The following is a 72,089-nucleotide window of genomic DNA, read 5'->3' as shown; positions in this document are numbered from 1 at the left end:
CTTAGCCATTCAGCCATTTCTTTAGCCTCTGAGTACTATTTGAATTCTCCTGATATTTGCCACCAATTGGGAGAATCAAAACACAGGCCAATGCTGTTCTTCTGAAGCTGATCTGGCATCATTACATGGATGATTTTATGTTTATGGGTTTCAATAAAATGTCTTGGGAAGCTCGTTAGCTCTGATAAGACACAATGTCCAACCATTCATGTCAAAACCATTTGAAACAAAGGTATGGCCCAACCCTAGAGAAAACAATGACGACATTGTCTACTCTTGGCTTGCACTATCAGAAAAGAGGAAACCTGACTTTTAGAGGCAGTATTCAGGTGTTATCTTTGCATTCAGTCTGTTGACTTAAATGGGAGTTTCATCAAAGTTGGCTAGAAAAAAAAGGATCAGGTAGCATTGGAGGCTATCCCAATAAATCAGCCAGAAGCCTCCTTTGAATTACACAGGTCTCTGGGAAGGAGTCAGCCTCAGACCAGAAATACCCCTTGGGATTCTAAGCCCATATGCTCTGTCCCCTGACACTAACCACTTCATTCGTGGAAGGAACTGTTTGGACCCTGGAGGTATAGGGAAGAAATAATAACAGCCCTGTTAGCTTACAGCTTCTGTCTGGCTGAACAAACTCATGACTCACCAGAAATAAGTGGCAGCCTGTTAATGGTGCTGTTTCTGCATTTACCACCTCTATCCACCTGCTGTGTGAACAGAAGAAGCCTGCTGTTGGCAGGCTTGGCCCCACATTTTCCCGCTGTATCTGATGTTATGAGAGGCATCTCTAGACAATGAATCCCTGTGCACGTGAACTCACAGAGAGGCATCCTTGTTACTTAAGCTCATGACTACTCTTAGGCTTCCCCTGACACCTAAGTGCCCTGGGGTTGTGTAATGTCTAGTGTCTAGACAATAGCCACTGGGTGACTGTGGCCATCTGGCTTAGCCAAACCAATGCAATAGCAATATAAATCAAGTTTATCAGTGAATCCCAACAAGGGTGATATGCCCATTTTGTTGTATATTTATATAAAAGACAAAAATGCCCATATGGTTTATGTCCAAGGGTAGGATTGCTGTTCTTGGGCTTATTAATTTTTATGTGTATGCGCATGCATGTAGAGATCAGATCAACATGTTAATTTCTTCTATGGCTTGCCGCCCTATTTTTGAGACATGATCTCTTATTGAGTCCTAAGTTCACTGGCTTGGTTAAGCTTGGTGGCAGTGAACTTGAGAAGTCTTCCTGTGTCTGTTCCTCACCTCTAGTGATAGGATTTCAAATGTACCCTATCGGGCCTAGTTTTAACATGGGTACTCAGGTACTCATGCCTGTCTAGCAAGCACTTTATGCATTGAATCATCTCCCCATACCTAAGTTCATTTTAAATTACCCACCATCAGTGGCAATGGCACACTTTATAGATGTTTTCTTTATTGAGACCCCAGGGATACTGAGGATATCAGTGTTTATATGGTTTCCTACTTCTATATAGTACTGAGTGTGAAGACTGTCCCTACCATCAGAGTTCAAACCTAGAGAAAGCTCAGAAAGCTATCTCTCACTCTATGAGCTATAGCCAATGCGATGGAAAGAGCCACAGAAATAGGCAGGTAAGTCTGTACTCTCTGATGATAGATGAATCTCTGATTGGTCTTAATCCATAGTCTGGATGAACATGGTGGAAGGCAGATATGGCTTCCAAATGCTTCCGTTTTTGGATTAGTACCCACAGCATGCTGGCTAAATTTATGCAAATGATGAGCAAAGAGTCCAGGTGGTTTTCTGTAGTTAGACTTTTGGTCTTCTCTGGGACTTAGTTGCATTCGTCTCATGTGATGTAGTGCACAGTCAAGCTTGGTACTGTACATCAATCTCATCTTGTCAATGGCCTTCTGTTGACAGTAATTCTAATCAATCATTGATTGAAAAAAAGTGGGGGCAGATCTGGTCTGAGCATTTACAGACACCTAATCTCAGTTGTTGATGGGATGGCACAACCATGTAAACATGCCTGGCTAAGAAGGCAGATTGACAGGTGAAGTTGGGGGAGAGATACGGTGAGCATCTCTGCCTATCTTTGCTTACTGAGTGAGGTTGCAGATCCTATTGATTCTGAATAGTTTCTACTGCTAGTCAGTTTCGAACTGTCATTGTCCCGTCACAGGAGGACTACAAGGGGACTACTTTGGGGTGCTTGTTCTTAGGGAAGAAAGATCAAGCTATTTATTGTTTGCTATAAAATATATGGGGCCTGTTGCTCTGGGTTCTCAGGCAGTGGTGCAGCTCACCATGTTTGCCTGTGGTCTGGCCTCCCTGTGTTGTGATGTGAGACACAGACTAAGGGAATTTCACAACTGTGTTGGTGGTTCTGCTGGTTTCTTGACTTCTTGTCCTCCTCAGATCTGTGATGAGCTCTTGATGAGACATCACCAGCAGAACTATATACCCAAGCTTCTTTCTGAGCAGAAGGACACTGCAGTCACACATGCCCATGGAGTTGGTGGTTGACAATAGATTCTGTACATATATACATAATATGTGCATAGATATAATTCTCTAATGTTAATTTTTTCATTTTATACGAACCATCTTCTGAACTGTGTAACGTTTCCAGGAAGTCAACTAGCAAATACCCTCTAGGCTATGTTTTTCTCTGTTAAAAAATGTTTCAAAAGCTTTTAAGCTCCAAGGTGAAGTTTATTTAAGGAATTTTAGTTATTTTTCATAGAAAGATTGTTGTGTTAGAGCTGGAGAAAATTTAAGAGATTATGTTTTTTAACTTTGACACCTTTGAGAAGTGATGTACTCATTTGTACTGGATGAAAATGCTAATTTAATATTATACTTCTTAAAGCCCCCTCTGCCCTTCCACTTTTCCTTCCATCTAAAGTTGCAACTGAAGGCAGTAACTGATTCAGGTACTTTGGAAACTGATCAGTCCTTGCTTGTAATAGACTTTAAAACCCCATTCATTAGAAAATTCATCAAAACAGTCACACAAAAACTATTTGGAGCCGATGACTCAGAGGCAAAGATCTCAGTGTTCCTAAGTAACTGGAACTCATCCTTTCTTCCAAGCCTCACTGCCTGGATCAAACGTGGTGGGATTTCTCGTTATTCCCGATCTTACAGTATAGCCTAGATATGATATGGGAATAAGGAGCTGCACGTAGTATTTCTAAAGCACAGTGATCAGACAGATTATGTGAAGAACGTTCTATTCCATGAGAGGAGTTTATGTGCAATGCAATTTTCATCTGAAGTCACGAGATGCCCTTTGATGTGCACTCACTCAGTCCCCTTTGTGTTTAATGCAGCCCTGGCAAGAAACATGTTTAAGCATGTTTATCTGTCTGTCTGTCCACCCCTCTGTGTGTGTGTGTGTGTGTGTATGTTTGTGTGTGTATGTATGTATGTATGTATGTATAAGAACATGTACACATGCATGTAGAACTCAGAGGACAACCTTAGGTGTCACTCCTTGGGTGCTGTCTACTGCTTTTTGAGGCAGTCTTTCAGTGAAACTCAAGTCAACCAATTAGGTCAGAATGGCTGGCTGGCAATTTCCAGAGACACATGCACTTCCACCTTTCCAGAGTGGGCATCTCCATTTCCAGCCTTTTTGCATGATGGATGCTTACAAGGTAAGCACATTATCAACTAAGCAGTTTTCCCAGCCCTTATTATAAACATGTAGTAACATCTTTCTATTTTTTTTTCTAAATTTGGTCAAGAAGGAGTGGAGGAAAACCTAATACTTCAAAGGATCCACACATGATATACCAGAACTCACTCTGTAGACCAGACTGGCCTCGAACTCAGAAATCCGCCAGTCTCTGTCTCTCGAGTGCTGGGATTAAAGGCGTGAGCCACCACGTCCGGCTACTCCTGCTTTTAATGTCAGGTGATTTTCTGCCATGGAAGAAAGCTTAAGTGATTATGTTTTTTTGTTCATTGAGAGACTCTTGCTCCAGAGACTGAATGATGCAGTCAACCAAGTTCTAATTCTAGGGCAAACTTGTAGGTCAATGATCTTCTGGTCATGAAGAGATGCCATTCAACAACCATTGGCATGGAATGTTCTCCCACAAGTGGTTGTCACTGGGGTTGGCACCAGCATCCAGGTACTCTGGTCTCTATGCTTATATTTGCCATATGGTAACAAAATATCTTTGGTGTGCTTCTCCAAGTTCTGTGTATATGCCTTTTCAAAATAAATCTATTTTCTGCAAAGATATTGTATTCAAAACAAAAGAACGTGTCATTTACAAGCCTAACTCTTAGCAACATGCAATTTAATTAGATAAAAACATATCCTAAGGCTGCACAGACTGTCTTCCTCATAATTATAGCCAGAAAGTGGTAGGCTTCAAAACAAAGCAAAACAAACAAACAAACAAAAAAGGAAAACCCAAACAAAACACCAGCTCTGCTTTCAGAGAGACATAGTTTTAGCATTCTGTGTGTCTGTGCATGTATTCAGGACACATTTGAGTGCATGGGAGTGAGAGATTAACAATCAGCTTTACAATTCTGAGTGTCTTGAATTCTGAGACATTGCTACTTATTTTCATAAAGGTTTAAACCGCAGATCAATTCACAGCTTTGGGCCTGATGGCCTGCAGGGGACTTGTCAAGCCTGATAGTACGAGGTGCTCTTCCAACTATGGAGTGAGGACAGTGTCTTCTACATCTAAAATATGTCACACCCCCTGACATTGTCTATTGAGCATTGCTAACCATAATAGTGTTCTACAAGAACCTGATGGAACCAGAAAAAAACAAAAACAAAAACAAAAACAAAAACAGCATCTTGATTTGACACTTGTCCCCTTTGATGCCCTAATTATCAAGGCTTAACATGATAGCTAAGTGTCTCTTGAATGTAGGCATAGCTCTCGACATTAGAAGCTTCTAGGAACAAGAGGATAACAGAGTCTCAAAGCTTACAAAAAATGTTTTTTTCCCCAAACACAAATTGAACCTATGAATTAGTTGCAACTTTTTGTCTGTTCATAACAATGCAGTAATTTTTTTTAAATTCTTTTTTGATTGTATTGAAATATCTTCCCCTGCAACTTTCCTCCTGGCTTTACAGTGGGGTGATGCTGGAGGGGGCTAGTTTACTGCCTACTTTCCTCTAAGTATTTGCTAACTATCAGGACTTTTGAAGTCACATCTCTTCCAGGTAACTACCTGAAAAAAATTTTCCCATTAATTAATTTATTTATTCACATTACATCCTGATCACTGTATCCTCCTCACACAGACCCTCCCCTCTGCCCTCCTCCTCTGAAAGGGTGGGGCCCCCGTGGGTATCAAGTCACTTCAGGGTTAAGCGAATCACATCTTCTCCCACTGAAGCCAGACAGGGAACAGCTTTAGAGACAGCCGCTACTTTACTTGTTGGGGGACCCACATGAAGACGGAGATGCACATCTGCTACACATATAAAAGAGGCCTAGGTCTAGCTCATGAATGCTCTTTGGTTGGTTGTTCAGGCTCTGAGAGCTACCAAGAGTCCAGGTTAGTCGACTATGTTGGTCTTCTTGCGGAGTTCCACAGGAAGACATGAAAATATTTTGACTCCTCCCACCATCTTGCTCACCGATTTAATCTGCTCATTCCATTACTGAAGTGTGAGGCTTGTCTGTGGGAGACGAACATTTCTCTAGTCTCAGTCACTAGAATTGTCTTTGTAATCTAATCACCATGGTTTAGGTGCCTTGGGTCATGTTGTTAGTCATGAAATAAAACCTCTCTGAGGCCTTACCATATCTAACACTCATTTGTTTCTATAATTGAATTTTCGGGCTACGAATTTTCTCTAGTAACCTCTCTATTTGTTTTGTATTTCAGTGTTCAGGAAACCTTGTCTAATCAGTCGGCTCATTCACATCATGTCTCTGCTGACTGAGGCTCCTAAGAATACAATGAGATAAAATTTTATAAAGCTAAGTCATAGCATCATTAAATTTAGATCAGAACTAAACACAGTGTATGGTTACAGAGATTGATAGAGGTTTTCAAATCTACATAAACCACTGGCTCTCGAGTTCACACAATTGTGCCATCTAGTAGCTAGTTTCTTTCTTTGCAATTTTGCCAGAAGCTGTCTTGCTTCTCAGAGCCACCTGCTCCTCTCACTGTGACCCAGGTTCTGGGACAAGTTTACACAGCTTGATAGTTTGTGGTTGTTCGTTTGCTAGAATCTTTCCCACTAATCTTGGGGCTCTATCTTACCCAATATGTCAGAGACTCCTCTTACTCCTTGTGATTTACGTCCAGGGCTTTATAATTTATATTTTACGAATTGTATTTCATCCCGAAGATCTCTTGAGGCGTTGTTATTGTTAGGAAAGTAGGCCTTGTTCAGACCTTTCCAGTGTTAACAACACTTCACCTTGATTGGCCCTTTTTCTTTGTGAATAATGATTCGGGCTGCATGTCATTTTCCCTGAAAGAGCAACTCAAACTAATATTAAGTCTACAGGATGTGAATGAGACTGGATTTGGCAATATTTAGGGGCCTTTGAATAACTGACATTTTAGCAGAAATCAAAGTGAAGAAAGCACAGAAAGAAAGAGAAGAAAGTCGTACTTATCTGTACATTGTAATAGGGGCTAAGCAGCAGATTTATCATCAATGCACAGAAGTTTTATCCCAGTCTACTTTTATTAATTCTGTAAGTTATCAATTAGGTTTTGTTGTCAAAATACTTAACACTATTTTCCTTGATTGATATGTTTTTCTTTCTTAATATCATCTTCCATAAACTCTGCTTGCCTGTCCCCCATCTTGAGGGTACCCATTTCAGCACTATGAGAAGTTATCTGTTTCCTTTGAAGAAACTTTAATATCCTAATGTCCCCCACACCCAGAGATATTTAAGTTTCATTAAATCAAAAGAAGCAGATGGTTTTTCCTTTAGTTATGAAACATTTTTTGATCATTATGTAGAATTGCTGATGTTGTAAATGTAGGCATATAACCAAGATGGTAAGGGATAGATATCTGCATTTCAAGCATTCTTGAGAGTTTTGGTGTGCCTGAAAGACATACAAGAAGAAGTAGTGGATTTGGAACATAAATGTGCTATCTAGATTAGCCTTCTTCCTACCTTAATTGTCTACCTCTTCTCAGTCCTCTCTGTCCCCACCTTATCCCCTTCCTTCCTATAGACAAATGACCCAACTTATTTTTTCCATACTTTCATTCTAGGATCAAAGAGCTATTATTTCAAACTGTGATGTCACTTTTATCTTGTGTTCCAAGGAGAACTAACAAGTACATAAAATCAATTTATAAGCTATCCATGTTGCGGGGGGGGGTGGGGTGGGGGGTGGCGAGGTGGGGGGTGGGGGCTGCTCGCTACTTCAGTTCTAGAAGGTCTGATACCATCTTCTGGTCCCTATGGACATAGCACTCATACACACACACACACACACACACACACACACACAATTAAAAATAAAAATACCATCTTCAAAATAGTAAATTTCAGCAAATGGGAATATTTTCACCAAAGATGTTCACAAAATAAGAATTTAACACTTCAGTTTAGCTGAGTAAGATAACATCTAATTTGTAATAGTTGCTATATTTTAAGAATTATATATGTACAGCAATAGGAAAGTGAGCATAAGGAAATTAGATATTAGCAATATTGTTTTACCTAATCTTTAAAACTCTCCCTGCCAAAAGAAAAATACACATCAAAATCACCATAAAACTAAAATGAGAGAACCAAAAAGTAAGTCACATGCATCGACAGCCTGGATCATAAAAATTAAAAGTAATTTGAGTTAATTCTCAGTCGCTGCATTTGAACCATAACACTGAATAAAATCTTCCATAAAAATTGTTTCCTACATTTTATAGATTATTACTCATACGGCATATGATTAAATAATATATGCTTCTCTACTTACAAATAGATCAATACATGTTATTGAAGCCAAGTGTATAAATAACATTTCTAATTAAACATTTATTTTACTCTTATTCTAGTTAATAGATGGAACATACTAGCTACTGCTGTTATTTGTGGTATATCATTCAAGTAAACCTACATAACTTTAATTTCAGACATACATAAAGATGCCCATTTATAACACACACACACACACACACACACACACACACACACACACGCGTGCCTGCACACAATGATTGAACCATTTCTCTTTTGAACCAAATAGCTGAAAGAAAAGCCATTTTGGCTTCATTCACCAAGAATGCATTAATGTCGTCCAGTACTGTAATTTTGGGAGCTATTCTAATCTGGAGCTTTTGTTATGGAATTGATATCATTTCTTCCCCAAATTAGCTCTCCACAGATGTCTTACAAAGACCCCATGGATCTGGTTTTTGAGAGCGATGTAGCTGATTTTAAAGATGAGCCGTTTGCTTTTCCTTCTCTGGAGAGGCTGTAGTTTTCTAGCTTATTCAGATACAACTATCTCCTGATTTCTTTTCCTGTTCTTGGATTTAGATGCTAAAAAGGTGCTTTCAGGATGGTAATCAGAGGATTTGGGAATGGCTTTACCATACTAATGAGAAAAATTAATATGATGTTAGCTTTACTGTGATTACATGACTTAACCCTGTAAGGCTCATTGATACAAGCGAAGGCTCGTTTTAAAACACAACTGTATTATTTATAAATCTTGTGATTTCCATTGGTGAGCAAAACATAACAATTGCTTATCAGATATGGTATTAACTGAAGGAAAAAATACAATTTATTTATTGTATGTGTGTTCTATGAATGGATGTGCATGTATGTGCTTGGGTGTATGTATGTGTGTATGTGTTTGTGTGTGTGTGTGTGTATGTGTGTGTGTTTGTGTGTGTAGGCTAGTGGTTAAAGTCAGGTGTCTTCCTCTATTTCTCCCTAACTTATCTTTTGGGACATGAACTCTCACTGAACTGGAAGCTTGCTGTTTCAGCTCCTCTGGCAAGCTCCAGGGATGTCTGTCTTTCTATCCTCCAGTGCTGAGGTTACAGATGTGTGCCAATATCCTGGATTTTTATGTGGGTGTCTAGAGTATGCCTGTTACTGATTATTGGATATTGTATAAACATTTAACCTCCACAAACACTTTTCCTCTCATGATTATTCCATTAGAGATGTTATAGAATAGAGATGTGCTGGACCACACAAAACCATCCTTTAGTTTGTATGCTGGTTTGGGAAAGTAACATAGCATTCTATTATGGTTATGGTTGGAGTATTTAAATAATAACCAAGCTGACCTAAGAGAGTCACCCCAATTATATATATATATATATATATATATATAATGCCTTCATGAGATCCAGCTGTAAGGCATTTTCTCAATTCAAGGGGGGAGGTCCCCTTGTGGGTGGTGCCATCACTGGGCTGGTAGTCTTGGTTCTATAAGAGAGCAGACTGAGCAAGCCAGGGGAAGCAAGCCAGTAAAGAAGATCTCTCCATGGCCTCTGCATCAGCTCCTGCTTCCTGCCCTGCCAGAGTTCCAGTCCCGATTTCCTTTGGTGATGAACGGCAGTGTGGAATTGTAAGCTGAATAAACCCTTTCCTCCCCAACTGCTTCTTGGTCAGGATGTTTGTGCAAAAATAGAAACCCTGACTAAGACAAATTGGTACCAGCATAGTGGGGTATTTCTGTGATAACCTGACCATGTTTTGGGGAGGACTGTGGAAGGACTTTGGAACTTTGGGTTAGAAGATCCATTCAGTGTTAAGAACTCTGTGGGATGTTGTATAGGAGCTTGGAAGATAATGTTGAGAACAGTGCAGAAAATGGAGGCCTGGCTTGTGAAATTTCAGAGGGAAAATTAAAGATTCTTTTTTTTTTTTTTTGGAATCCCTCTTTCTTCTTTTATTATTAGGTATTTTCTTCATTTACATTTCAAATGCTATCCCAAAAGTCCCCCCATGCCCTCCCCCCTTCTCCCCTACCCACCCACTCCCACTTCTTGGCCCTGGCGTTCCCCTGTACTAGGGCATATAAAGTTTGCAAGACCAAGGGGCCTCTCTTCCCAATGATGGCCGACTAGGCCATCTTCTGCTACATATGCAGTTAGAGACACGAGCTCTGGGGGTACTGGTTAGTTCATATTGTTGTTCCACCTATAGGGTTGCAGAGGCCATTAGCTCCTAGGGTACTTTTTCTAGCTCCTCTATTGGGGGCCCTGTCTTCCATCCAATAGCTGACTGTGAGCATCCACTTCTGTGTTTGCCAGGCATAGCCTCACAAGAGACAGCAATATCAGGGTCCTTTCGGCAAAATCTTGCTGGCATATGCAATAGTGTCTGCATTTGGTGGCTGATTATGGGGTTGATCCCGGCGTGGGGCAGTCTCTGAATGGTCCATCCTTTCGTCTCAGCTCCAAACTTTGTCTGTGTAACTCCTTCCCTGGGTGTTTTGTTCACAATTCTATTGTGAAGATTCTGTGGTTCTGTTTAGCTGGGGCTGAAGAATCAGCTATGATTAACAAGATACCAGAACCGCTAAAGTGAAACCTTTGCATTACTGGGACTATTGATGCTGGTTAGCTGGAGCTAAGAAATTAGCTGTGATTAAGAAGAGACCAGCATCATTGAGATGACATCTTCTGGGAAGTGTTTTCTGAGAGCACAGAGGGTGTGTTTCAGACATAGCCAAGGCTGTACCTTGTGTTGTGGCTGGACTTGGTAATGTGTAAGAGTTACCCAGGTTGTACTGGTTTTGAAGGCATGAAGGGGTCATGCAGAGCAGCTGAGGCTCAGCACTTTGAGAGGCCATGGAAGGCCATTGGTGAAGGTGCAGCCTTCAGTTGCAATTGATGGCCCAGGACTGAAGGGGTCAGGCAGTGTTTTGGAGATGCCAGTATCATGAGATGACCACCAAGAACAGCAGCAGCAGTGGAGTACAGGCATCTGGAACCTAGAGGACGAGGTGTGTGCTACAAAGGGCAGAGCTGGAGAAGTGACCAAAGCCTTTGGAGGAATCCAGAAGATCATGAGTGGATCCCAGACATTGGACAGTTGGAGTTTGATTTTGCTTTTTATGGTGATTGTGCCCTGATGTTTTTCCCTCTTGAAGAAAGTTTTTTAGTGAAGCCCACAGTTAAGAGACTTTAAATTTTAAAATATTTTTAATTTTAAGATACTGGATATTTTAAAAGGATTGAACTTTTAATATGTAAAGACTGTGGGATTTTTAAAGTTGTTTAGATCTTGGGGATGAATAGGAAACTAAAGGTTGAGGCTTACTAGTGTTGTGTTTGCCTGTCAAGTTGACAAGGCGTCAATTGTACTGGCTAATTTTGTGTCAACTTGACATAGGCTGGAGTTATCACAGAGAAAGGAGCTTCAGTTGGGGAAATGCCTCCCTGAGATCCAGCTGTAAGGCATTTTCTCAATTAGTGATCAAGTGGGGAGGTTCCCTTGTGGGTGGTTCCATCACTGGGCTGGTAGTCTTGATTCTATAAGAGAGCACAGACTGAGCAAGCCAGTAAAGAACATCTCTCCATGGCCTCTTCATCAACTCCTACTTCCTGCCCTGCTTGAGTTCCAGTCCTGATTTCCTTTGGTGATGAACAGCAGTATGGAAGTGTAAGCTGAATAAACCCTTTTCTCCCCAACTGCTTCTTGGTCATGATGTTTGTGCAGGAATAGAAACCCTGACTAGGATATATATATCCTACACACACACACACACACACACACACACACACACACACACACACACACACATATACATATTTAGTTAAAATTTTTCAAAATCACCCAGCTATCAAGTAGAATGTGCCTTATATGGTAAGATCGGGGTAGAAAGCAAGCAGGAAAGACACTGAGCGTGGGCAGTGACATTTCAGGTCTGAAGGAGACTGATGTCACCCAGAGTCATAGTGGGCAGTGTTCTGAAGCAGAGTGCAGTTCAACAGGATGGCAGGATGGTACGGGGGTGGGGAAATTCAACTGTAACATGATCAGACAGAACATAAATGCTTTCGCTGGGATCCACCTAATCAAGATAAAAAATTGGTAAAGACAACAAACTGGACATAAAGTGACCCTGGGAGCCTCAGAGAGACCAGGAAACTGAGCTTGGGATGAGGAAAGTCCAGAGGAGAATATTTCCCTCACCTGTTCTCAGTGAAGACAAGACTTCTCCAGGACAGGTCTTGGTCTTTTAAAGCATCTCGTTAAAAATCAAATTAGAAGACAAGGACATCTGAGAACACATTTTTGCAAACTCTAACTTGGGATTAGAATACCAATGGCTGTGGAGGAGAAAGCCTACTGTTCATTATTTCTGAAGGATGGGCCAAAAATGTCAGTGTTATGGTGTCATTGAGTTGTTATACAAGAAAGAGTTCTTCCATATGCACTCATAGCTACAGTGCCACCAGCCCCTCCCCTTATTCAGCTATTCTGGAGTTATCTGTGGAGTGCTTTCTAACATCTAATGGACAGGGAGAGGTGGATATCAGAGGCATCAGAAAAAGCAAGATGGATGTGTTCCTACCATTAGGAAACAATGGGATAGCTGTCGACTACAGCATGAACAACTTTGACCTCAGTTATCTTTCCTCTCCCCTCTCTCCATCTCTTGACAATGTGCTCGTAGTTCCTGTCATCAAGAGCTAGAGTCTTTCCCCCATTCAGATCTAGATGGATGGGTTATTTGATCGATAGTGGACATGGATGTAACTTGATGTCATTTCCTTAAAAGGTCATGTGTCTCTGTGTGTGAGTGAATGTGCAGGCAGTTGCCTGAGGTTGATTATGGGAGTCACCTTGATCAGTTTTCATCGTATTGAGGTAGGGTCTCTCCACTGAACCTAGAGCTCACTAATATACCTGGTTTCTCCAGGAATGGTTGGTCTCGTGTTTTCCGTGTTGCACCACAGGCAGGCTGTTGCCCCCAACCTCCCAGTATTCACTTGGGCTCTGGAGATCTGAACTCTGGTCCTCCTGCCTGTGCAGCATGCCACTGAGCCATCTCCCTAGGATACTTTGTGCTATTTCTGTAACCAGGCTTGAAGAAGTGAGCCTGGTTTCTCTTTTCTCTCCCTCAGAACCTGTGGCCAGGGTGAAGACAAGTGTGAGGTAACACTCTCTCTAAGGATGAGTGTCTGTGGACTTAGACATTCCTGCTGTGGCAATCTTAGAGCAGGTGACTGAAATCCCTGATGGTGGCTGGCTTGGGTGAAAATTGTTGAAACTCATCCAAAGCACAAGCAGGTAAACCTGGCCCAAATTTTACTGATATATCCTACAGCTGTAGCCTGCATAATGGTTGTTTCTACCCTCTAGGCTTGTAGGAAAAAACCTTAATGAGATGCTTTTACTGGACTATGGGACTCTTGATGCATTCTGGGCATAGAACTTTCTGATATGTATGGCTTATCTAATTACCTTGCCAACTGTCACATTGTCACTTCACTCTGTGTTGTGTGGATATGGCCTCAGTGTCCATCTGTCAGAATACAGACACCCTGGAGAGGTTGGACATTGCATCTCTGATCTGCAGGGTAGGAAGTTGACTAATGTGCTTGATGTGTGACATATGGAATATGACAAATGTATATATATGTGTGTGTGTGTGTGTGTAGGTGTAGATGTAGATGTAGATGTAGATATAGAATGAAAACACAAAGAGACAGAACATAAACATTGATAACTGGGACAAACTGCTAATACTTCTAACTAAAAACGTTCAATCACTCTAATCCAGTTAGTCTTTTTTCCTAAAAGGATGGCTCATATTCTAAACAAAGGTATGAATAAACATGAAACCTACAGTAACATACCACCTGCTAGTCAGATTCTCACTGAGGTAATCCCAATGATTCCCATTGGCAGATCCATGTAGCCCGACTCTTCCTTGAGATCTGATTAGAATAGATGCCAGGAATGATCACCTCAGGCTTTACTGTCACTCCAGCCATCCTCATCTGACCACCTTAACCCCAAAGGAAGACACATCAGTGGAGATGGGTGAATAGGATCTTTGATTTCTGTTCATTTTCAATTATGTCAGGGCAACTTTTCTGCTTCTTTCAGCTTCTCTTCTTGATCTAGCTCTCCCAGCTGGGCCTTTGGGAGGCCACCAGTTCCACACTAATGTGCTTCTCTGTTATCTGATGCTGACGCTGCTCCGCAGAGGCAGTGATAATGATAAGTGCTAATTGGATGTATTTTTAAAGCAAACCTTTTAGTTACTTAGGACAGAGCTTCTCCAATTATCTTCCCTTCTACTCTCTGGCTGTGCAAGATCCACCCTGACATGCACACACTGGGTATGGAAGGGAGTCGAAGGCAGCGTTAGAGAATCTGAGGGGCAGCTGTGTTTAAAACAGGGATGTGCTGGAATAGAGAGCTTGGGGCTCTGCTTCCATTAGAGGAAGGTCAGGTGGGTCAGGAAGGATAAGAAGGCCCCACAGTGTCTTAGAGGAAGCAACCAAGCAGCCAAGCCCCTATAAACCTGGGAGGGAAGATCCAGCATGACACTTAGGGAGGGGAGGAAGAACCCCAGCTTTCGGATTCCTTTTCTTTTCTCTAATGAAAGTAAAATATTTCAATCCCATAGATTTGAAGCTCAGTTTAAGGTAGATAGCTTCAAATTGCATTATCTAAGATGGGTTGGAGAAAAAAGGAAAAAAATCAGTTTAAATCCTTACCTTTTCAAAGTGATGGGCAAGAGTTTGAAGGCCCCTAAAAAAAGGAGAGCTGCCTAGAAAAAGGAAAGGCTTATGTGTCTTAATGTGGATAACAATGAGGGGGTCATGGGGAGAAAGCAGCAGAGAAACCCATTTTTGCCTGGCTTTGATTTCTGAGCTGCAAGCAGGGAGATAAATTTGTTAATAATTGCCTTTGAGTTGGGAATAAATCTGCCACCATTACCACCATGTTCTCTAAGGGTGCTAGTCACGTGTATTGTATTAGGCACACTTCCCATTTGGGTAGGAGCATTCATTTCTTCTGAGGCAGATTCATCTAGGTTGTATTACATAAATCTGAGGTCAGTTAGACAGATTGAATGTAGGCTATGCTGGGTAGCCACAGTTGAGGATAAACAGAACAGTGAGAGAGGGCTGTAGTGGAGAGACAGCAGGTGGGAGCAGCTACCACCATGGTGGCCAAGGCCTCCCTCTGGCTGCTCCTCTGCAGGACTTGGTAGTGAATCCTTTTCATGTGACTCCTTCTAGCCTTGCCCCTTGACAACACAGAATTTAGCCCAAGTATCATTTATTTACTCAAAGGAGGCTTGAGTTTTGACTCTGTGTTATTACAAAATTATATTCACAGTGATTTTTAGGTGTGGGAAGGATTTTGGAATATTTATTTAAAACAATATTAATAATTAAGTCATATATGCACTGAGATTTAGGATAGGTGTCGAATTATTGCAATGTGGCCAATTAGGCAGTTTTATGGGTAAGAGATCTCCCCCTCTTTGTTCATTTCTTGTGTGGTTACAAAACTGCGGTTGAATCTTGGATCTTCTTGGGACTCTCCTGGGCATAGAAATACATGTCTAAACTTCTAATCAGTCTAAATCATTTCCAAATAATATGGAGAGTGTTTAAAATTAATTTTAATATAGTAGTTAGGTAATATGCTGGCATTTGCTCTAGTGTTCAGACTCCAGAATCTACAAAACAAAGCCTTAATAAATATTAGAGATGGCCCATCAAATATATATATATATATGTATGTATATATATATATACACACACACACATATAAAACATATACAAGTACAACATATATGTATGTGTATATGTATGTGTATATATATATATATACACATACATACATGCATATATATGGTCACTCATAATAACATATACATAACACATATAAATATATAATAACATATATACATATACCCTTTTTTCTTTCTTGGGAATATCTTGTACCTATGACCACATTGGACAATGTTCTTTACAGAATTGGGGTGGGGTTTGCTTTTAAATAATAGGGATACTAGCAAGATATTTTGGATTATAGAAAGTCGCTGTGTGAATCAAGACTCCAAAGTGAGATTATTTCTAAAATGTACTGAAGCCATTTATTTTGCAAAGGAGACAAGGCTCTGAGGATAGTAACTTTCAGCAGCATAACAGATTGTTACTTACCAAACGTCTAAATGAACTTACACACATACATCAAGCATATTTCTATGGCACATCTTCCTAACACTATGATCAGAATTTGGTCCCCTCCTCCCACTCTATTTTTAGGCTTGGCCTGGATTCTCCAGTAACCGACCTCCTTAAGGATCTAAATCTTAGACTGGTATCAGGTGCTGTATTTTTATATGTTATACATAATTCTAGAAAGCACATACCTGGTGGTTAGTTCGATCCACTGTATTAGCCGTGGAGGGGTGTTCCCTAGTGTTTTGACGGATTCGAGCGGAGTTTTGCTGTTCGATCGTGGAGGAAGTTGGGATGCAGAACTCTCTAAAACATCGTTTGAAGTTTTCATCCAGGAACGCATAAAGAACTGGGTTCAGGCAGCTGTTTGTGTAACCCAAGGCAATGCAGAAGTGCCAGGAAACAGTCTGAAAAGTGGTTTCTGGAATCGTGATCAGTGCTTTGATGATGACGTAGATGTGGATGGGGGTCCAGCAGACAATAAATACAGCCACGACCACCAGCACCATCCGGGTGATCCTGCGCAGGTTCCTGTCCTTTTCTTTGGAGCCCGACAGCATGCGGACACTCTTGAGTCGTAAGATCATCAGTCCATAACACACAGTGATGATGAGGACCGGCATGATGAAGGCGAAGATGAAGACACAGATTTTGAGCAGGTTCTCCCAGTACCATGTGGGATGGGAGAACGTGAGGGTGCAGTCTATGGACCCTAGAAGGAAAGAATTTTCAAGAAAAATTAGCAGCGACATTTAGTTATATCATCAGGTTCTAAAATTGCACCTTTGGCTACTTTGCCTAGGTTGTTGCTTACAGACGGGTAAGAAAGGAATTAAAGAAATTAAGGGAGATTGATGTACAGGGAAGTTTCTTCTTTTCCTTCCCACATTTTCTATTTTTCTGCCCACTTGGATCACATTAACATCTTATGAAGTGAGAAGTTTGTACATTCCTTAATGAGTCAGACACTCTGTGGGATTTAAGCTGCTGTAAAAGATATAACCATTGTCCAAGGTTTCTAGGATTTTTCCTGTTAATGGATTCTTCCCCCCACCCCCACCACTTCTGGATGGCAGCTGTGTTAAAACAGGAGATGTGAATTTGTCAGGTAGGCAACTGCTTGGAAATTATGAGCAAATCTCACTAAAACATTTGCTGGGCTCAAACTTTAATTACTTTTTGCGAAAGCTATGTTCCCACTTATTCAACATTTTGATGAAGTAAGTACAGAGAAATCAGGAAAAAGTAGACTTTGTTCTTATTAAAATACCTAGAAGGCTTGTAATTATAGAGAAATATTTTCATTTCAAAATATTTAAAAGCATTTTCTTAATTCAAAGTACAGTTTGACAAAGATGCTGGACCATGAATTCTGCTTGGTTTAGACATCACCACCAGTTCAGACTGTAAGTACCCTCATCCCTTACTCAGGCCCATGTTAACCCTTACCCTGCCTGTATTTTGTGGTTGCCATGAACATTACGGGCAGACCAATGGCAGAAGAGAGGATCCAGTTGCAGACATTGACAATTTTGGCATTTCGGGGGGTACGGAAATCCAGGGCCTTGACCGGGTGGCAGACGGCAATGTAGCGGTCTACGCTCATGGTGCAGAGGGTGAAGATACTGGTGAACATGTTGTAGTAGTCTATTGAGATCACGATCTTGCAGAGGATGTTTCCAAAGGGCCACGTTCCCATCAGGTAGTTAACACTCTGAAAGGGCAGCGTACTAGTGGCTAAGGCATCTGCCAGAGCAAGGTTGAAAATGTAGATGTTGGTGGCAGTCTTCATTTTGGTATATCTAGGAAACCGAAGGACAGCAAGGAAATTACTTATTGGAGACACCACCTAGTATTCTCCTAGGAAAACTTCCGAGGTTAATGGAAGACCCTGAGAGTAAACCCAGGACTTTTCAGAGTGAGAGGTGATGTTTGTAATTGAGTGCCCAGGAGATAAACAGTAATTTCCCCATCACAAGTTTTCTTTTCTATTACATAGGTAGTACAATAGAAAACATGGCATTTGGGGTGTTGTTTATTTGTTTGAGACAGGATCTCATGTATCCCAAACTTGCCTTGAGCCTGCTATATACAGTAAAGCTGGTCTTGAACTCCTGATTCTCCTAACTCTAACCCCCAAGTTCTAGGAACATAAGTATGCACTGCCATGCTTAGTCTGTTTCCTTTTTTTAAATGTGCCAGCCATTGTGACTGGTGTAATTGGTGTGGGGAATTGCCAGATGGATAATGATTCTACACATATATAAGATTACAATTTAACATACTTTATATAATATATTATATAAATATATAACTTAGTAAAATAACGTAAAATATATCTATATATACCCACATATGTATATATGCATATGTACAAATATATTCCATATATGTATATATAATTATTAACCACAATTGTGTGCATAGCCCCGTGTTTCTCTACATGCACATAGATACACATCATAGGCACATCCATGTCCATGTGCTGGTCACTATGGACCATGGAAATGATCATTGACCAGAAGAGCTAAGGAACATGTAAGGTGAAAAGCATTTCAGAAGCCACATTTTGTCTTAAAGCTCAAGTAAGAAGATGGGATAGGAACAGGGAATATTTAGGAGGATAAGGACAAGAACTCCAGCCAAGGGGTTAAAGTTAAAGTGCTACAATGAATATATTTGTCAGGAAGAGTAAAATCCTACCAGGAAATTACAGTGAATATGAGGGAGAGGTAATATGGAGGCAGGGAGTAGATGCAACTGTGTGTTATGGTGAATAAGCCCTCACCCAGTGGATGGTGAAAACTTAAGCTTTTCTGCTTTATGTGTGAGGTCTTTATTGAGTTGTTATTGACATGAGAGAAATGATATATAGTGAGTACAATTTGCTAACTGTTGACATATGTATAGTAGTAAAATCAGTCATCAAAATCAGTGTCTGGTAAACCACTGTCATTAGAGCCAGCTTTCCACGCCTCTTTTATAAGTAGCTGTTAGAATACAGCTAGACTGTTTATCTGCATCACTGCGGGTCTACAGCTGCTTGATACTCCAGTGGCTGCCTTGAATCATTTGCCAAAGGGACCTGTAAGATATAGCATTTTCCTTTACAGAAAAAATGCCAAACCTTTCCTCACGTAACTCTGTTAGCTTAGTCCTTTCCTTCACAAACCCTACCCCAACATTTCCCAAGCACCCTCTGATCCTGGTATGTGTTCTGTCACTAAAGACTCATTGGCATTTCCTAGTGGTTTATGCAAATAAACATCCAATAATGTGTGCCTCTTTGTCTCATTGCCCTCTGTATAACTGTTTTCATGTCCCCTTGTGGTTGCATGCATCAAAACCCTTCCTTTTGTCTTGCTAAGTTTTTCCTTGTGTGACCATAGCCCGATTCTCTAACAATTTGTCAAAAGGAAGTGATTGGCACAGAGCTTTTGGCTGTTGTCTATTAATCTATTATGAACATCCAAGTAAAAGTAATCTGTGTTCTATTCTCCTAGCTGAACATCTAGGAGTGTTGTCTGTTGTGACAACACTCTGTAGAGAGCTGAATGGCAAGGTAGGATGATGCGCAGAACAATTTATAATAATAAGTGAGATTGACGAAGGAAGCAAAGTCTGCGCTTAGTTACCACCTGTGGGTTTTCACATTTCCTTTTTATGTACTCGAAATCTTTAATGGTACCCCAGCTTACTCTGGAAAATGACTCCTTGCCATCATCTATCTGTGAACTGTCCAGTAGGCTCTATTAATTATTAGTTCAGGGAACGAAGATGTTGAGAGGGGTCATAGGAAATAGCAGTGGCCTTGGGTTTCAGCAGAGTCACTAAGATTTAGATGTTTTGATTTTTTTTTTACATGGTTTGTATATTCACAGTTTGGCCTCCAGTATGATGGTGTTTAATCGCAAGGGGCCTTTAAGAGATATGAGTAGCAGAGAATCTTTAGGCCCCTTGTTGAGGTTTTTTGTCTTCAAAATGAATTGATCTGGTCATTCTAACCCTGGTTAGTACTAGAGTGAGGATTTCTATAAAAGGGCAAGCCTGACCCCTCCCCTGCATCTTCCTGGCCTTCCTCCAGCCATGTGGTACCTTCCTCAAGCATGAACAGCTGTTGTGATACAGCCATGATGTGGTTCAGAGAAGGGTTCTCATCAGAGCTGCAGCCATGCTGCTTGAAATTTTAGCTTCGAAGGTTGTGATCTGTATAAGCCTCTTTTCTTTGTATATATCCAAAGGTATGGAAAGGTATTTCTTTCCATAACCATGAGTAATGAGCTAATTAATACCCAGATGTTGTTTCAGGGAAGGAGAGAGAGAGGGAGAGAGAGAGAGAGAGAGAGAGAGAGAGAGAGAGAGAGAGAGAGAGAGAGAGAGAGAAGAGACAGAGACACAGAGAAAGACACAGTGAGCACACATGAGTTTCTTCAGAGGGCTCAAACATGAGAAGTTTTAGAGTCTATAGTTGTTATGAAAATTCATTTCAAAAAACCCCCTGCCTAAGGAGTTGAGAGAGCACAAGGAAATGTAATACTTGAAGTAATGTTTTCCTTGAACTTGTTATGTACAGAAGATAGCAAGCTCCTTTTAAATTTCAGTTTGTGCATAGAGTTTTTCAGCTACATGAGTCTAACAATCTAACTCAGCCCCTACCAGCTGATTTTTGTTGGGATATCGTATTATAGAGCCTCTGGTTTAGGGGCTTAAGTCAATGTTCCAAGACTGTTTTGGTCTCCATGAACAGCAGAAAGCTGAAACTTTAGACTGTTTCATGGATATCACCAGAACAAGCCAGCTGAGACTGCTTCCAGAATTCCACCTTTGACACCTGGTTCTTTCTCCAGAACTTGCAGAACAACTGGTAGATTCCAGATGCAAGGCTACTTTGCTTTATAACTGTTACTGCCATAAAGAATTTTAACACAAGAAGATAGAGACAGCTGGTTAACTTGAGGACATAAATCAGTGGTGATTCAGTAAAGACCATCTACCAAACAACCATAGGTAATTTCAATGGAAGCAAACAGACAAAAATAAAATTATAATAGCACTATTAAGCTTTTTAGAACCACTCACTTTGATGTTAAAGAAATTTAGACTTGGTTGTTCAAGAAATTTAAATACTTTTGGTGTTTTGATAAGTGGAAAGATTTTTCCATAAAGCAGAACACACACATACACAATACACACACACACACACACGTACGTTCTTTTCTTTCTTCTTATTCTCTTTTTAGATAAACTATCAATGATAGACCAGTGATTCAAAGGCATACCTTTTGACATTAGTCACACTCAAGAGAGGAACTTAACGCAATTTTCTGACTCATTACACTCTCAGTCTTTATCAGCTCACGGCCAGGGGCTTGGAATGCCTAGTTATTTCAGTTTTAAAAAGATCATTTCCTTCCTTGGAATGAGGTGTTTGTGAAATAAAATTTGATTAGTGTTTACTATGAAAGGAAAGTAATGGGAGGGAATATTAATATTTTCATTCTACAATGCATATGCATATCACAATATTATATGTGGTTGATACATAAACTATTACCTGTCAATTAAACAATACAAAGCAAATATCATAAAGAACTTTCTGTTGGCATTTTACAGGATCACTGTATTTAATTTTCTTATTATGCTTAGAGATCCTTCCTCTGAAGGGAACCAGAATTTTGTTCCCAGTAACTCATGCTTTGAGTCACATCAGGAGCTTTCTAAATATATGAAAATAAATTGTACAGACAGGAGTTTGGGTGTGACACCAGCATTTTCCCACAGTATTCTATCTGGAGAAATGGCTTACATCGGAAAGGGGTACTGCTACTCAGTGAATGAGCCTTTTATCATGTTCTGCTGTGATGTGGTGGTATGAATGTCGTCCTAGGACAGCTAAATGAATTATCAGAAACACACTGGGAGTTGTGAATTAGCAGAATTAGCAGGTAAGCAAGAAACACATTGAAGGAAGGATTGTCTTTGATGTTCTTTTGCTTGAATGGGTCTTGGCCAAACCTGTAGATTTTAAATACAATCCAGCCTTTATTATTTTTTCTTCATTCTGTGCAAACTGAATGGAAGTAAAATGAAGGAAATGAGCGAGGTTGCTTAAAATGAAGGAGTGGGGCATATGGCCTTGGGAGACTGTCTTCTGCATCCAGGGCTCTTCCTAGTATTGACTGCACCTTCTGTACTGAGCAGTGACCAAAATACTGTCTATTTATCTGATTAAAATTTTCATAATAAATACTTAAAACTATGTATTCTAGAGGGTTGGTTAACTGTATTTGTAAACTTACAGGCATTACTATGCAAACGTGCTTTAGATACTATGTTAGTCTTAGGGCCATCAATGTTTGACCTACTGTATGTACAACCCAGGTCCTGTGCTGGAAGGAGGCATAGCTCCTTTATTAGTATTCTTATATTCTCACATGTCACATATATATCTTTTGCTTATAAATGTCCACCATTTATATGTGGTTGTAAAACAACAACTGCCTGTTGCTACACACATTCCTCATACCATTTCCCCAATTATTGCTAATTTCTAAAACTTTATTGGTCTTGGTTCACTAAGGGTAAAAGAAGCTTCAGAGAATCAACTACCTGTGTGGTGGTCGACCAGTTGCCTTAGCCCATTTTCTATTTTGATTTTGAGTTGATTCTTTGAGTTGTCATGACATTTTGTTCAGGAAAAGAATGGACAGAGGGAGCCTGAAAGCATGAAGAATATATTTTCCAATCTGGTTAGCTGGCTTTATATCAAAACATGTCTTTCACATGGCTCAACCCTTTCCCCCATCATATTTAAGTATTCACAGTAAAGCTAATGAGATATGGAGAAGAAAAGTCTCCTAGCCTTGAGCCCTTTCTAACCTTTTAGGATTTTAGGTTTAATTCTGAAAGGCTCAGTGAGTTTCCTTTATAAATTTGGGACTATATTGGAAATGTCTCCTTGTTTTGCCATGACCTTTGTGTCCACATCCCCACACAGAAATCCATAATTTTAATGCATCAGGAAATACTCCCTAGAGCATTAGCTTTTCAAGCTCTTGATGAATGGGGTAAATTAAATGAAATAAAAATGCTTGTCCTACATTGAAGGGAATCATGCAAGTGGAGATATTGTCAAGTGAACACCTGTCTGAATTTCTCCATTATTATCCAGGTTGAGGTGTGGGAGTGGAGGAGGGAATGAGGGAGAGAGACAGACAGACAGACAGACAGACACACACACACACACACACACACACAAAGAGACATCCACAAAGACACACAGTAAAAGGAGAGAGACATAGACATAGACACACACACAGACACACACAGACACACACAGACACACACACACAGAGAGAGAGAGAGAGAGAGAGAGAGAGAGAGATGAGACAGAGAGACAGAGAAACAGAGAAACAGGGAGACAGGGAGACAGAGACACAGAGAAATTAATTCTATAATAAAAAATCACGATGCCAGCACGCGGTCACCTAGGGCATGGAGTCAGCAGACACCCCCAAGGTCCCTAGAGGACTCTCCACACGATCTTAGGATCACTGGTGAGTGGAATACAACATCTGTTCCAATCCAATTGCGCGGGACATGAGACAGCAGTATGGAAGCAGAAAACCTGCTTGACCAGGGGAACAAGTCCCTTCCCGTTGGCATCAGCATTGGGTCACTTTGGGTGTGGAATCTGCGGACACCCCCACAGTGCCCAGAGGCCTCTCCACACAATCTTAGGATCGCTGACCAGACAGCTTTACACTCCTCAAAGGAGATACCACGTTCAGGCACTGTAACACACCCAGGATCTTAGGACAACAGGATCCCAGTATAACAGGATCTGTGTCACACCAGTATTTCAGGGTCTCAGAGGAAGTTTGACTGCCAAAAACACTGACACACCCAAAATCTCAGGTTCACAGGAGCCCACAATCAAAGGATCACAGAGAAATCTGGACTCTGAAGAGTCCTGAATCAACTAGGATTATAGGAAGGACAGGCTCCAATCAGATATATTGAGGGCAGCAAGCACTTGAGATAATCAGATGGCAGGAGGCAAGCGTAAGAACAGAAACAACAGAAACCAAAGTTACTTGGCATCATCAGGCCAAACACTCCCACCTTAGCAAGTCCTGGATACACCTCATCAGGCCAAACACTCCCACCTTAGCAAGTCCTGGATACACCATTACACCAGAAAAGCAAGACATGGATCTGAAGTCACTTCTCATGATGATGATTGAGGACTTTAAGAAGGAAATACAGGAAAACATAGGTAAACAGCTAGAAACCTTTAAAGAGGAAACACAAAAATCCTTTAGAGAGTTACAGGAAAACACTACCAAACAGGTGATGGAATTGAATAAAACCATCCAGGATCTAAAAATGGAAGTAGAAACAATAAAGAAAACCCAAAGAAAGACAATTCTGGAGATAGAAACCCTAAGAAAGAAATCAGGAACCATAGATGCGAACATCAGCAACAGAATACAAAAGATGGAAGAGAGAATCTCGGGTGAAGAAGATACCATAGGGAACATGGACACAACAATCAAAGAAAATGCAAAATGCAAAAAGATCCTAACTCAAAACATTCAGGAAATCCAGGACACAATGAGAAAACAAAACCTACGGATAATAGGAGTAGATGAGAATGAAGATTTTCAACTTAAAGGGCCAGCAAATATCTTCAACAAAATTATAGAAGAAAACTTCCAATGCCTAAAGCAAGAGATGCCCATGAACATGCAAGAAGCCCACAAAACTCCAAATAGACTGGACCAGAAAAGAAATTCCTCCCAACACATAATAATCAGAAGAAAAAAAATGCACTAAATAAAAATAGAATATTAAAAGCAGTAAGGAAAAAAAGGTCAAATAACATGTAAAGGCAAGCCTATTAGAATTACTCCATACTTCTCACCAGAGACTAGGAAAGCCAGAAGATCCTGGACAGATGTTATACAGACACTAAGAGAACACAAATGCCAGCCCAGGCTACTATACCCAGCCAAACTCTCAATTACCATAGATGGAGAAACCAAAGTATTCCATGACACAAGCAAATTCACACAATATCTTTCCACAAATCCAGCCCTTCAAAGGATAATAACAGGAAAACACCAATACAACGATGGAAACCACGCCCTAGAAAAAACAAGAAAGTAATCCTTCAAAAAACCAAAAAGAAGACAGCCACGAGATCAGAATTCCAACTCTAACAACAAAAATAACAGGAAGCAACAATTACTTTTCCTTAATATCTTTTAATATTAATGAACTCAATTCCCCAATAAAAAGGCATAGACTAACAGACTGGCTACACAAACAGGATCCAACATTTTACTGCTTACAGGAAACCCATGGCAGGGAAAAAGATAGACACTACCTCAGAGTGAAAGGCTGGAAAACAATTTTCCAAGCAAACAGTCTGAAGAAACAAGCTGGAGTAGCCATTCTAATATTGAATAAAATTGACTTCCAACCCAAAGTTATCAAAAAAGACAAAGAGGGGCACTTCATACTCATCAAAGATAAAATCTTCCAAGATGAACTCTCAATTCTAAATATCTATGCTCCAAATGCAAGGGCATCCACATTCATTAAAGAAACTATAGTAAAGCTCAAAGCACACATTGCACCTCACACAATAATAGTGGGAGACTTTAACACCCCACTCTCATCAATGGGCAGATCCTGGAAACAGAAATTAAACAGAGACACAGTGAAACTAACAGAAGTTATGAAAGAAATGGATCTAACAGATATCTACAGAACATTTTATCCTGTTAAAACAAAAGGATATACCTTCTTCTCAGCACCTCATGTTACCTTCTCCAAAATTGACCATATAATTGGTCACAAAACAGATACAAAAATATTGAAATTGTTCCATGCATCCTATCAGATCACCGTGGACTAGGGCTGATCTTCAACAACAACATAAATAATAGAAAGCCAACATTCATGTGGAAACTGAACAACACACTATTCAACGATACCTTGGTCAAGGAAAAAAAAAAAAAGAAATCAAAGACTTTGTAGAGTTTAATGAAAATGAAGCCACAACATACCCAAACTTTGGGACACAATGGAAGCATTCCTGAGAGGAAAACTCATAGCTCTGAGTGCCTCTAAAAGAAACTAGAGAGATCATACTCTAGCAGCTTGACAGCACACCTAAAAGCTCTAGAACAAAAGGAAGCAAATTCACCCAAGAGGAGGAGAGGGTAGGAAATAATCAAACTCAGGGGTGAAATCAACCAAGCAAAAATAAAAGGAACTATTCAAAGAATCAATCAAACCAGGAGCTGGTTCTTTGAGAAAATCAACAAGATAGATAAACCCTTAGCCAGAGAGGGCACAGGGACAGCATCCTAATTAACAAAATCAGAAATGAAAAGGGAGACATAACAGATCCTGAGGAAACCCAAAACACCATCAGATCTTTCTACAAAAGGCTATACTCAACAAAACTGGAGAACCTAGATGAAATGGACAAATTTCTAGACAGATACCAGGTGCCAAAGTTAAGTCAGGATCAGATTAATGACCTAAAGAGTCCTATATCCCCTAAAGAAATAGAAGCAGTCATTAATAATCTCCCAACCCAAAAAAGCCCAGGACCAGATGGGTTTAGTGCAGAGTTATATCAGACCTTCAAAGAAGACCCAATTCCAGTTCTTTTCAAACTATTCCACAAAATAGAAACAGAAGGTACTCTACCCAATTCACTCTATGAAGCCACAATTACTCTGATACCTAAACCAGATAAAGACCCAACAAGATAGAGAACTTCAGACCAATCTCCCTTAGGAATACCAATGCAAAAATACTCAATAAAATCCTTGCAAACTGAATCCAAGAACACATCAAACGATCATCCATTATGAATGCTAAATCCACTCCAGTGAAGCCCACTTGACAGTCTGAGAGGCCTGGAAGCACTCACAAGGCAAAGAGTTTCAAGGAAACTCAGCCTCCTGGAACCTTGGCATTCTCATAACCTCTATACTCATACCCTATCCCCACATTAGTATGGTGTATGCTCTCTTTCAGTATTGTTTTATTTTAAGTGCCTTTAAAGTTTGAATTCTGACATAGGTAAGCCTCCACCAGTGTTCCAACTTCCTAGAAAATCATTGAAGCCAACAAGCTTGGAATTCTGAAGGAATTCAGTGAGAAGGTTACCTATGCAGTAACATTCAAATTTACTTCTAGTAGAGCATGTGAAACTAATTAGGCATTACAAAGAACAGCTAGGGCTAGAATAGCTCAGGGCTAGTCTGCAGAGTGATTACTTAGGACAGTAGCTGAATCTCACCCAAACAAGAGAATACAAAATGGCCCAGGGAATAGGTTGGTTTACCATGAAAGAGTTAGGCAATTCCTATGAGACAGGTTCTTCATTCGGCCCAAAGAAACAGCATAAATCAGGCATTTACCAAGAACCCCTGGTGGTGGGCTTAACAATAGACTGGCTCCCTTCTTAGTGGTAAACACAGCCTGGTCCCCAACATCTTTTGATGTATACATTCCTTTTGTATTGTGTCACTGTAACTTAGCAGATGTGTTCTGTTCGCCTGGTTTCTTGTTACTCTTCTGTATAAAAAGTTTGATGCTCAATTTGACAAATTACACTCAGATACAACACATTCTCTTGTGTGGTATTTGTTTGTCATTCACTGACTCCTTTGCCCACTTGCCACCAGAGACCCATTCCACACAGATAGGAGACCCAAAAAAGGGGATAGTCTGTGGCACATGATAAAAGTCTTGGAAGGATCAGGAATTCAAGGCCCATACCTAAACATGATAAAAGCAATCTACAGCAAACCAGTAGCCAACATCAAAGTAAATGGAGAGAAGCTGGAAGTAATCCCACTAAAATCAGGGACTAGACAAGGCTGCCCACTTTCTCCCTACCTATTCAATATAGTACTTGAAGTCCTAGACAGAGCAATTCGACAACAAAAGGAGATCAAGAGGATACAAATTGGAAAGGAAGAACTTAAATTATCACTATTTGCAGATGATATGATAGTATATAAAGTGACCTCAAAAATTCCACCAGAGAACCACTAAACCTGATAAATAGCTTCAGTGCAGTAGCTGGATATAAAATGAACACAAATAAATCAATAGCCTTTCTCTACATAAATGATAAACAGACTGAGAAAGAAATTAGGGAAACAATACCCTTCACAATAGTCACAAATAATATAAAATACCTTGGTGTGACTCTAACTAAGGAAGTGAAATATCTGTATGATAAGAATTTCAAGTCTCTTAAGAAAGAAATCAAAGAAGATCTCAGAAGATGGAAAGATCTCCAATGCTTATGGATTGGCAGGATTAATATAGTCAAAATGGCTATCTTGCTGAAAGCAATCTACAGATTCAATGCAATCCCCATCAAAATTCCAACTCAATTCTTCAATGAATTAGAAAGGGCAAATTCATATGGAATAACAAAAAAACCTAGGATAGCAAAAACTCTTCTCAATGATAAAAGAATCTCTGGTGGAATCACCATGGCCCCTCTCTCTCTGTTTTGTTTTGTTTTGTTTTGTTTTGTTTTGTTTTGTTTTGTTTTGTTTTGTTTTGTTTTGTTTTTCGAGACAGGGTTTCTCTGTATACCCCTGGCTGTCCTAGAACTCACTCTGTAGATCAGGTTGGCCCCGAACTCACAAATCTGCCTGCCTCCGCCTCCCACATGACTGGGATTAAAGGCATGCGCCACCATGCCCTGCTTCTGTTTTCTCTTTGTCTTCTCTACTCTTTTCAACATCTAATACCTCCAGTGATGTCATGAGAAAAGAATCTTCCAGACTGAGTTGCATGAAGTTCTACTTTCTGGGAGCATTGGTGAGCTTTATGCATAGAACATTTCAAATGAATAACTGATATTACTTTTACTTTTACATCTGGAGTCAATAAAGGTCCAAGTGAAATGTGTATCTCCTACTTCTGAGAGTCTAATTGGCTGTGTTTCTATTGTTCTAAGGCTCTCACATTAGTCTTCTTTTCATTTTATTTTACTGTCTTTGACTGTTTGCAATTTTCTCGTACTTTACTGATTACATTTTTATTAATTTTTAATTACATTTATACAATATATACTGACAATTTTCAATGCCCCCATCTCCCTTGTTTTGCCATGACCTTTGTACCTACATCCCCACACAGAAATCCATATTTTTAATGGAGCAGGAAACAATCCTAAGCCATATTTGTCTTAAAAGTTTTTAGATTCTATGATAAATATGTATTTTTAGAGAAATATTACTTTGCCACATTGTGTTATGTAAATAAGCAGTGGAAATTGGATAATTTTTAAATCTTTAACCTAGAACTTCTTGCTAATATACAGAATACAGAGACTCATACAGGCACATAGATACACATAGACAAATACAAACACAGAGATAAACACACGTGTGTGTGTGCGTGTGTGCACACTCTCTCTCTCTCTCTCTCTCTCTCTCTCTCTCTCTCTCTCACACACACACACACACACACACACACACTTGAAAACATCATCAGAGCATCCATTTTTGAGCTACAGCTTTTTCTTTCATGGATAGTAACATTTGCTTTTTTCTAAGAACTTAGTTTTTAGAGCATAGCTATAGCTTTCAAATTCTGAGCTTCTGAGAGGAGAGGAAATGTGTTTTATTCATGCATCCACAGTGGATGAAATCTAGCAACTTGAAATAATGGTGTTCCTGGGCATATATCCAGAAGATGTCCCAACCGGTAAAAAGGACACACGCTCCACTATGTTCATAGCAGCCCTATTTATAATAGCCAGAAGCTGGAAAGAACCCAGATGTCCCTCAACAGAGGAATGGATACAGAAATTATGGTACATTTACACAATGGAGTACTACTCAGCTATTAAAAAGAATGAATTTATGAAATTCCTAGCCAAATGGATGGACCTGGAGGGCATCATCTTGAGTGAAGTAACACAATCACAAAAGAACTCACACAATATGTATTCATTGATAAGTGGATATTAGCCCAAAACTTAGGATACCCAAGATATAAGATACAATTTGATAAACGCATGAAACTCAAGAAGAATGAAGACCAAAGTGTGGACACTGTGCACTTCTTAGAATTGGGAACAAAACACCCAGGGAAGGAGTTACAGAGACAAAGTTCGTAGCTGTGATGAAAGGATGGACCATTTAGAGACTGCCGTATCCAGGGATCCATCCCATAATCAGCTTCTAAACGCTGACACCATTGCATACACTAGCAAGATTTTGCTGAAAGGACCCAAATATAGCTGTCTCTTGTGAGACGATGCCGGGGCCTAGCAAACACAGGAGTGGATGTTCACAGTCAGCTATTGGATGTATCACAGGGCTCCCAATGGAGAAGCTAGAGAAAGTACCCAAGGAGCTAAAGGGATCTGCAACCCTATTGTTGGAACAACATGATGTACTAACCAGAACCCCGGAGCTCTTGTCTCTAGCTGCATATGTATCGAAAGATGGTCTAGTCGGCCATCAATGAAAAGAGAGGCCCATTGGACTTGCAAACTTTATATGCCCCAATATAGGGGAATGCCAGGGCCAAAAGAATGGGAATGGGTGGGTAGGGAAGTGGGGGGCGCTATGGGGGACTTTTGGGATAGCATTGGAAATGTAATTGAGGAAAATATGTAATAAAAATATTAAAATAAATAAAGAAAGAAAGAAAGAAAGAAAGAAAAAAGAAAAAAAAAGAAATAATGGAGTATCTGTAAATATTTTTGTTTTGTTTTTGTTTTTGTTTTTGTTTTTTTTTTGAGACAGGGTTTTTCTGTATAGCCCTGACTGTCCTGGAACTCACTCTGTAGACAAGGCTGGCCTTGAACTCAGAAATCCACTGGCCTCTGCCTCCAAAGTGCTGGGATTAAAGGCATGTGCCACCACTGCCTGGCTTGTATATATACAAGGAACCATGAAGAGAACTCTAGAATATGATAAAACAGTGTCAACATCATTAATACATTTTTTAGAAACCAATGCCATTGTCAGCATTAGAAAACTATATCGTAATACATTTAAAAAAATTTAAAAAAAGAAAACTATATCATAGAAGCTCACAAAGCTTCATGTTTGTGCAAGTTAAAAATTCCTTAGAGAACACAGGCTGCTGGGAAATTATTTTCTTTTGAAATTAGCCCAATAGTTGTAATAACTCATGTACACTTTTGGTGGTATTTTCTGGCCTTATTTTTGGTAGCAATTTGGTGAAGTTATACTCAGCCAATGTAAGAGATGAACAGTGACAAGACCAAACACAATAGAAACAGATAAAATTGACCCACCCTTCAAACCCTCACACAAGATGGATACCAGCCAGTGCTTGTTCAAAGGGGGGAATAACGGATTGGATGTTCAGCTATTTAATTCATTGTGACAAGAACAACGTTTTCTTTATGATGTTGAAAAATGGAAATAAAATGAAGACGGGCATTTCATTGTTGTCTGGCTAAGTCAGCATCAAAGTTTACAGTCACCAGCTGCCTTTGTCACAAAATTCACTCACTAATACTTCTGATGTAGAGTATCTCTAGACCCTGACTTATGGGAAAGGATCCAAGGCACAGACAGCTGTGTATATGAGAGGGTCCTCTTTGCTCCTTTTCTCCAGATGCCGTTGAAAACTGAAATGTGCCTATTATACTGCCTTGTGAGTCTTGCGAATTTTGAGTGCTTTGCCAACAAGGTTATAAAACACCCCTAAGAATCTCTGGTCACAGTCCAGCTTAATCAAGGCAACTGTGAAAAATAGTCTTACTTTCTTTGCAAAGGTATGCTTGCTTAAATTATCACTGAAATAATTTTTCCATGATGTATGTGTGTATCTGTGTATGTGCATGTGTGCGTGCATGTGTGTTTGTATGTGTATGTGTATGTGTATGTGTGTGCAACTGTGTGTATGCTTATGTGTGTGTGCATGCATGTTTACATGTGTATTGTGGATGTGTGTATCTTGTGCATTTGTGTATGTGCATGTGTGTATGTTTGCATGTGTATGTGTGGACGTGTGTGTGTGGTGTGTCTGTGTATATGTGAAGGCATGTTTTTCACAAAGGCTTTCCTTATTCTGAGGTTAATAAAATGATCTGAATAGCAACTCCAATAAATCATAGAATGGAATTTCACTGAGACTGCTCAAAGTTGCCTTCTGGCCACCTCTAACGAAGAGGGAATTAAAGCAGGGCTGAGTCTTCGAGTCCTTCCGTATGTAGCTGCCACTCAAAAGTGCTTATATTAGTTAGTGATGCAAAAATCAGCACAGTCCTGTGTTGAAACATTAACCTCATTTTTCAGTTCATTTATATATCTCAAAGATCATTTTGTAGTACAGGTGTTGCTGTTTCCTTCCTATGACTAATACAGCATCTGGCATTCACTGGGCACGCAGTCTACAAGCTGTCAGGTTGATGTCCCTCTCTGTTTTCATTTGCCTTGAGTATCTTATTCTTTTCACTGTTTCCTTTTTCTCTAATCATGAAGATAAGTCACATGCACACAGAGATGCATACACACACATGTCCACACATCCACATGCAAATACACTCATCCATACATCAACATTCAAACACATACATGCAAACACATGTCACATGTACAAACACACATGCACACACACAAATGCACATGCACATACACAGAGGCACATGCACACACATATCCACACATCCACATGCAAATACACACCTAGTTATCTTATGATAAGTCATCTCATTATCTTAAGAAGTATTATGTTCATAGTTTCTTTTCTTCTTTCTCTCCCCCTGTCCCCTTTTCTTTTTGAAGACAAGGTTTCTCTGTGTAGCCCTGACTGTCCTAGAACTCACTTTGTAGACCAGGCTGACCTTGATCTCACAGGGATCCACCTGCATTTACCTGGGCTTTAAGGTGTGTGCCACCCCTGCCTGGCCATAGTTTCCTTTCTTATAGCATTTCAATCTTCTATATTGTTTGTGGTACTTGGCAGCCTATCCAGATGTTTATTGTTTGTGGTACTTGGCAGCCTATCCAGATGTTTATTGTTTGTGGTACTTGGCAGCCTATCCAGATGTTTGGGCAGTTGTTCCAACAATTATTGCCTTTCTTAAATCAATCCCTCTGTTTATGTGTTTAATACATAGTGATAGGTTTTTGGTGTCTACTCAACATTGAATTTCATGGGATTCATCCCATTTCATGGAGACATTGATTTTATTCATTTGAAACATTAAGTATAACTTATCTTAAAGTCACTGTGTGATTGCTTTTTATGACTTTTTCTGGGTTTTGTGTTCCCACTTGTCTCCTTCACTGTATAACACTGCCAGGGAAGAACAGTATGTTGATTGTAGATTTGAGGGAGATCTTAGAAGCCAATACTATTACACTGTGTCTGGGGCCATGGCTGGAATTATCCAGTTTTTAATAAGTGTGGAGGATTAGATGTGCTTTGCTAACACACGATATGCTAGTGTCTACTAATCTGATTTTTGGATACCTGTCTTCTAATCCTCCAGAGAGTTGCTAACCTCCCAGATGTCACCTAGCATTTCTGTCCCACAACTGCACTTTTCTGTCTGGCTTGGGGACTGGAAGACACACAAGTGTCAACTGGCACAGTTACTACCACTGAGTGGAACTCCTATAATGAAATTGGTGTGGCCACAACATCCTGAAGCTTATGTGGTCTCTTCTGAATTCTAATGATTCATCCAGGCCTTCAGTTTGTCTGGCTAGAAGAACATTTTTTTTTTCTTTTAATTTCATGACTCCAACATTGTCAATTTTTCTCAGTTTTTTTATTCACCCATTTCTAAAGAAGGAGAAAAATTACTTAATCCTTTCTTATAGCATAAAGTAAAGAAAAAAAATTAAAAAGGTTTGTGTTTAGTTTCTTTTTATCTCCCTGTCTGTGAGATTTGACTTCTGAATAGAAACTTGCTTTATGTTCCATGCCTCTGTTTTGTAAATTTTAAATAACTGTTCTTATTATTGAGAGGTCACCAGTTCAGGTTTGTGATAAGGTAGGCTGGTGTTTCAAACTGAGTTAGAAGCCAAAAGGAATCAGGACACAACTTGATCACTTCCACCACAAATATCAGTAGAAAGGCCAGAGGTATGTCTCCTTCATCTGCTTCATTTTATATGCCCATAATTGGTTAAAACATTACACGGGTGGGGAATAACACTTAACAGGTCTCCTTTTTTAAAAATTATTATTAGATGTTTTCTTCATTTATATTTCAAATGCTATCCCAAATGCCTCCTATACCCTCCCCCAACCCTGCTCCCCAACTCATCCACTCCAGCCTCTTGGCCCTGGTGTTCCCCTGCGCACTGGGGCATATGATCTTCGCAAGATCAAGGGCCTCTCCTCCCATTGATGGGCGACTACGTCATCCTGTGCTACATATGCAGCTAGAGACACAGCTCTGGGGGGTACTGGTTAGTTCATATTGTTGTTCCTCCTATAGGGTTGCAGACCCCTTTAGCTCCTTGGGTACTTTCTCTAGCGCCTTCATTAGGGGCCCTGTGTTCCACCCAATAGATGACTGTGAGGATCCACTTCTGTATTTGCCAGGCACTGGGACAGCCTCACAAGAGAGAGCTATATCAGGGTCCTGTCAGCAAAATCTTGCTGGCATATGCAATAGTGTCTGGGATTGGTGGTTGTATATCCCTGGGTGGGGCAGTCTCTGGATGGTCCTTCCTTCTATCTCAGCTCCAAACTTTCTCTGTAACTCCTTCCATGGGTATTTTCTTCCCCATTCTAAGAAGGAGCTAAGTATCTACACTTTGGTCTTCCTTCTTCTTGAGTTTCATGTGTTTTACAAATTGTATCTTGGGTATTATAAGTTTCTGGGCTAATATCCACTTATCAGTGAGTGCACATCATGTGTGTTCTTTTATGATTGGGTTACCTCACTCAGGATGATATCCTCCAGATCCATCCATTTGCCTAAGGATTTCATGAATTCATTGTTTTTAATTGCTGAGTAGTACTCCATTGTGTAAATGTACCACATTTTCTGTATCCATTCCTCTGTTGAGGGACATCTGGGTTCTTTCCAGCTTCTGGCTATGCTAAATAAGGCTGCTATGAACATAGTGGAGCATGTGTCCTTATTACCAGTTGGGACATCTTCTGGGTATATGCCCAGGAGAGGTATTGCTGGATATTCAGGTAGTACTATGTCCAATTTTCTGAGGAACTGCCAGACTGATTTCCAGAGTGGTTGTACAAGCTTGCAATCCCACCAGCAATGGAGGAGTGCTCCTCTTTCTCCACATCCTCGCTGGCATCTGCTATCACATGAATTTTTGATCTTAGCCATTCTGACTGGTGTGAGGTGAAATCTCAGGGTTGTTTTGATTTGCATTTTCCTTTACAGGGCTTCTTAAACTGCTACATCATCCAATAAGAGGTTTTACATCGTGTGTGCATACCTATTCATAAGTTATTTACTTATGTTCTTTTGAAAATAATTCCCTTTTTTATTAGATATTTTCTTTACTTACATTTCAAATGTTATCCCCTTTCCTGGCTTCCCTTCTGAAAACTCCCTATCCCCTCTCCCCTCCCTCTGCTCACCAACCCACACACTCCCACTTCCTGGTTGAAAATAATTTTTAAGGTGTTCTTGATATGAGGGCCAACAATACTTTTTTGGTTATAATAATTTATAATTATATATAACTTATAATAATTTATAATAATTTGGTAATTTTTTGGTTATTCATAGTGGACCATCTTAGAAATAAAAGATTGAATTTACCTCAAACAATATAAAAAAAATCAATGGCAAATGCCATGTTATCCATGGACTTGAGAATACATTTAAAATTTTTTCTGTTTATACATGAGGCCATATTTCCACTGTAGTGAGTAATGTTTATCTTAATTTTACCTGTTCTGTTTATTGGTGTTTAATATGCTCTAGAACTATCTATGATCTACACTGTCCTGACTATTCTGCTTTGCTCAAACTCAGTAGCCTATGAATTTTCCTGCCTCTGATGGTCACAGTCATAGCTGTCGTCAATTAGGACAGTATTACTTATTTCATATTCTTAAAGGACTCTACTTCCATGGGAGTAAAAGATAGTTGCTGTGTCACCGAAGACCTCCCACATCATTCCACATGTTTACGATCCCCCACTGGTGCAGGAGAATCAATAGTTATGTCCACTGGTAGGAAAGTTGAGCAACTACAGAGAGATTAAAGAGCCCCAGATGGTGTCCAGAGAATTAGCTTAGTTGCAACCGGTGGATTTCTCCCTTGTGGAACAGGATCTCACTGGGTATCAACATCATATGATTCTCCATAATGCAAAACCAACCAACCAGTCAACCAACTGAACAACAAACAACCACCACCAAGAAAAAAGCCAACAATCAAATATATGTTGACCTTATAAGCACATTTATAACAAAGATAAAGTAGAATGTTCCCACAACCAGAGAACTGCAAATCATCCAAACAACACTGCTTCTCAAACAGACAGCCCCAGACCTTACTTTTTTTAAAAACTTTTTCAAAATTTTTATTAGGTATTTTCTTCATTTACATTTCAAATGCTATCCAGAAAGTCCCCCATACCCTCCCCCCACTCTACTGCCCTACCTACCCACTCCCACTTCTTGATCCTGGCATTCCCCTGTACTGGGGCCTATAAAGTGTGCAAGACCAAAGGGCCTCTCTTTCCAATGATGGCCAACTAGGCCATCTTCTGCTACATATGCAGCTAGAGACATGAGCTCTGGGGGGTACTGGTTAGTTCATTTTGTTGTTCCACCTATAGGGTTGCAGATCCCTTTAGCTCCTTGGGTACTTTCTCTAGCTCCTCCATTGGGGCCCTATGCTCCATCCAACAGATGACTGTGAGCATCCACTTCTGTGTTTGCCAGGCACTGGCAGAACCTCACAAGAGACAGCTATATCAGGGTCCTTTCAGCAAAACCTTGCTGGTGTATGCAATAGTGTCCGTGTTTGGTGGCTGATTATGGGATGGACCCCCAGGTGGGGCAGTTTCTGGATGGTCCATCCTTTTGTCTCAGCTCCAAACTTTGTCTATGTAACTCCTCCCATGGGTATTTTGTTCCCAATTCTAAGAAGGGGCAAAGTATCCACACTTTGGTCTTCCTTCTTCTTGAGTTTCATGTGTTTTACAAATTGTATCTTGGGTCTTCTAAGTTTCTGGGCTAATATCCACTTATCAGTGAGTGCATATCATGTGAGTTCTTTTGTGATTGGGTTACCTCACTCAGGATCATACCCTCCAGATCCATCTCCCAGACCTTACTTTTATCTTAACTTACTTTTCTATGTATATAATTATTGATTGACTTCTGTTTATCAAGTTACCTTTTGTGAACACTTGGACAAATTTTGTTTCTCTTGCACTAACCAATCTTAAATCTCACTGAGGTTCCCTGTTTTCTGATATAGCAAGCTTCTTAAAACATACATACATACATGCATACATACATACATGCATACATACCTACATACATACACATATACATACATACATAAACACACACAATCACAGACATACCCCTCTTGTTTTAGAGGTAGTGTATTGAATTTGAGGTGCACTTGGACATAGTGATTTAAATTAGGAGGCTGTACCATTGCCAGGAGGCCAAAGAAAATCAGTCATAGAGAGAAACATTAGAAATTCTCCAGTGATGTAACCAGATGAGAGCACGCCATTTGGGGGGCATGATTGCATTGGCAGCTGTTGTACCACTAATGTCTCAGCATGTACACTCAGCATTGTCTTTAGAATAGGAAAAATCCGTTTTAGCTGGAGCTAGGAAATTATGGAAGCAAATGTTTTATAGCATCTCATCATGTTGTTAGCACTGTCTCTCTTTTTCAGAGCCTCTAGGTATGCACTGTGACTATAGCTAGATCTTTACTGAACTCTAGGTTATCTCTACCTATAAGATACATCTCACTTCTTCAAATCCTAGCCCCAACCAAACCAACCAAACAAAAAAAACCCAACCAACAAACCAACCAACCAACCAACCAAAAACATACCGTACTTTTGCTACACCTGGATGTTTGATTTTAATTTGAGAAAAGACAGAAATTAAAGAAAAATTAATAGAATCAAGAAAGTTAAGTGTATTCACTGATAAGTGGATATTAGCCCAAAACTTAGGATACCCAAGATATAAGATACAATTTGCTAAACGCATGAAACTCAAGAAGAATGAAGACCAAAGTGTGGACACTGTGCCCCTTCTTAGAATTGGGAACAAAACACCCAGGGAAGGAGTTACAGAGACAAAGTTAGTAGCTGTGATGAAAGGATGGACCATTTAGAGACTGCCGTATCCAGGGATCCATCCCATAATCAGCTTCTAAACGCTGACACCATTGCATACACTAGCAAGATTTTGCTGAAAGGACCCAAATATAGCTGTCTCTTGTGAGATGATGCCGGGGCCTAGCAAACACAGGAATGGATGTTCACAGTCAGCTATTGGATGTATCACAGGGCTCCCAATGGAGAAGCTAGAGAAAGTACCCAAGGAGCTAAAGGGATTTGCAACCCTATTGTTGGAACAACATGATGTACTAACCAGAACCCCGGAGCTCTTGTCTCTAGCTGCATATGTATTGAAAGATGGCCTAGTCAGCCATCACTGGAAAGAGAGGCCCATTGGACTTGCAAACTTTATATGCCCCAATATAGGGGAATGCCAGGGCCAAAAGAATGGGAATGGGTGGGTAGGGAAGTGGGGGGCGCTATGGGGGACTTTTGGGATAGCATTGGAAATGTAATTGAGGAAAATATGTAATAAAAATATTAAAAAAAAAAGTTTCTCATATCCAAGGAGCTAAAGAGATCTGCAACCCTGTAGGTGCAACATTACGAACTAACCAGTACCCCGGAGCTCTTGACTCTAGCTGCATATATATCAAAAGATGGCCTAGTCGGCCATCACTAGAAAGAGAGGCCCATTGGACATGCAAACTTTATATGCCCCAGTACAGGGGAACGCCAGGGCCAAAAAGTGGGAATGGGTGGGTAGGGGAGTGGGGGGAGGGTATGGGGAACTTTTGGGATAGCATTGGAAATGTAATTGAGGAAAATACGTTTTATATATATATATATATATATATATATATATATATATATATATATATATATAAAGAAAGTTTCTCTAGCTCGTGGGTCTATAGGTTCATTGCCCTTGAATGGATTCATGTTTGCATCATCTAGATGCTTTCAAGTCGAAGAGCATTTATTTATTTATATTAAAGTGGACACTTTCATATTTTGTAGGGGTAGTTTATATTTTTCAGTGAGTATGTAGTGTTCTCTGAGTTCTAATCTAAGGTGCTAGGCAATCAAGGCACAACACTGTCCTAAGAGCCAACATGAATATATTCAAGGGCTATGAATCTATAGATCTGTTAGTGAGAGAAATGTTTTTTTTCTATTAATTTTCTTTAATTTGTGTTCTTTCTCATATTAGAGGCAAACACTAGGTGTAGCCTAACAGGGCATTATGTTTAAAATTAGGGCCCATGGGTCTGAGCACCTTGTCTGTGACCTTAGTCCTGTGACTGAGCCTTGATTTCTATCTCATAAAGAGTCAGTTCTATTACCAATAAAGATGACCTCTGAATTAAACTGAATGATGATGGAGCTACACACCACTTCTATGCATTGCAGTGATAGCTAGCAGGTGGGATCTGTTTACCACCCCACCTGTTGGCTTTCACTTCATAACAAAACTTATAAGACACATTATTATTTCTTGGTAGATGAATAAACTAGCATTCATGGAGGCTGGACAGCTCCCTCAGGAATAATGGAGGCAAGGAATCTGGGCAGATGGCTGAGTAGGAAGCACTGAGAATGTTTCTCCACCGAACTATGACTGCACTGGCAGAGTCTGCCTGATGTAAATATTTTGGAACTTTGGAGTACATTGAAGACTTGTAACGTCCACAGGAACATTGAGGCAGTTAACTGCAGTTAATTTTGGTCAGTTTTCTTTTGTTAACTGACTAGATTGGTAGCCAGTTAACTGGACACCCTCATCCCAGTGTCAAGCCATACATGAGCTGCAAGAGCAATTTGCACACAGTGTATAAGCTCTGTGCAAGGTAGGCAGCAAGAGCCTTACCTTACAAATACTACTGTGTGTGTGTTTCCCGCACATGAACAGAGAAAGTAGCAGGGAGCCTTGTTGAAATCTCTTCAATGGTACAAATTCTTTTCCCCACAGCTGAAGTGACTTCAGGGGGGATATAAAGGTACTGAGATTTCCCCTCTACCTTTTTCATTCTATCTATCTAGGTATCTACTTATGTATCTATCTATGTATCTATCTTTGTATCTCTGTATCTCTGTCTATCTATCTATCATCTATCTATCTATTATCTATCTATCATCTATCTATCTATCTATCTATCTATCTATCTATCATCTATCTATCTATCTATCATCTATCTTTTTTGCCTTTCTTTCTTTTGGATGGAAGACAGACATAAAAGTAAGAAGCCAACACAAAGGGTATAAACATATGGAAAATGAGAAAGTGACTATATCCAGTGAAAAATACAAGCTCAGAAAATGTAGGAAAGACTTACATTTTCATCTCTGGTGGATGCTTGGAATAAGAGATGATCTACATGATTTAAAACCAAAACAAGAACCAATATCCATGAACTTCAGAGACAGGAAAAAATCTGGTTCCAGATTTAATGTGCTATTGTATTTAAGCTAGAATTTTTTTATTAGATATTTTCTTTATTTACATTTCAAATGTTATCCCCTTTCCTGGTTTCCCCTCTGAAGACCCCCTATCCCATTCCTCCTCCTCCTGCTTACCAACCCACCCACTCCCGCTTCCTGGACCTGGCATTCCCCTACACTGGGGCATAGAGCCTTCACAGGACCAAAGGCTTCTCCTCCCATTGAGGACTGACAAGACCATCCTCTGCTACATATGCAGCTGAAGCCATAGGTCCCTCCATGTGTATTCTTTGGTTGGTGGTTTAATCCCTGGGAGCTCTGGGAATACAAGTTGGTTCATATTGTTGTTCCTCCTATGGGGCTGCAAACCCCTTCAGCTCCTTGGGTCCTTTCTCTAGCTCCTCCATTGGGGACTCTGTGCTCAGTCCAATGGTTGACTGAGAGCATCCAACTCTGTATTTGTCAGGCATGGGCAGAGCCTCTCAGGAGACAGCTATATCCAGCTCCTGTCAGTAGATTTTTTTTGGCCAAAAATATAATAAGGCACAGACATAGGGAAATAGCAACTCTTTAGGAGGAGAAAAACAAAGACATGGAGAGAAATGAGGCAGAAACTGTCTCTGAAAGAGAGAGGATATCAGACTGAGTAGGAAAAACAACAGTCTTTAAAGATGGTCCACAAAGCAATGGAGGATGTGGAAAAATCAGGAAAAGAATGACTGGGCAGTGCCAAAATACTGTTAGAGGTGGAAATGCTAAAGCAAAGCAGAGGGAAACCCCAGAGCTGGAGATTATGGTAACTAAAATAGAAATGAGTATGAAGGTTATCAGGGCAGACTTAAATTAGCAGACAAATCTGAGCTGAAGGCCATCCAAGTTGGATGTATTAAATCTGGAAAACAGAAAGAAGGAAGAAAGGAGAGGCCCTTGGTCCTGTGGTGGTTCGATGCCCTAGTGTAGGGGAATGCCAGGGTGGGAAGGTGGGAGTGGTTGAGTAGGTTGGAGAGAACCTTTATAGAGGCAAGGGGGTATGGGATGGGATTTTTCCAGAGGTGATACCTAGAAAGGGGGTAACATTTGAAATGTAAATAAAGAAAATATCCAATTAATAAAAAGAAAGAAAGAAAGAAAGAAAGAAAGAAAGAAAGAAAGAAAGAAAGAAGAAATGAATGAAGAATGAGAGGGGAAACACAAAGAGGGCTAAGACATAAAATAGAAAGAGAGAAAGAAGAGATGTGTTGCAGACAGTACCAGATACTCCTAAGTTGGACAGATGACCTCATGCAAGCATCCAAGAGGATGATGACCCCAGGTAGGACGAAATCCTAGACTCACTTTGAGATATATAGTGAACCTGTCGAAAGACAAAGAAAATCTTAAAAGCATCAGTCTATCACATGGAAGGAATTATCTTAGCAGATTTCTCTTCAGAAATGTTGGAAGCTGGAAGGCAGTCAAAGGGTTAATCTACTTAAAGTAACAAAAGAAAAACATCATCATGCAAGAATACTTGGGAAATTTTTCTTCAAATGTGAGGGAGGAATGAAGATATTTCTAGATAATCAGAAACCGATGGAATTTGCTAAGCCTGTGCATTTCAAGATATCTTTAAGCAGCCTTATAGACTAAAATGGAAAAAAAAGTTGACAAAAGTTAAGGCCATATGAAGATAGGGTCTCACTGACTGAAAATAAACAAGTCATTAGAGAAGAGAGTTTACAAAAGCTAATTTTCATACTGGTGGTTTGTCGCTGCAAGCTTCTGCTTTTCCATGAGTTACGGACCTGATACAGTGAAAATGTGAGTCTAAAAGGGTCTATTTCTTCAACTGTGCATTGGACATGCACATTTTGTTTTGTAAACAAGATACCAAAGCCTTAAAAATTATCACCAGGAAGCAGGGATTGTGACTAATCTGGCAAACTCTAAGAGCAAGTCATTAATCATCAAACCTTCAAATAAAGAAAACCTGGACATCCATCAAACATCTAAATCGGATTTGCTCCCAATCATCAATGGTGCTTAAAGTAGTGAAAAGGAGCAAGCAAGCCCTTCTTCACTTCAGAGGCCTCGCACCAACTTAACGCCAGTCTCATGACACACCTATCAGCAAAGAAATCTTCAATCAATGTACAACTAAGCTTGTGAAATTAGGATGCAAGATGTTCTAAACAGAACACTGTCAAGCATGAGTTGCACCATATTAAAAGGCTTATAAATCTTGGGGGATCTGATGCCCTCTTCTGGCATCTGTGAGCACCTGCACACACACACACACACACACACACACACACACACACACACACACACACACACACACAGGCATACAAAAAACAAATAGTAAAATAAATACTTAACAAGAAAATAGGGTTGGCAAAAAATGGCTCAGCAGGTCAAAGCACCTGTTCAGGCCTGGGAACTTGAGTGTTAAGACCAGAAAATTGTCCACTGACCTCAACACACACCACCTACACCTAATAATATAATTAAAATGTAATTAAAATGATAAGTGCTTATACTATGTCAGTATTACTCCGGGGGCTAGGGGGGTGAATCAGAACAAAAGGAGACAGAATTTATATCCATGTCTGTTTGTTGTGAAGTGTGGCCTGTCAGTTTGACAATACAGCATACATTCCTCAAACATGAACAACAATCTGTTTTAGCAAGGTTTGTAAGGTTTATAAGCATCTCAACCCACATTTGTGCAAATAGATGCTCACAAAATCCCTGGTAGCTGTGGAGACCCCTATGAGACTTATCTGTATATTAAACACCACTGAGATTCCTACAAAATTTCAGACAAGAAACTATTTAACACTGTGGTTATAAATATGCTGATGCTCTTTGTCAGGCAAATAGAAGATTTGGGTAATTATGCCTTATTGCCTTTGTTGTCTAGAGTTTATAATCATGGAATTAGACATTTCTATGTGTCTTGGAAATATAACAACAGATAATGATAAATAATAGCATAAAACAGTAGAACTATATACCAGATTTCAGAGTGAGAGGGATTAAATGTGGGAGAAAAAGAGACTTCTGATGGTTACTATGTTTTAAAAGAGTAACTTGATTAACGCTCATGGCAATTTAACTTGAAATCCCATTTGTCAAAACTGCAGCTGGGCATTCCTTTCTTACCATTTTAGTGTGCCCAGATACCTGCTGCTACCTAAGTAGTTTAACATTTCATTAGTGTCTGCAATGGTAGCTTTCAGGGCCAATGGAAAGAAAATAAAGGTAATGCAATTTAGCTCCCTGGGACCCCGATTTACACACAGCTGCATATTTGTGATGACTGTTTTCCATCCAATAATTATATACTTTTTTCTAGGAAACAGAAGGCAACTTATTGCGCTTTTCGTTTTTCCTTGTAAGTGTTTTCAGGCAGAGATTTTTTTTGGAAGGTATTTCCCTTCCCCTGTGGAGAATTCAATAGCATTTGTTAGGGTAAATATGATTCATGAATAAACTCATAATTTGGCAGAGCAAGGAAGCTTCACTAGTTTCTTAAAGGCCTAAAGTTCAGTCTTCTGGTGCGACGGGGTTATTAAACCAATATAGGGTTGGCTTCCAACTTGGAATGGACTCATTTGGCAGTAACAATGTTTCAGTCACAAAAAAAGGAATTTAAGTGTGGTTTTAAGAGGAAAACTCGAAGCACAGAGATGATTTATATTTTCATGTGGGAGTTCTCCATTGCAGTGTTGTATTGCTCTTGGGAGTCATCTACTATTTTTCAAATCTCTCCTCTTAGTTTTGTATTAGTAACCATTTTTTTCCTGCCATATGCTTTATTTATAAAATATCTGATGAATTTGGAAATATATATGTATATGTTAATATTAATTTGAAAACATGTATGCATATAATGTATATGTGTGTAGATATGTATAATATGTGTATATACATATTATATATATGTATACATTACACACATGTGTGTCAGGGGTCTGTGCCAACACTGAGAAGATAATGGTTTAGCATTTAAGTAGCTAGGATATGGCAGTTATTAAAAATGTGTTTTATTAGATGAGAACAGCCAAGAAAATGATAGAGAAGTATCAAGGGTCATCTTGGTGTCTTTTGCCAAGCATTTTGTCTCTGATGGTGACAGGAAGCCATTAGTTTAGGTTTAGCCCCAAATTGAACTATTTATTGCTGTTTTCTAGAAGCAAAGGTTAGTCGAATTTCTACAGCAGCCTGCTATTACATTTTCTGAGATCAAACATATACCTCTGTATTGGAGCTCACAATTCTATTACTCAACTTTACAGATATGGAAAGGTTGGTAATTTTGTGGCCTTTGCATTTTCTGCTCTGGGAAGTAGCATTTCCCTTAAAGTCTCGAGCTTTGCATGCCAGGTATTTGTGAAGTGTTAGCTATGTAGTAGAAATCAGGACATCTGAGACATCCCAGAAACTTCTGTGTGATGCAGCTTTCAGCTCAATGTAGACACCTCATTCATGCATTTCCGTATCCTACCTTCCTACTTCCCATGGGAGGGAGCCCGCCTTGTTCACCTGCTGTCACAACCCTTGCCACTCCAGATTCTTTGTTCTGCTGAGGCATAGCTTCACTGGGTTTTCAGGTGATCACAACTATAAGGACTTTTCTCTTCATGTTAGCTTACAGTCTACCATCAACAAAGCAGGATTCCACTTATTGAAGATTTCTTGGGATACCTTGTATCCTTTTCCAATCTGCTTCCAAGAAGATTATGGAATGAAATGGAGTAGAGTATTCAAGGGATCTGTCTGGGAGATGGTGAGCCTTGATTTTCATACAGTTCATGAGTAACTGCATCAGCCAATGAAGAGGAGAACAAAAAGGAAAAGGGGGAGGAGGAGAAGGGGAGGAGGAGGAAGAGGGGGAAGGGAGGAGGAGGGGGGAAGAAGAGGGGGGAGGAGGAGAAGGGGGAGGAGGAGGAGGAGGAAGAGGAGGAGGAGGAGAGGTCTAGATAGAAGCAAGAGTAAAATGGGGATTTGTTATAGTGTTTGCATCTGCTTCCTGTACCTAGGGTCTCTAGGCCCACACAAACATGCCTGTGACCTGGACTTAGTACTGATGGAAGATGACCTCCTCAGAGTCTCCTCATCTGCTTGTTTCAGTTGGGAGATGCAGATACAGGGTTATCTTTTTATTTAATTAGGTGGATGTTTTTAGTAAAATCCTGGAATGAAGTTGCTGCTCTTCATCAGAGTAGGCTTTTTGTCTTTCTTTCTTTCTTTCTTTCTTTCTTTCTTTCTTTCTTTCTTTCTTTCTTTCTTTCTTTCTTTCTTTCTTCCTTCCTTCCTTCCTTCCTTCCTTCCTTCCTTCCTTCCTTCCTTCCTTCCTCCCTCCCTCCCTCCCTCCCTCCCTCCCTCCCTCCCTCCCTCCCTCCTTCCTTCCTTTCTTGCTTGCTTGCTTGCTTTCTATTGCTTTCTTGCTTTCCTTCTCCTCCTCCTCCTCATCTTAGATACTTGCATATTTTATTTTTCCAGATTCAACCTGTGTTAGTCACTGTGACTTCTGCAGATTCTCTCCATGAGTATCTTTGGACAGCAAATTGGGAGAATGAAAAGGCCAAGCCTCCATAGATCAGCATCTTTCTTTCAATATAAATGTGGAATCTTTCGAAACCAAACCATGGCAGCCCCCTTTACAATAATTTTACCTTTAAAATATGTATAGAATACTTGTTTTCTTACTCTTAATTATGTGTATGGATATATATCTGTGTGTGGACGGGTACATGTGAATAAGGGAAGGCCCACAGAGGTCTAACATCAGATATTCTAGAGCTGGAACTATATGTAGTTGTGAGCTGTCCAACATGGGTGCTGGGAGACCAGCTTGGGTTCTCAGAGTTGTATGTGCCCTTTACCACCAAACCATCTCTCCAGCCCCAAGAATTTTACTTTAGAGAATTCCAAGTTTTCTTTCAGTCATTAGCTGCCGAGGAACAGCCCCCTAAGCATTTTCCTGTTCTGTTCTTTTCATTCTATGTCTTTCTCGATACTGCCAGGAATTGAACTCAGGGACTCAGAGTTCCCTGCTAAGCTTCCTTCCACTGAGGTTTAGCCTCAGCCTAGCACTGTGATCTTCACAAACCAGAAACAGGACACGGAAAAGCAAAAGGTTAAAAATGGTTGTAACATTAACATAATATAATCTGGCCAATAATGTATATATATATGCAAAGGAGTGGACACACTTTAATATGAATAAAAAAGAACAAGAAAGGCTACATATACTGAGATGAGGAAGGACTGGATGCAGGTCACAGATCCGAGTAGTGAAACTGGAGATTAAGCTAATTGGTACCCCAGTTCTAGTTCTTTTTGGGATGTGGGTTTGGTAGTTAATTAAATAAAACACATTTGATAGTAAGGTGTAAAATTGAATGTGAAGTTATGCATCCTCCATCTCTAATGCCAATTCTAACTGTAGAGAAGTTATTTAGTTGGATAGGTTTTAGGTTACCATTAGGTTAGTAATTTGATCAATATAATGTCTGCTTAATTTTCATATGTCATATTTTTATTTACTTACAAGTTTTTATTTTAAAATAAACTTTATAAAATTAAATAAAATAGTATACTAAATTAGAGTACTAAAATGGTTCAGCTGTCTTATATCCCATGGCCTATTATGTTTTAAATATGAAAGTGGAAAGTTCTATGTGTGTGTGTGTGTGTGTATGTGTGAGAGAGAGAGAGAGAGAAAGAGAGAGACAGACAGACAGACAGACAAGGAGACAGGGTCTTAAATGGAACTACAGAAAAGCCATGGCTCTTGGCTAAATAATAGATATACAAAGGTGAGCCTGGTACAGCAACTATCTCTGACTCATAATTTATTGACATGAGTATCAGCTAAGCTGGTCACAGATATGAACCGCTGGTAGCAATAGTGTGTGGGAGTATCATAACTTCAGATCATAACTGAGCTTTTGCCAGTACAAGTCTACAAATAATTAATGGAGTCTATTTTCCCAAGCTGAAAGACAGACTCAGAGAACAAGGCCCAGTTAGCCTGAGATAAAATGACACTGAGAATGTCACAGTGTGTCATAAAGGAGACCTGCAGACACAGACTTTGTGAGGAGCCAGATCTCCTATTTCCTTCATTCTGATGCCACTGAGGCAGAGTCTACCAGTAATGTCACAGTTTTAGACAGGTTCTGGGAAGACATAGAAATGAAGAGAGTATGCCAGGCAGTCATCCAAATGAGTCCTCAACAACTGGCTCATGCATCCATCCTTAATGCAATGGAAGTAGCAGTTTTAAAGGCTGAAAAGTTAAGTATCATAGAGAATTTTGCTCAAATATTAGTTTTAATCATTTTTTTAGCCAGATAAATCAGGCTTAAATAAGTTTATCATATGTGAAGGTTGGAAAATGTTAGTACTTTCCTGAATCGGTTGACACAAGGCTGGGAATGTTTAGAACAGTGGTGTGATTAAGGATTACTAGTTGGGAACCTAGGATATAGTAATGTTCAAAAAATGCTAATTATGGAGACAATGATGCCGACACCGCTGCTGCTGGCTTCCAATTGGAATTCAGTTTTAATGAGGGGGACACTGTTTTGAAGGACAGATCTCTGGGGATCATGTGTTCCATTTTATTAATGCTTCTTTTCCTTCTCTTATTAAGGCTTGTATTTATGATGACCTTATATTTACTATAAAGCACTACTTTTTATTGCCTAACATGTTTTCCAGATGTTACTCATGTGTACTAAAGATAATATGTATCCTGACCTATGATTGGTCTAATCAGGTGCTGATGTTCAGGTTTCCAAAGGGCATCTTTGAGCAATTGTCATTCTAAAATCTTTTAGTTCTTCAGTTCTATGGCTGTCTGTTTTTTTTTTTTTTTTTGGTTTTTCGAGACAGGGTTTCTCTGTGTAGCCCTGGCTGTCCTGGAACTCACTTTGTAGACCAGGCTGGCCTCGAACTCAGAAATCCGCCTGCCTCTGCCTCCCGAGTGCTGGGATTAAAGGCGTGCGCCACCACGCCCGGCTATGGCTGTCTGTTTTAATAGAATGCCGATCAATTCATTTTATTTTGTGTATAAATTTAGCATCAAAAACTCCATGGAAGGAAAAATGTAACGGGTGCACTGGAGCACATTGGTTTCATCATTGTACCAGAGCCAGAGTGATTTTACTATATTAGAAGACATGTCTTGGGCTGGTGAGATGGCTCAGTGGGTAAGAGCACCCGACTGCTCTTCCGAAGGTCCAGAGTTCAAATCCCAGCAACCACATGGTGGCTCACAACCATCCACAGCGAGATCTGGCGCCCTCTTCTGGAGTGTCTGAAGACAGTTACAGTGTACTTATATATAATAAATAAATAAATCTTTAAAAAAAAAAAAAAAGAAGACATGTCTTTAGGTCAAATACGCTTTGAAGGTGTTTGAAAGCACGGGCATGTTCTTTCTTTCCCACACTTGCTATTATTTGGAACTTCTATATTGCTGAATGAGCATCGTTGGTAAAAGTGTTTATTTATCTTCTCCCTTAGACTGCACTTTTGAAAAAAAGAAGGTTGCTTTCTAATTTGGCCACTGTGACTAAAATCTGGTCCATCAAAGAGAACACTATGTTCATAGTTGGTGCTCAACAAGCATCAACTGTGTTTAATATTCTTTAACATCACTCTGTGTCTGTCACTTTTCTGTTGCTGTGGTAAAACACCATGACCAAGGCAACTTATGAAAGGAAGAGTTTATGGTGTGTGTGTGTGTGGGGGGGGAGTATAGGGGCTTCTGCTTCCAGAGGGATCATTGTGGGGAAGTAGCAGGCATAGAAACTAATGCAGAATGTTGAGAGCTCTCATCTCAGACCACAAACATGTACCAGAGAGGGGTGGAAGGATGGCTCAAAGCAGGTTTTGAACTTTAAAGCCTGCTCTCAGTGATATAGTTTCTTCACAAAGATCACATCTTTTAAATTTACTTGAAGAGTGCAATCAACTAGGGAAAAAGTATTAAAATGTCTGAGCCTGGGGGGGGGTGCAGTCCTATTTAAATCACCACAGTCGGGGAAACAACTTCTACCTGTGTGGCCTCCCACAGGAATAATAGCAGTGTGCGGAAAAGGGAGTCAGGAGGACCAGGAGGTCTAAGGAGTATTTGGAGCAAGCCTGGGCTACAGAAGAGCGCTAAACATAACATTTTCTTCTCTGATTATACTTACCTTTTGGGAGAACTCTATTAAGATGCCAACTTTAGTCCTCAGATATATGATTCATATTACAAAGGGTTAATAGATTTTGTTTGTTTATCAGAAGAAATAAAAAATATAATAAGGTTCTTTCTTAGCACTGTCTGATTTTAATACAGTCACTAATTTTAGCAACTTTTGACCATCATCAGAGGCAAAGTCATGTTTAATTTCACTCAATCTGTGTGCTTTTCTTTCCAGAGCCGATGGGGGATGAATAAGAATGAAATAACATCAGTAATAATTTCCTTTCTTCTTGGCAAGCACAATCAGGTGCTGATGTTCAGGTTGTACTGCTGGCAACACTTTCCAATTAACATTTAATCTTCCCCCACAGAAAGTTCAACCTGGCACAGAACCCAGCATCTCAGTGGAAGAATGTTGAAATAACAAAGAAAGCTGTCCCTTCTGTTTTCTGCCCTTTTTTCTATAGTCTTAGTTCTGAGAAGGCACAGTGTGCTTCAAGGGTGTTATCCCACACTATACCCAACACTTGCTTTATTTGTAGAGTTTGCCATCTTGATTTTGGCAGTTAATTGACATTGGCTTATTTGACTGACTAGAGGGTCAGACTCAACAAAAGGCAGGGTGATGATCTTTCAGTTAGGATGGAGTTTTAAAGGCCTAAATTTCCAAAGCTAAAGTGCAGGCAAAGCTGTGGATATAAATATTTTTTTTTCTGACTCAGATGAGCTCTCATTTGGTTATAAAATTTCATTTTATGTTATCAGGATCCACCTTTTATTACCATACAAATTTAAAAGTGAAATATATAAATATCAAATTATCTAACCTTGGATTGATATTTTTGGAAACAATTTCTCAATCTGGCCTGGAAGTCGTCATGGAGCCCAAGCTGGCTTTGAATTCATGACATATTTCGTTCAAAATTTTGGTTTGTAGTTCCCCTACCTTCTGAATTTATTAGACAGTATGAAAAGACTCATCAAGCAGGGAAACAAATACATTGTCTATCTGCAGAATTTCTTCTCCCCAGCAAGGTGAGTTTGGAGTGACCCAATGCCTTGAGAAACAGTAAATACAAGGGGCAAGAAGACTGATCACAGTGGTACCCATGTGATGCATTGCTTTGCTTCTATAGACTAAACAGATAATCTACAGACAAACTTATTTGAATGGATAAAAATTACAATGTAGGACAAGTAAAATCTCTGAGTACATGCCATTGTGCTGCTGCTTCTGTCCTGTGTCCTGTGGGTTGAAGTGTGAAGTAATTTGGAAGCAATCGAGCAATCTTTTCTCTCTTGCAGAACACTTCAGAGTAAGCAAAGATTTTTACTATAGTATCCAACTTAGATCTGAAATCCCTGTGAGACTGAACATGGTTAGTGTTCTTTACAAAGCACTAACTAATAAGAGTCAAGTAATTTGGGTAATTGGCATGAACATTTTACAATCGGCAGAGATTCAAACCTTTCTCTTTGCTCCTGGTTTAGCTCTCTATCTACCATGTCTGTTTTGAAGAGAACTTCAAGGCCACTTTTAAGGAAAACATTAAAACATGGAGAGATTCAGCTCCCAATGGAAGCCAATTTACTAGGTGCAGTCTATACCCCCTCCCAGAGTTCAGCTCTTTTAGATTTCCTTAAAACAGGCCTTTCTCTTCGCAAGATGAGCATGGTGGGCCAAACTGCAGCTGCAAGAACGTTGATGAATATTAGAAGCATGGGAGAGCTTTCTAAATGTCTGTTCCCAGAACCAGTTTATAGAGATTGTGGACAGTAGCCTCTCCTCCTTTTCTCTCTCCCCCCACCCCCTGCTCTCTTTCCTCTTCCGTTTTCTCCCATTTCAGCTTCAAAAGAAGTTGAAAGTTTATAAAAGAAGTTCTTAGGTAATGTTAATTTGAAACCAAGAGTAAGAACCATGTTTATAGAAGACCTGGAAAGCTTCTCCCATGTGCTTAATAGCATTATAAGGTTTTGTGCAATGGCTATGCCATTCCATGGTTAGATAAAAGGAAAATCAAAATTTATTATCCTTTTTATATAGACAGGATTCCTTGCTAGAACTTAGATCCAGTTCTCACCCAAGAACACTTGAGAAAGAGAAGTTGTTTCTAGTGGACTCTATATGTCACCCAGTCACAAGTCTATTGAAACATAGGCCTCTGTGCAGACTTCAGCCTGGTGGTCACCTGTGTAAGCTGAAGTACTGTTGTACCTACAAAGAGGAGTTTGCTGGACACAGCTGATTGAAGGGTCACTCATGTCATTTATATGTGGATGGATGAAATTGTCAAGGTATGGAATTAAGTACAAAGGGGATCTCAAACAGTGTACATGAAGTCACTGAAAAAAAATCATGGATAGAAGTCAAGAATCATCCATAGCCTCCAGACACCTGGGGTTCCTCTTAGCCAGCTGGACCGACTGAACTAAAGGAGGTGACAGGTTTCAAAACAACGTTTGAGAGCTATGGCAAACAAATGTTCAAAATACAACTATGTTATATGAGAGAGAGAGAGAGAGAGAGAGAGAGAGAGAGAGAGAGAGAGAGAGAGAGAGAGAGAGAGAGAGAGAGAAAATAAACAAAGATAAAACTGATCAGCCTTTGTGGCTTAAATATCATAAAGATGTCAATAGAGTCATGGGGCCCTGCCCATCCCTGAAGATCTAAAGACCAACTATTTGTTGATGATGGATGGAGAGACATCTCCAGCGGAGTGGCCACTTAAGCATTGCCAATGCTTGTGTAAGCAACACAAACAAAATCAGATGGGTCATTATAAAATAAAGCATGAGAGGGGTACCAGTTAGGAAGAAGGCAATCAGAGGGTGTAATAAAGAAACAGAAGAGGGCAAGGGGTATATGATTGACATGCAGAGTGGAAAGGATCATAACAAGACTCATTTTATGTACGAACAATACATGCAAAAACCGAGGGAAGCAATGCTTCCATATCCATCAAGAATGAAATAAATCACTTGTAAGAAGCCTAAAGGACATCTTTTTCTGGCCGTACACAGTGGGTTCAGCGTGGCTGGTGTGCAAGCCCAGATAGCTTTGGGGACAGATTTTATATGTGCCAAGAAGTTAATATGAATCCCCAGATTACAGTATCAGTCGTTCCCCAAAGCCTACAAGTGGTTGAGGGTGAAAACACTGTGCAAAAGCCTAAAAAATGACCTGCAATCAAGATGAGCATGAAGAGCATTTAAGAGAGGGAATTCTTTAGAAATTTTCTTTTCTTAGCACTTACCCTTAATTACTGGCTAAGGGTGGTCAGGAATGCAGGTGGTCATTTGGAACAATGGAGAGATGGAAGTCTGGGGAGATATAGAGGCAATCCCATGTGGCTCCCACTAGAACCAACATTAGCATTTGTTCAGAAAAGGCAGAGCTGCCTGTCAGACCCATCTGTAGTAACTGTGTTGTTACCTATATTTATTCTTATTTTCTGCGCTGGAAAAAAATGTTATTTCAACAAAATTCTGTGTCTATAATTATTATGAACTTGACCACTGCATAAATAGAAATTTTCACACCTCCTTTCCAGCCTTTGACCAATAAGATCTTGTGGGCTAAATCTAGTCAACCACTTTTTCCTATGGTTAGTGAGCAGAGAATGATTTTGTCATATTTGAGTGGTTGACAGACATCGAAAGAAAAATATTTCAAAGCATGGGAACCTAATATGGAAGTTCAAATTTAGTGTCTATGTAAAGTTTAAATGAGACAGAACCGTTCCCACTTATTTCCATAATGTCTATGGCCTCTTCTAAGCTATGGCAGAGTTGAGAAATTAGAACAGGGATTATCTGGTTGTAGAAAGAAAACACGTACTTTCTCTCCTTTTATGAGAAGTGCTGGACAAGGTGGCTCTCTGCTTATCATCCCACGGGCAGGATGGGCAATTGCATGCTGCAAAACGAGGTGATCCTTATCTTGGAGCAGTTTACACTCACATTTTACTGTGTCTAATGAAAACATTTAGGGTATTAATGTAGACTTTAATGTTCCAGATTGAATATGTAGCTGAATGTACATGTCTATCACTATCACTGTTGCAGAGAACAGGCAGAATTATAGATCTAGAGCCATCAAGTTGTAGGCAGAGCCTTGATAAATGCACTATTAAAAATTAGAGCAAAGATTTTGTTGCTTATAATGGCTTCTAAAATGTGCTAAATGTAGTTATGAAATCATTGTGATGGTGTAGCTATAGGCTAGTTACTATGTATTAGGTAATTTCTCCTCTATTTTAGAACTTCATTGGTAATGAATGGTGAGACCCCAGATAATGGAACAGAATCCTAAATTATGTCCCCAGACATTCTATGTTTCTGTCTCACAATTCTAATTTTACTTAACCCACTGTGTTAAAAAATATATGGAAATCTAGTTAATCTTGATAGTTTTACTCCAATATACAAAATAAAATAAGCCATGTCTGTTTTTTGAATGCTTGTGGTACACCTAGCTATCTGGTGCCAAAGCGATGAGGGAATTATGGGAGTGTCCCTCGCTTTCATACCACTCCATTTGTGTGGTGAGCTTGCTGCTGCATGTAATACACAGCTGAAAGTCTTGATTGTCTTATTTGAGGAGGTTTTGAGTATCAGAGAATTCTGTGTCTGTAGACTTAAGCAATTGCGGTTCAAAAGTATTTGGGAGATTTTGTAGCACTGCACTCAACACACAGACTTCTTATTGTTCTTCCCTAAAGAATGCAGCATGACATCTTTTTGCACAACATTTCTATTATATTTAGGTTTATATGCAATCAGCAGATGATTTAAGATATCAAAGTTAAAGGGAAATATTGGACCATTTAATACATAGGCTTGGGGTGTCTGAACTGGGTATTTACAGGAGTCCTAAGGTCAAATCCCCTTTGGATACCAAGAGTTGACACAATTTCCTTGAAGACTGCTGTATATTCCATCAATCCTTATTCTAGGAGGAAACTAGAGACTACTTCACTGAACTTATTTGGTTCTAATATGTACTTGTGGGCCTTGGAATCCACTCTAGAGTTGTGTGGGTTCGTAGAGAGTTATGAATTACTTGAAAGGCTCTGTTTGTAAATTCTCAGATGGCTCCAAACAAAGTGCTGTTCTGACTCTAGCCTCTCATACTGTGAACTAGCATCCCTTCTGAAAGCTAGGGTTGCCTCTCATGCTTCCTTGTAGATTTTCTTTAGGAGCCTGAAGTAGGCTAGCTAGGTAGAGGGAAAAGAGAGGCACATGGCACAGGGGCTGGAGGCAAGCACCCACAGAACTGTGATACAGCTGAGCATGATGGGATTGCTCAAGCAGTAAAAGCCAGAACTACCCAAACTGGCTGGAAAGAACACAACTGACCAAGTCCCCCCAGGAACTGTGCTGTGCGTCAGTATGTTACCTTATTGTTAGTTTCCCAGAACTGGCTGTTCCCATCAGACCTCTGAGGTTAGGATACATCCCCCAAACTCCTTATAAGGATAGAAAAGTGTAATAAACCCTATTTCAGGAATATCCCACCCCTTCTCTGTAATTCTTCACCTTAATTCATGAATAATTCTCTCTCTATAAATGCTTGCTTAAAGGACAGAGCTGTCCAAAATGCCTGGTATTCTACTTTCTCCTGAGAAGCCTTCACTTTCTCTTGGGGGCTACTTTGGCTCTGCAAGAGAATTTCCTCCTACTTCTCTGCCTTTTCCTCCCGTCTGTGAATTATTCTTCGATCATGCAAGAAGTAGAAAACATTAGATAGAGGTGTCATAATGGTCTCTGAGACCTCCCTAGGCTCCACCAACCCCAGCAACTTTGCTGTTTAAAATGCCCTCATGCATACTGACAAAATGCCCTCTAATATCCAAAGCACAAGGAAGCTGTTAAGTGCCTTGTATGGAAAGTATGCTAGACTTTATGTAAGCATGACTTCAGATGTGTATGGTAGGCTTTGAGTTCAGTGGCAGTTTAGTCTTTAATGTATATTAAATAGGACATCCATAAAAAGAAACACATATGGATCAGGTTTATGTATCGATTAGTTGATGACCGTGCTTCAACCAGAGGCTCACAGCAATATTGTGGTAGTCATGGAGACGTTGCAGAGTATACCATGATAAATGATGAGAACCCCTGTATTCGTTTCTTTTTGCCGTTTATTCTCATGGTGACAGTAGCAATCTGGTCTTAATTCAAAGCTGTAGAGTTGTATTTATATTTATGCACATACAAACTGTGAATTGTTGGTATCAGCCCACAATACTGACTCCTCTTTGAAGCAGATGATACTCATGAACAAAGCATTTCTCCCCCACTTTTAAAAGCAAAGGTCTTCTTAGATGATGGTTACCTATGACATTTCTATGGAGCCATGTTTGTGTTTCATGTCTTTAATCCGGGACAGAATCCTTTGTCTTTTCTTACATTCCTAAGAACAGAACTTTATAAGAATCCCACTTAAGGTTGGCTCGTTGATGGTGTTGTGGAAGGGATAATGAAGATGGTCGTGAGAAAACAGAGACATTAATAACATCATGGGCACTACAGTCATTTTTGTTGCTGTTGTTATTATAGTCATCTGTGATTCAGTCAGGATGCTAAGCTATTCTGGACGATACTACCTTCATCTAGCCAGCAGGCGTAGCTCATGGACTACTTAATCATATTTGTTGTTTTAGGGAGTAGATGTAAGTGAGCTCCTTTTATTACTTTATGGGTTCATACTTTTCTTTTGTAAAAGAGTGACACAGTTCCTGAGCAGATCTGGGACATTGAAAATTACAGACAGTCAGTTAAATGAGCTCAGCTACCTAGGCACAGCGTCTTCAGCCCACGGATACTTGACCAGCACTTCATGTGTCATTGAACTGCCTCTTTTTCTATTTCACATTCTTATTCTCAGAAGGTTATCTGCCCATGGAATTAAGCACTTTATGTGCCACAGGTGGGTGTTTGGGTTGACCTTTCAAATAGAGCTGCCTTTGTCAGAACTTTCAGTACAGAGAAAAAAAAAGCACAATACCATGTTCTCATCGAGAGACAGTGTGACCATGTGTCTCCAAGTGAACAAGTGAGAGGCAATGCTTTTAAAATGAACCCACCAGGCCAGGAACGAACTCAGCATTGGGAAAAGACCAAGCCATGTCTGTTCCAGCTGCTTCCTGTGCTACTGGCACTCTTTATAGAAAAATAGAAGCTGGAGGGGATAAAAAGGAGGGAGGAAGATGCTGAGATCATAAGGAGAAAAGGCTCCTGGATTCTTTGGCAATTGTTTCACACCTTTTAAACCCAAGAACACATGCATAAATTTGGGGTGTTTTGTTATTTAGTATCACTACTGTAAAGCAAGCTTTCTCTCTTGATCTAGCAAAAGAATTAACTCAAACCATCAATGTATATCCTAATTATCAGAAAATTATGTGAGCACAGTGACAGCCATGGGCAGTGAACTAGTAAATATCTTGTCTCAGTTAAAAAAAAAATCGATTTCTTTGTATTGGTTCAATTGTCTAGCATAGAAAACCCCAAGACCATTTCAGTTCTCTCATTTTATGATTCTGTTTTTACTCCCGCCCCCCCCCCCCCCACCGGAACAATGAATAGCATATTTTCCTTACCAAAAGCCATCTTTTAATTACTGCTGTAACGGTGTGATGAGACTGACTGAATCATCTCTGTTTTGAATTACAGAGAATAAACGTCTCAAAGCATACATTTTTATATTGATTCTCTGCCTGTGTTTTTCTTCTGCTGTTAGCCTTCCTTTCAATAGATGGTGCTCTTTTCTCAGAGACACATCCTTCACCCAAAGACCAGAGAAATCAGCTTTACTTTAAACAATCATTAATTAAAGAAATCAGACAAGCACTTTGCAGTACCTTGGGAATAAAAGCATAATGAGGGAAATGATCTTTCAGGGACTCTGAGCGCTCTGTGGAAGCCTGAGACATGTGTGCTGAGTAGGTGAAGCAAATATTGTAACTAAACATAGAAGTGCCAAACTCATGATGCCACATAACCCCACTGAGAAGAAGACTCAAATCAGGAGCCATTTTAGAGTGCTGGGATATCCACCTACTTTATCAGAAGTGGGTAGATAAGGTACTCCACAGCAACAGGCTGAATCTGAAGGTGTAACTCAGCCAGCACAATAGCATTTCAATCTTTGCTGAATTCACCTGGAGCACCCAAAACAACAGAAAGCAGACTCTTTCTGTTCAAACTCTTTGAAAGTAATTTTACTAGATAGATACTTTCCTCTCTAGACCATCCTGAACATTGCTGCTTTTAACTTCCCTAATTGCTTCTCATGTTTGCAAGCACTGAAAAAATGCCCAGAGCTACCCAGCAGTGCCAGATCCCACTTGGAACTCCCTCAGCAGAACTGCAGGAAGAAAGTACTGAACTGGGCTAAACATCACAACAGCTTACTTGCTATCTCTAAGCTACCCTGCCCAGGAGAGATGGCAGGAAAGCTTCCTCCACCCGGGGCAGCCTCAGGATGGAAGAAGAGTAAGATAAAGGCTCCCAGAATATAGGAGAAGTGGTGGGACTGTGGTCCAGCCTAAACCAGAAGGTCTAAAAAAGTTATCGAGTTTATCTCTTTAACTTACTGTGAAGCCTCTGTCTTTCAGTTAGGAGAAACAAACTAGGTTCCCCTCCTCACTGTTTACAACTCCCTATTCTTACAGCTCATGCAGAGGGAGAATTGACTGCAAGACATGCTTCAAAGACCCTCCTGGCTTAGAATAAGAAGGGGATCTAAGATGGAGCCTCCCACCACCACATCTTAATAGTTTTGGCCAAAGAAACGTCTTGTCTTTGGAATTTTGAACACTGATTTTTCAAGGAGATGGAGAAAAATAAAACCAACCAACCAACAAAACCCAGAAAAGTAAAAGCTCACACACAAACAGCAAATGCTCTATTCAAACCACCCCCTCTTTGTACCCTGTTTACTTCTCCTCTGTCACTCATGGGGGAGCTTTGTCCCCTCCCCCCTGCGGAACTAGGTATTCAGAACATTCCTTACCTTACAATCACATACATGACCAGGAAGTTTCCAAAGAGGCCCACTACACACACGATAGAATAGAGGGCCATGATGGTGATGGCTGTGACCATGGAAGGGCTGCCGGTCTGAGGGCACAGGCTGTGGCTCCCGCCAAGCCCGGTGCGGTTAGGACCGCATGGGTCGGACTGGTTGCCATCAACGTGGGACAAGTTGAGCCAGGAGCCAGGTGCCGGGGAGCAACTTGCAGGAGCTAAGGGGTCAGAGCAGTCGCTGATGTTCCCTGGGCCGGCGCTGCTGTCCATGGTTCTGTATGCTTGCTGCGGACTCAGTAGGCTGTAACTGAGAGCACCCAGAGTGTTCGGGTTCCAGGCAACTCAGCCTCTTCCTCTCACAGCTTCCCTGGGCTCCGTCAGTTTCTTACAAGGACAAGCCCTAGTGGAACCAGAGAAGAGCGGCAGGCAGAATGGAACGTCTGAGCGTCTGATATTCTCCTCTGCTTGTAGCCCCCTCCCACCTTAGAAGTACACGGAGGTGCATCCTTAGCATCCCCAAAGCGCCACTCTCTGAGTGGAAGGGAGGGAGCATGGGCTGTGAGGGATCCAGAGGCTAGAGAGGAGGGAGGAGAGAGAAGGAGTGGATTGTGCGCAAAGCACCTCAGAGTCAGCCTTCTCAGTCTCTATGCACTTCCGTGTAAAGGAGTGTAAATTGGGGTACGGGGGAGCAGATGCAGGGATGTTGCAGAGAGGGTGGGAAGAGAGACTCTAAGTTTCTTTGTAACAACCATGCATTAGGTTGTTTGCATCAGCCAGGAAAGTCATTGGTCTGTTAAAAACTCAATGACCCTTATACCTCAACACTCTTCCGACTCAAGGAATCATATGCAATTAACTAGGGCTGGAGACTTACTAATGTTGTCCTTTACTCCGATACTCCCCCCCCCTGTATCTGAGGGAAAACAAACAAACAAACAAAACAAGACAAAAAACTTTAGTTTCTCAAAAAATCAACCCCATAAACCTGTTCAAAGAAACAATTGTCTTTTTCTGAAAGAGAAAATTTTTGTGAAAGAAGCCTGTTTCCTGTGCATCTGATTTTTTTTCCTAGTGAAGAAGAAGCATAAGAACACATTAGAGATGTGAGGGAGGAGGGGTGATAACCTGTAAAATCCACTAAGGAGCCCACTACCCATGCCAGGTCCATTCTTCTGGACCTGCTTAGAAAGATTCATCCTAAGCTTTTGCACTGCCTCCACTCTCCCGAGCTTCTGGGGAGCAGGTTACTGAATCAAGCAGAAATGTTTTTTCTTCCTACTATAGAGAATCCAAAAGAAACTCCACAGCTCTTTTGAGTGTGAAATAGCCTTAAGCAAGATCCTTGAGGAGCAAGAATGCATTTAAAAAATGTTAGATCTCATGTCTAAGTTCACAAGTGATTCTGAAGGAATACAATCATGAATTCAGCAGTAGTGTGGTTTCGTCTCAACACTGTGTATGCATACATATGTGCATACCCATAATTTTAGCTATAAATACTGGAAATAAATGCCCCCGCCCCCTTTGGTTGTGGAAAGTTTAACTGAATCTCACAGACTGTGGGGAAGCAAGCTTAGAAGGAACATATAATTTTACTTTTAGGCACTCATTCTGAAAAAAGATAACACACAGCTAAACTATTGTAGACTTTTGGCCAACCTTCAGTATTATTTGTCCCCTTTTGCTGCCTTTGCTATAAGATCATTTTGTGATATAACCCTGTAATCCCTCGCAGTGTGATGTTACTTTACCTCAGTCTTCTTCTCAGAGTACAAACCTGAATTTTGTCCAACCATATGTTCTCATCTGAGATCAATATTTCTGTTCTATTGCTCTTTTGTGTGCTTCACTGAGAGTAATTACCATCCTTCAATTACCCTAGAATGAAACATTTCCTGAACATCATTTCATGTCTCTATCTATCTATCTATTATCTATCTGTCTATCTATCTATCTACCTATCTATCTATCTATCTTCCTATTTTCTATATGTTTTATTCATTCTATATATTTTGACAAAATACAGCTAAATATAATTTATCAGTTAAATATGAATATTAAGTTAGCCTTGAAAAACTTATTGAAAAGTTACACAGAAATAATAACTTCATAGTACTCAGTAGACACTGCAAGGGCCAAAGTTCAACTTATGTTATTTCTTAGTTTTCTCCATTTCTTTCCAGGGAGAGCTGAAGGTCTTTGTGGAGGCTTAAATCTCCCACAAAAAGAAGCAGACTATTCAAAAATGACTCAGCAAACTGAAATCCTAAATATTTTATATAGCCTGTATTCTAACCACGTAAACTTTAGTTTCTTAGAGCCTTAGTATTTTGTCTGTTGGAATATCTGCCTTTCCACTGATGTTTCTTGCTAAACCTTGTTTTTTTTTTTGTGTGTGAATCAAAAATAGTTTATTACCTCCTGGTCTAGGTTTAATTTTGCTACCAAGCCTAAATAGTAAAACGTTTTCATGAAATGATTTGCTTGTTATATGCCCCAGTACAGGGGAACACCAGGGCCAAAAAGTAGGAATGAGTGGGTAGGGGAGTGGGGGGGAGGGTATGGGGGACTTTTGGGATAGCATTGGAAATGTAATTGAGGAAAATACGTAATAAAAAATATTTAAAAAAAATGCACTGTCACCATATTGGATAGATCCTGCAATGGGCTAAAAGTCACTCCTCTTTCTTGGATCTCAGTGTCTATTGGCTTTAGGTAATTGCATAATTGCCACCAATGTACACTTATTTTCAGAGTGTATTCCTGATTTTGAGAGTGGCTGTTAATGGAACACATGATTAACAGCTATTAATGAGAACCGGAGTCATAAATACTATACATGGACTAATTACAGTGGTTACCAGCTCAAAGAAAGAAGGCCATGCAGTGTTTCATCTGGAGAGCTTGGTAAGTGTTTTGTAGCTACATTCCAGTATTAACACTTGAATGTGCATAGCTAATTAGAAGACAATTGAATTTTGATACAATATTATTTTTAGACTACTGGAATGGTGCATAAGACTTCAATAAGATGTAAGATTCCTTGGTTTAGAGCTTACAAAATCAAAAGCTAAATTCATAAAGTGTGGAGTTTATTTTAAAAAGTGAGTTATATTCTTTATTTTCTGACTGTAGATAGTTTTGTCATGAGCCCAGTAGAGTCTCCTATCAGTTTACACTTGAACAGTGGTTACTCTTTATCAGTCTCACTTAAAAATTATTGAGCCTTCACAAAAACTTCTGTTTATGCAGGTGTTATGGCTTGAATGTAAAAAATGCCACACAGCTCAAGTGTTAGAACTTTTGGTCCTCAGCCACTGATGCTGCAGAACCTATAGAGGGTGAGGTGTTGAAAGAGGAAATTGTTACTGGGAGAGTATCCCTGGGGTTTTATAACCCAGCACCAATTCATAACCACTCAATGCTTTGCATTGCAGTTGCAACATGGTCACTCCTGATACCATGCCTGTATTCCCTCACACTGTAAGTCCAAATAAACCCTTCCTTTTTAACTGTGCATCTTACCAGGTACTTGGTTGCAGTAATGAGAAAACTACCTAATACAGTAGGTTTTATTTTGTAATCATAATTTATCACATTAGAAGTTAAAACTAAGAAGTTTAGAAAACCACATTTCTTTACCAATTTAGCAAAATCAACAACACAAATATGACACAGAAAAACAAATAATTTTGTTTATTTTTTAGAGATGTCATCCCAAATTTTTTCCCAGGATCAGCAAAAAGATATGTAGTAGGAAGAGTGGCAGTATGGCTGGGCCATCCTTTCAACTATATGAATTGGAGGTAGGCAGTTAGGTTCTATCTCAATCAGGCACAACACAGGTGGATGAAGTATATGAAGAAAAGTAAAGAATGTTCACATTAGATTTGTGGTTGGAAAGAAGAGAAAAATTTAGTGGTCTTTATAAATAATTGTGGCTATTTTCCTTTGATACTAAACTCAGTCAATCATCATGTCTTAAAGGGAAGCTGGGTAATAGGACTTGAAACTACACAAATAATTCTTAAATCTTGTGGTACTCACACTCCCATGAGCTGGTCTCCTATTTTGAGTGAAACATAATCATGGCTTTGTAATAATGCCAAATGGTCATTTGAGGCTATTCATGGCATTCTATCAGTTTCCAAATCCCAAAAGGACCCTGTTCCACTAATAGCTATTCACGCTTGTTAATACCACCACTAACTATGTTGGAAAAATTTCTAATATTGTGGTACTATCAATTTTTTTTTATTTTCCAATTTTGTTGGGAAACTAGAATCTCTTCACTGATAATCAATAGTTACAGTCATACTTGAGGTGATAAATCCACCTTCTTCATTTTAAAGAAAATAGCAGCCAAACATATTTTTCAAGTAAGTGTAGACATCTGTCTTTCAGTCATTCTTCAGATGAAAATAGTGTCTCTGGGGGTGGGGTACATGGTTCCTGTTACAGCGGTGATAAATCACACACGTACTTGTGAGTGACAACCCTCTGTGGTTGGTGATGGGCAAAATGTTCTATGTGTACTTTCTGTTTTCTCACACAGGATGTCTAGGGTCAGGATAACTGCATGTTTGTATATCACATCTTTATACATCACATATATCTGAATGTATGTGTAATTTAGGCAAACGTAGTATATGTGGAACTGTGAATACGCAAGGACCAGAACAGGATGCTGGGGTTCTTCTTCTATTACTCTGCTTTATTCTCTTGAGACAGAATCTTTCCCCAAACTTGGAGCCATGCTGGAGGCCAGGAAATCCTAGCAACCCTTCTATATCTAAGCTCTGAATGCTGGGGTTATAGTACACACAGGGCTTTTTTATATGGGTGCTAGGGATTTGAACTCAGGTCCTCATGACATCTTCTCAACCTTCAATGGAGGAAATTTTATAAAATTAACTTTTATTCATGCATTGATAATCCCTTTCAATTGTTGGTGCGGGGGGAGGGGGGATAAGAGACTCCCCCCAAAATGCAAGCTATTGACATCAATCCTGATTACTCAGTGTAACTTGATGACAAGACTCCATTTGCTGAAGACAACCCGATATGGCCCTGGAAACTTCCTTTCTGCTGGCTTGCTTTCACAGTCCCAGAAGGTGCTCTTTAGGTTGCTATGGGGAGAAAAGCGATCATCAGTTTCTCCCAGCTGTGATTCCTGCCAGCTATAATAATGACCTGTCTGTCAAGATAAATAGCATGAATGTTATAGAGGTAAAAAACAAAAAACAAAAACAAAAACAAAAAATCAAAAAAAAAAAAAAAAAACCCAACCAAACAAAACACTTTCTGATTAGATTTAAGGCCCTAGCCACAGGAGGAGGAAGTTGCTTCCTAGTCTTGTAAATCTGGCCAAGAACTAGGTTGTGGAGCTCATGGGCTCCAGAGATGAAGCTACTGTTGTTATTTTCTTAAATAGACACAGTATCAAACTGCCTTCTAAATATGTATCTCTATACAGGACATCTCAAACCTTATCAGAAAAGCAACTTTGTGTAGTGGGATGTGGTTTATATAGAGGCTCATAACTTGTCAAAGTGCAGCGATACATCTATGGAGTGACTGACCATAAAGCTGGGTGGGGGCAGGGCTGGATGGGGTGGGGAGGGGCTGGGCGAGGCTTCTTTTTGTTTGCTGTAAATGTGAGTCTATGAGGCAAACACTGCTTTCACAGTACTGGCTGTTTTATCAACCATACTTTCCATATTATCTCCAACTTACTCCTGGAAAAAGCCACATAATTGTATAGAATTGTTACAATAAAAAAATTACCTTGTTTATTTCTTGACTCTTAGAGACCTCAGGGATTCATAGAACAAACATTCCTGCTTACTGATTTGGGCTCTGGCTTTTCTGCTTTGGTTTCTTGTCAATCCACTGGGCTTAGATGCAAAGATGCCCCCTAGGTGGCACCCAGGTTTCTCTCTGAGCACTTGCTCCTGTGCCCCACAACCTTTAATGACTTTTTTCCTCTTCTGTTGAAATCTTGTTAACATACATTCTTTTTTTCCATTATCTTTTTTTTTTATTAGATATTTTCTTTATTTACATTTCAAATGTTATCCTCTTTCCTAGTTTCCCTTCTGAAAACTCCCTATACTTTCTGCCCTCCCCCTGCTTACCAACTCACCCACTCCCTCTTCCTGGCCCTGGCAGTCCCCTATACTGGGGCATATAACCTTCACAGGACCAAGGGGCTCTCCTCCCATTGATGACCAACTAGGCCATCCTCTGCTACATATGCAGCAAGAGCCATGAGTGCCACCATGTGTTTTCTTTGGTTGGTGGCTTAGTTCCAGGGACCTCTGGGGATATTGGTTAGTTCATATTGTTCTTCCTCCTCTGAGTCTGCAAATCCCTTCAGCTCCTTGAGCCCATTCTCTAGCTCCTTGAGTTCCTTCACTAGTTCCTTCACTGGGGACCTTGTGCTCCGTCTAGTGGATGGCTGTGACCATCCACTTCTGTATTTGCCAGGCACCGGCAGAACCCCTCAGGAGACAGCTATATCAGGCTCCTTCAAGCTCCTGCAAGCTCTTGTTGGCATCCATAATAGTGTCTGGTTGTGGTGGTTGTTTATGGGATGGATCTCAAGATGGATCAGTCTCTGGATGGTCATTTTTTTCAGTCTCTGCTTCACCCTTTGTCTCTGTAATTCCTTCCATGAGTATTTTGTTTGTGGGAAGCCACATACACCATTATGTGCAGTAGAGTTTTTTGCCGAGTCACTGCCTGGCCCGAGGCATGCAAATGAGGTACTGAAAGCATACCCAATCAGATGTAGACATGCCTCTCCTAGGCCTATATAAGCAGCGCCAGTTTTGGGGCTCGGGGTCTTTTCGCCTCTGCAATCAAGCTCTCCCAATAAATGTGTGCAAAAGGATCCTATTGTGGCATCTTTCTTGCTGGTGAGTCAGGCACTCACACTTGTTTGCCCTTCTAAGAAGGTCCAAAGTATCCACACTTTGGTCTTCCTTCTTTTTATAACCTGCATTCTTTTTTTATTAGATAATTTCTGTATTTACATTTCAAATGCTATTCCAAAAGTCCCCTATACTCTCCCCCCACCCTGTTCCCCTACCCACTCACTCCCACTTCTTGGCCCTGGTGTTCCCCTGTATTGGGACATATAAAGTTGGTAAGACTAAGGGGCCTCTCTTCCCAATGATGGCCGACATCTTCTGCTACATATGCAGCTAGAGACACAAGCTCTGGGTGTACTGGTTAATTCATATTGTTGTTCCACCTATAGGGTTGCAGACCCCTTCAGCTCCTTGGGTGTGTTCTCTAGCTTCTCCACTGGGGGCCCTGTGTTCCATTTTATAGATGACTGTGAGCATCCACTTCTGTGTTTGCCAGGCACTGGCACAGCCTCACAAGAGACAGCTATACCAGGGTCCTTTCAGCAAAATCTTGCTGTCATATGCAATAATGTCTTTGTTTGGTGGCTGATTATAGGATGGATATCTGGGTGGGGTAGTCTCCGGATAATCCATCCTTTTGTCTTAGTTCCAAACTTTGTCTCTGTAACTCTTTTCATGGATATTTTATTTCCTATTATAAGGAGGAATGAAGTATCCACATAAAACCAGAGACACTGAAATTAATAGAGGAGAAAGTGGGGAAAAGCCTCGAAGATATTGGCACTGGGGAAAAATTCCTGAACAGAACAGCAATGGCTTGTGCTGTAAGATCAAGAATTGACAAATGGGACCTCATAAAATTGCAAAGCTTCTGTAAGGCAAAACACCACCAACAGATTGGGAAAGGATTTTTACCAATCCTAAATCTGATAAAGGACTAATATCCAATATATACAAAGAGCTCAAGAAGCTGGACTCCAGAAATTCAAATAACCCCATTAAAAATGGGGTACAGAGCTAAACAAAGAATTCTCAACTGAGGAATACTGAATGGCTGAGAAACACATGAAAAAATGTTCAACATCCTTAATCATCAGGCACCTCACACCAGTCAGAATGACTAAGATCAAAAATTCATGTGACAGCAGATGCTGGCGAAGATGTGGAGAAAGAAGAATACTCCTTCATTGCTGGTGGGATTGAAAACTTGTACAACCACTCTGGAAGTCAGTCTGGTGGTTCCTCAGAAAATTGGACATAATACAACCAGAAGATGCCCAGAAGATATTCAAACTGGTAATAAGAACACATGCTCCACTATGTTCATAGCAGCCTTGTTTAGAATAAGCTGCAAAGAACCCAGATGTCCCTCAACAGAGGAATGGATACAGGGAATATGGTACATTTACACAATGGAGTAACCTGCATTCTTATGCCTCTGTTTGTCAGGGCTCCCCTTCTGTCCTTCCCTCCCTCCTCTCTCAGGACTTTGGTATTCCACAAATCACAAGAAAAACAACAGGGGCATCATTTCTTCTATCCTGTAACCCTGCTTTCAGAGCATCATGCAAGCACCGATCCACAGAAGAACTTTAATGTCCCTTTGTGTCCAGTGAGACTGCCTTACTTTTGAAAAGTTTTTTAGGGTTCTGTTTCTAAGTCAAGTCCTGCCTACTGTCTCTCTTTACATATTCTTCCATTCTTTAATATCAAGACCTTTTATTTCAGAGGCTATTAAGGACTTTAATGGGGCTAAAGCTATCTGCTTTTCAGTCTTTCTCTCCTTGCTTTGTCTGTCACCTTCTCCCTCTCTCTTCATTTATTATACTTCCAATTTTCCAATGCTGTTTTTGTTTATCCCAAGGTTATCTTTTTTCCTTTGCATGTATCTTGTCTAAAGAAGTTTTAGAATCCGTTCCACTCATCTTCTCAATATGCCCTTCATAGTGATCTCAAATCATGCTCATCTATATTTTTGTGTCTGTGGTAATAAACCCAATTTAGATCTCCTGATCTGACTCCTACCCTAGAGCAGTGGTTCTCAACCTTCCTAATGCTGTGACCCTTTAATATAGTCCTGCACGTTGTGGTGATCTGCAACCATAACACGATTTTCATTGCTATTTTATGTGTCATTTTGCTGCTGTTATGAATTAAAATGTAATATCTGATATGCAGGTTATCTGATCTGCAACCCTCAAAGGGATTGAGATGCATAGATTGTGAACTGCTACTCTAGAGAGTCAGATTCTTATGTGCATCAGTTTGGCGAATGTTTTCACTAGAGAGTCAATGTGTCAACTATCCTCACCTTCATCGCCCAGCCCAGTTCTCTTATTGGCACCATACCTCTCAGTCTTCTTCCACTCTTGCTACCCTGCAGCAGCTAATGGCATAACATCTGAGTTTCTGTGCATGGTAAAATTATGTTTTAACCAAGGATGAGTAGCAGAGCTGTGGACAACTTTGCTGATAATCTGTTGTTTTAAACACTCATAAAATTTACCTCCTAATAATGTCTAACCCATAGACCTTTTACATAAGTATTAAGTAGGTTTGGATTAATATACCACTTCCCATTCCCCTTCCACCCCAATATTTAATCACTAAGATCTCATAAGTGTACTTTTGCTGCCATCACTTTTCTAGTTCAACCTTTTATGACTCCTTTGGAAATGTGGTGAGCTCTGCACTGGTCTCTCTTCTCCTTCACACATTCAGTCTAGATGCTCTTACTTAAGTAAGACTTAGCAAACATTAGGTGATTGTGTCACTGCTGACCTTGCTCATTGGCTCTTTATGACTTGTAGAGCAGAGCTGACATCCTGGCATCTTTAGGACCATCCCCAGACCTGCACTTCTAGTCGTCAGTGTTTGCACTTTACTCTTTTAGGTTCTGCCATAGTTAGCTTTCTATTGCTGGGATTAAACGCCATGACTATGAGCAACTTGCAGGGGTGGGGGGATCTTATTTCATCGTATAATTGTTAGGTTATACACTCCATCACTGAAGGAAATCAAGGTAGGAACTCAACTCAGGAACCTAAAGACAGGAACTGAAATAGAGATTGTAGAGGAATGTTGCTTACTGCCTTGTTCCTCATGGTTTGCTTCAGCCTGCTTGCTTTATATAACACAGGTCTACCTGCTAAGGAATGGTGTTACCCCCAGAGGGCTTTACCCCCTTCCACATCAATCTTCAGTCAAGAAAGTGCCTCACAGACATGTCTACAGGCAAATTTAATGGAGGCATTTTGTCAGCTGCGAGTTCCTCTTCCCAAATGACTCTGACTTGTGTCAAGTTGACCAAGAACCCAACCAGGACAAATGCCAAACAACTAGTTATTGTCATACAAGAACTCCGGAGGAACTAACACACAGTGGATAGCTAACATTTGCTGTGGTCCCTCTTTCCTGTGTTTTGCTCATTTTCTTTACTGTCACATAGTAAATATTTATAATAGCCAGAAGCTGGAAAGAACCCAGATGTCCCTCAACAGAGGAATGGATACAGAAATTATGGTACATTTACACAATGGAGTACTACTCAGCTATTAAAAAGAATGAATTTATGAAATTCCTAGCCAAATGGATGGACCTAGAGGGCATCATCTTGAGTGAAGTAACACAATCATAAAAGAACTCACACAATATGTATTCACTGATAAGTGGATATTAGCCCAAAACTTAGGATACCCAAGATATAAGATACAATTTGCTAAACGCATGAAACTCAAGAAGAATGAAGACCAAAGTGTGGACACTGTGCCCCTTCTTAGAATTGGGAACAAAACACCCAGGGAAGGAGTTACAGAGACAAAGTTCGTAGCTGTGATGAAAGGATGGGCCATTTAGAGACTGCCGTATCCAGGGATCCATCCCATAATCAGCTTCTAAACGCTGACACCATTGCATACACTAGCAAGATTTTGCTGAAAGGACCCAAATATAGCTGTCTCTTGTGAGACTATGCCGGGGCCTAGCAAACACAGGAGTGGATGTTCACAGTCAGCTATTGGATGTATCACAGGGCTCCCAATGGAGAAGCTAGAGAAAGTACCCAAGGAGCTAAAGGGATCTGCAACCCTATTGTTGGAACAACATGATGTACTAACCAGAACCCCGGAGCTCTTGTCTCTAGCTGCATATGTATCGAAAGATGGCCTAGTCGGCCATCAATGGAAAGAGAGGCCCATTGGACTTGCAAACTTTATATGCCCCAATATAGGGGAATGCCAGGGCCAAAAGAATGGGAATGGGTGGGTAGGGAAGTGGGGGGCGCTATGGGGGACTTTTGGGATAGCATTGGAAATGTAATTGAGGAAAATATGTAATAAAAATATTAAAAAAAAAAGAGTTTGCTGTTGATGGTGGCGTGCCAATTCTGCTGACAGTGAGGGCTGGCGTGGATGGAATGCAGCAAATCTCCAGTCATTTCTGCAACTGCCACAGGAAGGCATCCAGTCTTAACGGGCAATATCATGCCTTGTAGACACAAGGGGAGGGGAATCTCAGAGTTTAATGCTCTTGTGCCATTTCCACTTTATAGTAAAATTGGAAATTGCCTGATTGTCAATACTTTTTGTTAATATTAAGAGACTCTACTTGAAATAACGATTTAAATTCCTTCTTAGAAATTTTGATAGGATTAAAGTACCATAGAATTCTTTAATAACTTTTTAAAATTGTTTGTGATACAAAAACAAAACAAACTTTATGATCCCAGAATTAACAAACAGTTTTTCAGTGGCTGAGATTCCTGGTCCTAATTGGGAATTATATATTGAGCTTCACCAATATCTGTTTGCAAGTAGAGAACTATTCCAATAAAACTGGTCTTACTCTATGTCTAAAACCCATTCTTCTAGGAACAATTAACGCAGTGAATATATTTTAATGCTGGCTTTCACTCTGCACCATTCTTAACTTTATAAAACGCCTCTTCTTCACTGAAGGAACCACCGAGCAGAAGCTTCTTCACCCAATTCTCTATATTTTATAAATCCTGCGAGGAGACGATCTGCGAAATATTTTTTCTGGTTTGTTTGTTTTGATAAAATGAATTTCTTGATGAAAACGGACATATATTTGGCTAATATTATGTGTTCACTTCTTTAAAAGCATGTGGTTACACATGTTCTCTTTCTAGGCAAATCCTAAGACTTTGGATTGAAGGAGTCTGACCAAGATCATCCTAGATTATACTTTAAGTTCCACAATTTAAATTCTTGGAAAGACAAGACATGTGCCTTTTTAGAATCTTTTACATTTTTTTTTTGAGATTAACAAAAATGTTCTAAAACCCTCGTGTCTCTAGACACCTTGTATTTTCTTTTTTTTTTTTTTTTCTTCATCAATTTAAGCAGCTGAAGAAGATCAGGCTTTGCATTTTTTTGTAAGTATGTTAAGAGGTCTTTTTCTTGGATGAAAATTTATACAGAGAAAGGAGCATGAGAAGTATCAAGTGTAATCTGAATGTAATTTATCAAAATTTCCTAAATGGAGTACAGAAATACTGGAAATACCCTACAGTGATTTTGGCAGCGTTCACATGGAGATTGGTGTGATGCTAACTGAACTTCAGCTGGTTAAATTTCCATTTCTTTGACATTAGAGAGATGGTTTTCTGAAATGATAAGGAACTCTTTTAAGCCCAGTTTCTGTATCGTGCTCAGATGATTTTTATCTTGAAGCTTAAAAAAGATACTCAGTTTTAAATCATAAGGATGAATATATTTCTAATTGGCATATAGTTTTAAAGGCAATTTAATGATTAGCTTTTGAAGTAGTAAGTATTTATAGAAATACATAATAGTAAAAAATGATCAACTTGATAGACTACTTTCATTTAGGTGTCATATATTAGAATACTTAGCTTATATAAAAAAAGAACCATTTAATTTGTTGTAACAATAATATATAATACATTAGAAAACACCTTATGTGCAATTAAATCTTTTAAAGGCAGATTAATGCTCACTCTTTCTTTCTCTATTTCTTTCTTTCTTTCCTTCCTTCCTTCCTTCCTTCCTTCCTTCCTTCCTTCCTTCCTTCTTTCCTTCCTTCCTTCCTTCCTTCTTTCCTTCCTTCCTTCCTTCCT

At 39.9% G+C, this 72,089-nt stretch overlaps 1 protein-coding gene across 1 annotated transcript; it reads right to left on the bottom strand.

Annotated features, from left to right (window-relative positions):
* Positions 1-14,403: 14,403 nt before the first annotated feature.
* Oprm1 (opioid receptor mu 1) lies at positions 14,404-59,624 on the bottom strand. The gene is given in 6 exon segments (XM_021174254.3): positions 14,404-14,427; positions 14,429-14,479; positions 14,481-14,618; positions 16,340-16,860; positions 17,598-17,950; positions 59,101-59,624. Coding segments are annotated over 6 exon segments (1,371 nt in total). The 5' UTR covers positions 59,385-59,624.
* Between the last annotated feature and the right edge of the window lie 12,465 nt (positions 59,625-72,089).

This window comes from Mus caroli, unplaced genomic scaffold, assembly GCF_978045245.1.
Source record: "Mus caroli unplaced genomic scaffold, Mus_caroli_1 scaffold_9, whole genome shotgun sequence".
NCBI lineage: Eukaryota > Metazoa > Chordata > Mammalia > Rodentia > Muridae > Mus > Mus caroli.
This window is presented reverse-complemented; position numbering and strand designations above follow the sequence as displayed.